Source organism: Lithobates pipiens, unplaced genomic scaffold, assembly GCF_037356315.1.
Source record: "Lithobates pipiens isolate NorthernLeopardFrog02 unplaced genomic scaffold, aLitPip1_a1.2 Scaffold_22, whole genome shotgun sequence".
Taxonomy (NCBI): domain Eukaryota; kingdom Metazoa; phylum Chordata; class Amphibia; order Anura; family Ranidae; genus Lithobates; species Lithobates pipiens.
Genome location: NW_027507784.1, coordinates 255,970,005 through 256,042,093, shown reverse-complemented (window position 1 = coordinate 256,042,093; position 72,089 = coordinate 255,970,005). Strand labels below are relative to the sequence as shown.

At 45.1% G+C, this 72,089-nt stretch overlaps 1 pseudogene; it reads left to right on the top strand.

Moving 5' to 3' along the window:
• The first annotated feature begins 32,267 nt into the window (after positions 1 to 32,267).
• On the top strand, positions 32,268 to 41,974 carry LOC143925498 (tRNA (guanine(27)-N(2))-dimethyltransferase-like; annotated as a pseudogene).
• The last annotated feature ends 30,115 nt before the right edge of the window (positions 41,975 to 72,089 follow it).

The following is a 72,089-nucleotide window of genomic DNA, read 5'->3' as shown; positions in this document are numbered from 1 at the left end:
CTCTGCAGTGAACAGAGTGCTGTACAGCATGAAGTGTAACCTTACAAACAATGTGATATTCTAGCTTTAAAGCATAGACAAATATAAGACTGATAACATGATCATGGTTTTTCTGCTCTGATCTCATTCTTTTTAACAGAGAGCAAATTGTCTTTGTTGAAAGCATAATTTGTATATAGTGTTTGCACGCACAAATCTTTGACTAGACATACACTTTAAACAACCAAACGCACACTAAAATTTTTGTGAGCAGAAATGCACACTCCTTCCACACGAAGTGTGAATATGGTCTTGGATGCAAGAGATCATGACCAGAACTAGAATCAATGAAGTCTTAGGGCTGCAACACATCTACAAGGTTGTACCGACTCCAACTGCTTCCCCTTTAGGTTAACACTTGCCGTGACTGTGATACTCTGCTTTATGGCTGTATTGGGAACTATACCTTCTGTTTTGCTTGGTGTACTCTGCTGCCTGCCAGACAGACGATTCTAGAGAAAGGAGCCACTCTGCAATTGCACACAATTTGCATGTTTGCAGAGCAGTACTTTAGCATTTAGGGGGGTTAAAGAAGGTGATGCAACCCCTTCTCACTGCCTGTCAAATGCTGTCTGAAGAGTAATCTGAATGCTGCTCACACATTATTATTATTATACAGGTTTTATATAGCGACAACAGTTTACTCAGCGCTTTACAACATGAGGACAGGCATTACAGTTGCATTACAATTTGGTACAAGAGGAATCAGAGGGCCCTGCTCGTTCGAGCTTACAATCTAGAACCTTAGTCAGCAAAGTAGGTGTAAATGGCATACCTCCTTCTGTGTCATACCTATTTTGCAGCATACCAAAGAATAAAGGGCTGCGTTACTGCAAGACTACAGTGGAAGGGCTGTGGGAGGTTATTATGAAGGCGTTTCCTTCATATGTAAATTAAGCACATCACAGAGCAGGGCTCTATAAGGGTGGGGCTCTCCCTGTTCATACTTGATCAGGTTGAAAGATACAAGTCCATCTAGTTCAACCAGTAGGAAAAACAAAAACAGCTACTATCCCATATGCACAATACTGTACCGACAGTTCATCCAGAGGAAGGTGAAAACCATAAAAGAGCATGATCCAATTTACTGTAAGTACCTGTGTATTGTATGGAGTATTAGTGTCAGGAAGCTAGTTTGTAGTTAATTTGGACAGGGTATAATCCACAATCCCCATTAAATTAGTAAGTATGATGCCCAGCAGGTGTAGAGATGTGACTTGGTGTACAGCTTGCGGCATTTATGCATTCCTTGATCATCTGATTGAGGGAAAATTCTGCTGTGCAGAATGTAAGCACATTGTTTCCCCGGAAGCCCAGGTTCTGAATCTAGGGAGCAATGGTCAACAATGGAAAGAATCTCCATCCCAAAGGAGAGCTAGGAACATACCTGGCAGGGGCCAACAAAGAGGCGCAGACACCAGAGAAGAGTAGATTGATGACAGGAAGGATAGAGGGGGGAAAGAGTCAGGGAGGCTGATCCTGACCTGGAATATCCCAATAAGTATGCCCTGTTGCGTGACATTGGTGAAACCAGTTAGGGACCAGCTTTTCTGGAGAAGAGTGATGCTACCAGGGGCAGAACTCCTCCAGTGAGATTTGGGTAAAGCCAAGGGGAAGGAAATGAAGATCTTGGTGGTAGGGGACTCAATTCTCAGGACAGAGGGCAATCTGTCACAAAGACCTGAAGGACCAAACTGTATGTTGCCTACTGGGTTCTTGGATTTGGCAGATCACCGATTTGGTGGGACGATTACTGTGGTGGGGGTGGGGCCTGGGGAAGACCCGGCTGTCAAGGTGCATGTTGGCACCAATGACCAAGTTGGAGGAAGATGGAGTGTCCTAAACACTCTTAGGAGCTAAATTGAGCAATAGGACCTCCATGGTAGTACTTTCAGAAATACTACCGGTACCTCTAGCCACACCAGAAAGACAGAGGGAGATTAGGGAGGTAAACCAATGGCTAAGGTGCTGGTGTAGAAAGGAGGGGTTTGGGTTCCTGGAGAACTAGGCCATCTGTTCAGTCGGTTACCAGCTGTATAAAAGGGACAGACTGCACCTAAATTAGGTGGGTGAAGATCTGCTGGGAGTGAAGATGGCCGAAAAGTTAGAGGGGCTTTTAAACTAGGCGGCGGTGGGGGGGAGGGTCCCAGACATATAGTCAATGTGGAACATATTTCAGTCTGTAGTAGTGGGGGCATTAGTGGTTGGTTGATCAAAATAACTCAACCCATGGTAAGTATGGTAACAGGTCCTATCCTATTTGCAACCTCAGAACACCCAATAAGGATATAGCATGCTTCCGGACAAAACTATGACGCATGTTCACTAATGCCTGGAGTCTGGTGGACAAGGTCGGAGAATTAGAGCTGCTACTGTCTGAGGAGGAATTTGATTTTGTGGGGATTTCAGAGACCTGGTTCAATAGCTCTCATGATTGGCTGGCAACTATTCAAGGGTATTCCCTATATCGCAGGGACAAGGAAGGAAAAATGGGGAAGGAGTATTCCTATATATTAAAAATGATTTACAGGTGGATGTGAGGGATGACATCACTAATGGAGCAAGGGAAGAGGTGGAATCCTTATGGGTAGAGTTACAAAGGGAGGAAACCAAGGCAAAAGTAATACTAGGAGTAAGCTATAGGCCACTTAACCTGAGGGAGGAGGGGGAAGCAGACCTCTTATCACAGTTTGGAATGGCGACAAGGATGGGAAGTGTCATCGTAATGGGGGATTTTAATTATCCAGACATAGACTGGCCGGAAGGAACCATGCATTCATCTAAGTCTCGCCATTTGCTAAATGACTTGCAGGACAATTTCATGGGTCAGATGGTAAACGCACCAACACGAAACAATGTGTTACTAGACCTACTGATTACTAACAATACAGACTTGATTGCGGATGTAGAAATGCGGGACAACTTAGGAAACAGCGACCACAGGTTAATTTAGTTTCAGCATAAATCACACAAATAGGAAGCATAAGGGGAATTCAAGGACACTGAATTTCAAAAGAACCAACATCCAGAAACTACGCTCCTTGCTAGAAGATGCTAAATGGTATAAAATCCTGGGAACAAACAACATGCAGGAAAATGGGTGTGCTTTAGGAGCATATTAAATAACGATATTAGCCAAAGCATCCCAAAGGGTAATATATTTAAAAGAGCTAAAAGGCCCTGGGTGCCTTAACGGCAATGTAAAAATTCATATAAAAGCAAGGGAGAAGGTCTTCAAAAAAATGCAAGGTTAAGGGAACATCATCAGCAATCGAACTGTACAAAGAATGCAATAAGAAATGTAAGAGTGTAATCAGGGAGGCTAAGATAAAACACAAAAGGCACATAGTGGAGGAGAGTTAAATGGTAAAAGTTCCAGGACAGATCATATTGGCCCCATACGGCCCCATCATGAGGAAAACAGTGTGCTTCAGTAACCAAAACCTGCAATGTTTATCCCCATGACAGGTAGCTAATACAAAGAAAAGGAATTTTGGGACTTTAAATGAGGCAGGAACCAATGGGGTAACTGCCTCCATCCCTGTCATTGATTAAAATTGAGAGCAAGTGGTGGGACATTGTATGAAGCACACAGCAGCACAAACGGAAGTCAAGTGACTGGGAAATACTGTTAATTCATGTCATATAATCTAACATACAACTAAATGGGTATATAACCTCCAAAAGCATTTGATTGTTTACGACATAAGTTACATAGTAGTCCGCAATCATTGAAACAGTTGTAGAACAGACAATGGATAAATTTTTTATAAACATAGGTAAATTAAAAACAAAACTAAATATAAAAAATGTGAGAAAAGGGGGCAAAAATAATACATACAAAATTAAAATAAAAAGGAATAAGCATAATTCATATATTGAATGATTATAGACATAAAGTAGCACTACCATTGTTAACCGCTTCCCGCCCGCCCTATAGCCGAATGACGGCCTTAGGGCGGGCGGCTTCCCTCGCCTGGCCGTCCCTGGACGGCCTGGTGTTTACTTCCGCAATGCGCGCCGCCGCGGGCGCGCATCGCGGAAGTTCTGTGTTTGCCGTGTCCCCCGGGGACAGGCAAACACAGATCGCTGTAAACGGCCAATCACAGCGGCCGTTTACAGCGTGATCGGCGTGTCCAATGGGAGATGATCTCATATGTAAACATATGAGATCATCTCTCAGCGCCGCTCTCCCTCCTCACACAGACAGCATGTGAGAGGGGAGAGAAGAACGGCTGCAGCAGCCGTCAGTGTACAAAAGAAAAAAAAAAAAAAAAGTTTAAAAAAAAGTGCCATCCTCCCCCAGAGCCATCCTCCCCCAGTGCCACCCCCCCCAGTGCCATGCCCCCCCCAGTGCCATCCTGCCCCAGTGCCATCCTGCCCCAGTGCCATCCGCCCCAGTGCCATCTCCCCCAGTGCCATCCTGCCCCAGTGCCATCCTGCCCCAGTGCCATCCGCCCCAGTGCCATCCACCCCAGTGCCATCCACCCCAGTGCAATCCACCCCACCCCAGTGCCACCTGCCCGCAGTGCTATCTGTCCCCAGTGCCACCTGTTGTCAGTGCCATTTGTCCCCAGTGCCATCTGTCATCAGTGCCACGTATAAGTGGCATCTGTCATCAGTGCCACGTGTTATTAGTGCCACATAGTGCCATCTGTCATCAGTGCCACGTATTAGTGCCATCTGTCATCAGTGCCACGTATCAGTGCCATTTGTCATCAGTGCCACCTGTCAGTGTCACGTGCCATCTGTTGTCAGTGTCACGTGTCATCAATGCCACTTATCAGTGCCATCTGTCATCAGTGTCACGCGTCATTGGTGCCACGTATTAGTGCCATCTGTCACCGGTGGCACGTATTAGTGCCACGTATTAGTGCCACATGTCATCAGTGCCACGTATTAGTGCCACGTGTCATCAGTGCCACATATTAGTGTCACGTGTCATCAGTGCCACGTATTAGTGCCACGTGTCATCAGTGCCACGTATTAGTGCCACGTGTCATCAGTGCCACATATTAGTGTCATCTGTCATCAGTGCCACGTGTCATCAGTGCCACGTATAAGTGTCATCATTGCCACGTATCAGTGCCATCTGTCATCAGTGTCACGTGTCATTGTCCTGGTGCTTCAAAAGTGTAATAAATAGTCAACAAGTTAGATGTGTAATTTATGCTTCTAGAACACGTGATGGCGCTCCCTGCATGTTGGGCCTCTCTATGTGGCCAGGCTGTGAAAAAGTCCCACACATGTGGTATTGTAATACTCAGGAGGAGTAGCAGAATTTTTTGGGGGGTGTCATTTGTGGTATACACATGCCACGTGAGAGAAATAACCTATTACAATGACAATTTTGTGGAGAAAAATAAAGAAAATGAAAAATCTTCATTTTGCAAAGAATTGTGGGAAAAAAATGACAACATCAAAAAGCTCACCATGCCTCTTACTAAATACCTTGGAATGTCTACTTTCCAAAAAGGGGTCATTTGGGGGGTATTTGTACTTTCCTGACTTGTTCGGGTCACAAGAAGCGAGATAGTCCACCAGTACATCAGATGTGATCAATTTTGTGCGATTCGCACCACACCTTGTAGATTCTCTAACTTTCACAAAGACCAAATAATATCCACTAATTTGGGTTATTTTTACCAAAGATATGTAGCAGTATAAATTGTGGCCAAAATTTATGAAGAAAAATTAATAATTTGCATAATTCTGTCACAGAAACAAAGAAATATGCGTTTTTTTCAAAATTTTCGGTCTTTTTTCATTTATAGCGCAAAAAATAAAAACCCCAGAGGTGATCAAATACCACCAAAAGAAAGCTCTATTTGTGGGAAAAAAAGGACACAAAATTCATTTGGGTACAGTGTTGCATGACTGAGTAATTGTCATTCAAAGTGTGAGAGCACCGAAAGCTGAAAATTGGTCTGGGCAGGAAGGGTGTTTAAGTGCCCAGTAAGCAAGTGGTTAAGAGAGGATAAAAACCGACTTAAAAAAACAACATAAATAAGTCACCGGAACCAGATGGCTTGCACCTGAGGGTTCTTAACCACTTCCCACCCAGCCTATAGCAGATTGACGGCAGGGAAGTGGTTCTGTTATCCTGACTGAGTGTTGTATGACCTCCAGAAGGATAACATGTCGGTGTGAGCCCACAGTACGGTGGCCATGGTAAGGAGCCTCTAACAGAGGCTTCTTACCACATGATCAGCTGTGACCAATCACAGCTGATCATTGCATGAACCAGGAAGTATCAGTAAATGACATTCCTTGGTTCGTGCTGACAGGGAGAGCCCAAGGACCACGGTATATCCCTGGGAACTACAGACCAGTTAGCCTAACATCAATAGTATGCAAGCTCTTGGAAGGGATGATATATATACAAGATTTTAGTAATGAAAACGGTATCATAAACAGTAATCAGCATGGATTCATAAAAAATCGTTCTTGCCAAACAAATTATTAACCTATGAGGAAGTGAGCTGCCATCTAGATGAAGGAAGGCCCGTAGACGTAGTGTATCTGGGTTTGTAAAGGCATTTGATACAGTTCTCCACAAATGTTTACTATTCAAGCCAAGGTCTGTCGGCATGGACCAAATGTGAGCACCTGGATTGAAAAATAGCTACAAGGGTGAGTTCAGTAGGGTAGTGATAAATGGGGAGTACTCAGAATGGTCCAATGTGGAAAGTGGGGTGCCTCAGGGTTCTGTCCTGGGAATAATCCTATTTATTTATTCATAAATTATCTGGAGGATGGGGTAAATGGCTCAGTCTCAGTATTTACGGACAATACTAAGCTAAGCAGGGCAATAGCTTCCCGGCAGAATGTGAAAACCTTGCAAGATCTGAACAAATTAATGGGTTGGGCAACGACATGCCAAATGAGGTTTAATGTGGAAAAATTTAATATAATGCATTATAGGTGGCAAAAACATGAATGCAATCTACTCACTAGGGGCAGAACTTCTGGGGGAAGCTAGGATGGAAAAGGACCAGGGGGTCCTAGTAGATGACAGACTCAGCAACAGCATGCAATAGAATATTGGCATGCATTAAAAAGGGAATTAACTCCGGAGATAAAACAATAATTCACCCACTCGACAAGACTGGTGCGGTCGCACATGGCATATACCGTCTAGCTCTGGGCTCCAATCCTCAGGAAGGATGTGCTGAAAATGGAGAGAGTACAGAGAAAGGCATCAAAGCTAATAAATAGCTAATAAAAGGGACTTGAAAATCTTAGTTATGAGGAAGGATTACAGGCACTGAACTTATTCTCTTAGGAGAAGAGATGCTTGAGAGGGGGACATGATTTTGATGTACAAATACCATACTGGTGACCCCACAATAGAGATAAAACTTTTCCACGAAAGGGCATTTAAAAAGACTCACGGCCATTCACCAAAATTAGAGGAAAAACAATTTAACAATAAACAACGTAAAGGATTCTTTACGGTAAGAATGTGGAATTCTCTTCCACAAGCTGTGTTTTCAGCAGAGAGCATGGATAATTTCAAAGAACTATTAGGCACCTAAACGACTACAACATACAGGGATATACAATGTAATATTGACAATAAAAGTACACACACAGGTTAGACGTAATGGACGTGTGTCTTTTTTCAGCCTTACCAACTATGTAACTATGAGATGAAATCTCTTTTCCTCTAGATGTAAAGAGTGCCCCCTTGTCCTCTGTGATGACCTTAAAGTGAATACCAACACCAAGTTCCACTATATGGACCCCTTATGATTTTGTACATGTTGATCTTATCCCCCTTTATATCCAGGATGAATTGTGATCCATTCCATCCTGCCCAGCAGCAGCACAGCTAGCTTTCAGAACAGACTGTGTATGAAGGCATTTCCTATTTCTTTTTGAATAATGCTGTGATCTGTGCGGTGGGACTTGGGAGATTTGGACCCTTCCTGTAGATGTGACTGGTTGGGATTGAATGCGAATTAGCAGTTGCAGCTGGTGGTATATTTTTGGGTGGGTGGTGCTCCAGATCAGCCTTTTTCAACCCTGGGGTGCCTTGAGGTTTGTTCAGGGGTGCCTTGGCAAAATGCCTAAAAATTTATCAAAAATTGTATACAAGCCATCAGGTGGATCAAGCCTGCCCTTTAGTTACACAAAGCCACAGGTTTACATTATGCACCATTACAACTAGACACTGGCATCCTAACAACCAACGATGTCATCAGCTGATAAGGAGGATGTCTGTTGCCTCTACAGCATCCTTGTTTGACCCTCCTCTACCCATTTCCATTAGCACTGGGCTCACATTAGCTGACCGATGGAGAGAAATTGAGAGAAAAGAGAAATGTTGGAATACTAGTCAGTACCAGTATGCAAAGGTCCCTCTAAGATCACCTCTAACATTGGTGTCCTATGTGTGGATGTTGCTGCATTATGTTAAACTATTATAATAGGTATTTACATTTTAGAATAAGGTGCCTTGAGACTGTCCATAATTTTAAACTGTGCCTTGGGATTGTCTTTAATTTTAAAGGGTTGAGAAACACCGCTGTAGATTTCAAGCAGTTTATGTATCTGTTTGATTAGACGATGGACCAACAAAGAAAAAAACAGATGCTTTCATGGCCAGCTTTGGAAATTACCAGTCTATGGTCAGCTTTGCCTGCAGTGACCTTTACAATAAAGGGTTGATGGGATAAATTTGGTCATGTTTAACCACTTGAGACCCGCGCTGTAGCCGTCATTCGGATCTCCTTTTCCGGGACTACGTCTATTGACGTAGTCCCGTGCGGCCGGCGCGCTCTGTGATCGGCGAGTCTATGAGACTCGCCTGATCACCAATCCGTGCAAGGGGTCGATCCCGACCCCTTATCACGTGATCAGCTGTCAGCCAATGACAGCTGATCATGTGATATAACGGAGCCGGTAATCGGCTATTATTCCTCCTCGCGCTGAAAAAGAAAAGCCGATCACCGGCGGCCAGCCCTGCTAGTGCCCATCTGCCTCCTGCCAGTGCCCACCTGCCCCCTGCCAGTGCCACATTAATAAAAAGTAAGTGCCCCCCGTCAGTGCCACCCAGCAGTGCCCACAGTGCCACCCAGCAGTGCCCACAATCTGCCTCAACAAAGGTGCTGCACCCCCGTGCCACATATCCGTGCCCATCAGTGTCATCTACCAGTGCCCAGCAGTGCCACCTATCAGTCCCATCTATCAGTGCCCATCCGTGCCACCCATCCGTGCCACCCATCTGTGCCCCCCATCCGTGCCATCTTATCTGTGCCCATCTTTGCCCATCAGTGCCGCCTTATCTGTGCCTATTAGTGCCGCCTTAACTATGCCTATCAGTGCCCACCAGTGCAGCCTATCAGTGCCCACCAATGCAGCCTATCAGTGCCCACCAATGCAGCCCATCAGTGCCCACCAGTGCAGCCTATCAGTGCCGCCTCATCAGCGCACTTCAATGAAGGAGAAAAATGACCCGTTTGCAAAATTTTATAACAAACTATTAAACATGATTTTTTTTTTTTTGCATCTTTTTTTGTTTGTTTAGCAAAAAATAAAACTCCGAGCTGTAATTAAATACCACCAAAAGAAAGCTCTATTTGTGGGAAAAAAATGATAAAAATTTCATTTGGGTACAGTGTTGTATGCCCGCGCAATTGTCATTCAAAGTGCATCAGCGCTGAAAGCTGAAAATTGGTCTGGGACTGAGGGGGGTTTAAGTGCCCAGTAAGCAAGTGGTTAAACAGTTCTGGTAATAATTACCATGAAACTGAAAAAGTAGCTTATGAGTATTTGTATATTGGAACAACATATGTGCAGATAAAAGACCGGTCACCCTGCACAAGCAAAGAGAGCAGCAGTGACTGGTCTGTAGTCCAAGAATTGTTCAGTTCTGGATTACTGCGCAGACCAGGAATACACAGAGCACCCCAACATTACACTAAGAATACACATGCGTACAATTTGAATCTCCCTGAGCCACAATGATGGGGATGTAGAGAGAAGGGTAGATGTAAAGGTGACAGTGATGGGAAAGTAGGTGTACAGGTGATGGGGATGCAGGAGGGTAGTGTGTACAGGTGACAGTGATGGGGATGCAGGGGGGAAGTTAGGTGTACAGGTGACTGATGAGGATGCAGTAATAAGGTAGGTGTACAGTAACAGGACTACTTCTCACTGTCTGCTCCCTGCTCAACTGACTCAGGTAATCCTGTATACTGCCCATGTTGGCGATGGTTATGAACTCCAGACGCATGCCTGATTTTGTATTACTTGATGATGGTCTTGGCCTAGACACAGACTGGACATGACACCTTCTTGAACAATGTGACTTTGCCGGTTCTCAGTTTGGAGTCCACAAAGCTCTTCACCATTACCTTGGTGAGGAGGCTTCGGGCTATAGAATGGAGTGAGGAGAGGAGAGGTCCGGAGATGTGCCCAGGGTGACTGGATGGGGGAGGAGTTCTCACTTCCCTTAACATTTTGTGTTCCAAAAGTTCCAGAGCAGAAGAGCTGACATGGAAGTGCTGAGTCATGTTGCTCGGAAATCTTCTCAGATAACTTGTGTTGTGGGACTACACCTCCCAGCATGACAGTGGTGGCTGGTGGGTCAGTCGGGTGGCAAATTTTCTTGGGCCACCTCGGCATCACTGTGGCAGTGCGTCTCCTCCCTCCTCCTCCTAGGCCAATCACAAAATTGGCTGGGAGGAGAGTCAGTGTCACCATAGCAAATATTAATTTGCTATTATCGCACAGCTTTTCTCCTTTTTCAGCCTATTTAATATCATTAACGTCAAATCCTTGTACTAATCATCCGACTTGGTGATTATAGTAACAGAAAAATTTATTTATGTCACACTGGGATTGTTTTGATTGGTCAAAGAACAAGTCGCACTATCTCAAAGTCGAAGCAAAATCGTATCCTGTTCATTCAAGTCAGATGGAAGTAGGATCTATGTTGCAGGGCAAAGTCGGATGACAGTCACGTTGTGCCAGTGTTAATGCTTTCAAAAATGAACACAGTATACTTTTACTTTGTTAACCACTTGCCTCCTGCCATATAGCAATAAGATGTCGGCAAAGTGGTTGTGATATCCTGACCAGACATCATATGGCGTTGCCATGGTATCAAGCCGCTGCGATAGCGGTGATCATTGTTGCGGTGTGTCAGTCTGAGGCCGCGTACACACGGGCGGACTGTTCGCCCAACCTTGTCCGCTGAACAGTGTTTGGGCGGACAGTCCGCTCGTGTGTGGGCTTTCAGCGGACAGTTTCAGCGGACAGTTGGACGGACAAAGTCTTTCGGAAATTCCGAAAAACTGTCCGCTGAAACTGTGTTTGAGCGAACAGTCCGCCCGTGTGTGGGCCTGTCCGCTGTACTTTCGAAATGAGCGGACTGTTCCCGCTCGGAAAGTCCGCCCATTTCGAGCGCGTGTACAGGTAGGCGGGGCCCGCGAAGGATACGTCGCGGGCTCCGCCGCCTGGAATGGGCTTAAAGGGGAACCCCAACGCCGAAAAAAATCGGCGTGGGGGTTCCCCCCAAGTCCACACCAGACCCTTGTCCGAGCACGCTACCCGGCCGGCCAGGAAAGGGGGGCGAGCGAGCGCGCCCCCCCTCCTGAGCCGTACCAGGCCGCGTGCCCTCAACATGGGGGGGTGCCTTGGGGAAGGGGGGGCCGCGCGGCCCCCCCACCCCAAAGCACCTTGTCCCCATGTTGATGAGGACAAGGGCCTCTTCCCGACAACCCTGGCCGTTGGTTGTCGGGGTCTGCGGGCGGGGGGCTTATCGGAATCCGGGAGCCCCCTTTAAGAAGGGGGCCCCCGGATACCGGCCCCCCACCCTATGTGAATGAGTATGGGGTACAATGTACCCCTACCCATTCACCTGTGAAATAAAGTACAAAAAAAAACACAACACATGGAAAAAGTATTTTATTGCACAGCTCCGGGGGTCTTCCGTCTTCGGGGGTCTTCTCGCCGGACTCCTCCGCTATGTGTGTGTAGCTCTTTTGCTAGCGGAGGAGTCCGGCTTTCTTCCTCCCCGCCGCCGGCCTCTTCTCCCGACTTCGGGGGTCTTGTCCCCCTCTTCGGTTCTTCTGCCGGGCCACCGCGCCTGGTCCGGTGGCCCGGTCTTCTGTCGCCGTCTTCCGTTCTTCTGTCGCCGCCTTCGGTTCTTCTGCCGGGCCACCGCGCCTTCTTGTAGCTCTTTTACAGGCGGTGGCCCGGTCTTCTGTCGCCGATGTCGTCGTCGCCGCCGCCGCCGCCTTCCGTTCTTGTTCTTCTTCTTGTTCTTCTTCTTCTTCTCCTGGAGATGTTGACTCGACGAGCTCTCCGGCCGGAATGCCGGGGACGCGCTGTGCGGTCACTTATATAGTGACAATGGGGCGGGGTCACATGGTATATGTCACATGGGTTGGTCACATGGTGACCCCGCCCCCTTACGATGTCATAGTCCCCATGTGACATCAACCCATGTGACCAACCCATGTGACATATACCATGTGACCCCGCCCCATTGTCACTATATAAGTGACCGCACAGCGCGGCTCTGGCATTCCGGCCGGAGAGATCGTCGAGTCAACATCTCCAGGAGAAGAAGAAGAAGAACAAGAAGAAGAACAAGAACGGAAGGCGGCGGCGGCGGCGACGACGACATCGGCGACAGAAGACCGGGCCACCGCCTGTAAAAGAGCTACAAGAAGGCGCGGTGGCCCGGCAGAAGAACCGAAGGCGGCGACAGAAGAACGGAAGACGGCGACAGAAGACCGGGCCACCGGACCAGGCGCGGTGGCCCGGCAGAAGAACCGAAGAGGGGGACAAGACCCCCGAAGTCGGGAGAAGAGGCCGGCGGCGGGGAGGAAGAAAGCCGGACTCCTCCGCTAGCAAAAGAGCTACACACACATAGCGGAGGAGTCCGGCGAGAAGACCCCCGAAGACGGAAGACCCCCGGAGCTGTGCAATAAAATACTTTTTCCATGTGTTGTGTTTTTTTTTGTACTTTATTTCACAGGTGAATGGGTAGGGGTACATTGTACCCCATACTCATTCACATAGGGTGGGGGGCCGGTATCCGGGGGCCCCCTTCTTAAAGGGGGCTCCCGGATTCCGATAAGCCCCCCGCCCGCAGACCCCGACAACCAACGGCCAGGGTTGTCGGGAAGAGGCCCTTGTCCTCATCAACATGGGGACAAGGTGCTTTGGGGTGGGGGGGCCGCGCGGCCCCCCCTTCCCCAAGGCACCCCCCATGTTGAGGGCACGCGGCCTGGTACGGCTCAGGAGGGGGGGCGCGCTCGCTCGCCCCCCTTTCCTGGCCGGCCGGGTAGCGTGCTCGGACAAGGGTCTGGTGTGGACTTGGGGGGAACCCCCACGCCGATTTTTTTCGGCGTTGGGGTTCCCCTTTAAGCCCATTCCAGGCGGCGGAGCCCGCGACGTCTCCTTCGCGGGCCCCGCCTACCTGTACACGCGCTCGAAATGGGCGGATTTGCCTCCTCCTTACGTGGGCGAGTCCGTTCATTTCAAAAGTTGAGCGAACTGTTTGCCCAACCTTGTTCGTCAAACAGTCCGCTCGTGTGTGGGCAAGTCCGCTCATGCAAATTTTGAGCGGACTGTTTGACAAACTGTTTGCCGAACAAGGTTGGGCGAACAGTCCGCGCGTGTGTACGCGGCCTGACACACCGCAACTCCGATCTAGGTAAAGAGACTCTTTAGCATGTGATCAGCCGTGTCCAATCACGGCTGATCATGACGTAAACGGGAAGAGCTGTTGATCAGCTGTTGACACACGCAAGTAAAGGAGAGCCGATTGGCTGCTCTCCTGACGGGGGGGTTTGTGCTGATTTTTTATCAGCGCAGCCCCCCCTGGGATGCCCGCCCAGGACCACCAGGATGCCGCCAGGACCACCAGGGATGGCCACCACACTGGACCACCAGGTATGCCAACCTAGACCTCCAGGGAAATGCTAATCAGTGCCCAGGCAGCTGCCAATCAGTGCCATTGAAAAATGCGTGTCAGTGATGCCTATTGGGGAAATCCAGTGCCAGCCATCAGTGCTCATCAATGGCGCCTTTCAGTGCCTGCCTATCAGTGCCCAGAAGTGCCATGTATCTGTGCCACCCATAAGTACCCATCAGTGCACCTTTTCAGTGCCACCTTATCAGTGTCCATCAGTGAAGGAGAAAACTTACTTATTACAAAATTTTAAAACAAAAACAAAGAAACCCTTTTTTTTTTCAAAATGTTCTTTGTTTTTAATAAAAACCGCAGAGGTGATCAAATACCACCAAAAGAAAGCTCTATTTGTGGGAAAAGAATGCTAAAATTTGGATTTGGGTACAGTGTAGCATGACCGCGCAATTGTCATTTAAAAAGTGACAACGCTGAAAATTGGCCTGGGCAGGAAGGTGCGAAAGTGCCCTGTATTGAAGTGGTTAATTTTGGAAAGCAACAACACTAATGCCCCGTACACACGATCGGAATTTCCAACAACAAATGTTCGATGTGAGCTTGTTGTCAGAAATTCCGACCATGTTTAGGCTCCATCGGACATTTTCTGGTGGAATTTCCGGCAACAAAAATTTGAGAGCTGGATCTCAAATTTTCCGACGTCAAAATCCGTTGTCGGAAATTTTGAGCGTGTGTACACAATTCCGACACACACAATTACACGCGTGCTCTGAATCAATTACGACACAAAGCGATCGGTCTGGTAAAACTAGTGTTCATAATGGAGATAGCACATTCGTCACGCTGCAAAGTTTTTCATCTTGTAATGCAACGCATTCTCTTCTTCTTTATAATGCTAGAATAATGAAGTTTTTTTGCTGCTGATATTCACACAGAGTTCTGACAAACTGATTTCTCGTGATCTCATGAATAATCTTTTTTTTTTTTTTTTTTTTTTTGCCCGAATAATGTTTATTTATTTTTTTCTAGTGATCTACTTTTTTTTTGGTCAAGATCTCCTGATTTATTTTTTCTTGTGATCTCCATAATATTTTTTCTCATTTTGTGTGTCAAGTTACCACAACACCATTATTATCTTGTATTTTTTAACCTCAAGGAGATTGGTTGGTGTCCCTTGTTAATTTGACATTGTATTTTTGAAATGTACCTACCTACTCACAAACAAATTGTCCTTTTTGAACTAAAACACATAGCCAAGTTGTAATAAAAAAATAGACATTTATTAGGGCTCATAACAAAATAAAGAGGAAGGCAACGCTGGATAAACTGGTGAAATTGGCAAAGCCATTGTACCCCAGGGCACACATATTTGACAGGCAAAATTGGTAGCCTGAGGAGTCCATTTAATAGGAAGCACAATCCCGTCCAGGACTCTCAGAGATCTGGAGCAGCAGCAGATGACATATATGTCCCAAGGCTGTAGTCTTACAACAGCCTGCGTCTTTTGTCAGACCAGACTGAACCCAGGCCATCACTCTCTTGTCTTCCTTTCATGCTTGCTTCCAGGCTGTGGCTCTGGTGTTGGAGTTGTGGCAGGAGGAGGAGGAGGATGATCCAACTCACACAGGTGGGTTTTGCTTGTGAGTTCGCCCTTCAACCCATTATTTAGGGCCAGATAGATCACTTCTTCACAAATGAGGCATTGACCCACCTCCATTTTCTCCATTTCTTGCATTTTTCTGGCTACCATACAGACATAGGCCTCTTGAATATTTGGGGTGGTTCTGAGGGCCGCAATAGCCTCTCGAATCAAAGAAACCAGTGATTCCTCCACGTTCCTCCCCTTCCTGGTACTTTTTGTTGGAAGGCTGGAGGGGAGGGGAGTAACCTGGGATTCGGTTAGGCTACTGGGCCCACCCACCTCCTGACTGCCACTTTCTACAGCCACATCCTGGCTGCCACTTACCCCGCCTCCTCCTGGCTGAGACTTCCCATAGCCTCCTCCTGGCTGAGACGTTCCTGTGTATAAAAAGGGACATAGTTTTAGTTTTTTGGTCATCAATCACACACAATTATGAGCTCATGACTGTTGCAAATTGAATGTAAACAAATAGAAAAAACTATTATTCTGACCCCAGCATTTTTCATTCTTGTCCCAATTTTTGACTACTATTGTCTATTAATATGTAAACCACTTTATTAATTCTGAAGTTAGTGATCAATACTAACATCTAGTTAACATCATTCAATTTTTGGACAAGAAATATGTTGAACAATGCTATATCTGGCTCAAGCTGGGCTCCCTCCACACCTTCCTGGGTGGAAGGCCCAGGTTGTACGTCTGAAGTCTCATCTGATGTGGAAGGAAGAGTGGATGTAAGGGTTGAGAGTGATGGCCTGATTTCAGTCTGGTCTGACAAAAACCACAGTCTGTCGTAGTACCAGAGCCTTGGGACATAAATGTCATCTGCTGCTGCTCCTAATCTCATGGAATCCTGGACCTTCTTACGCTCCCTATTATATGTGCTCCTCAGGTCACCAATTTTGCACTTCAAATAGAGGATGGTTGCCGTGGGAATCACCGGCTTCACGAATTCCTGCAATTGATCCAGCGCTGCCTCCCTCTTTATTTTATTATTATAAAAAGGGTGTTTCACCTGCCACAGACAGGGCAGCTCCCTGTATTTATCAATGAAGTTGGGGAGGAAGTCATGATCATTGAATCTATCCATTTTATCTGCAAGACACAACACAAGACAAACCCTAATCTTAGGCTAAACTCTCCTAATCTTGTCCCAATATAGGCCACTGATGACCCAAGTTAAAATGGTACCTTCGTTCGCACGATCAGCGCTTCCGCTACTCCATCCTCTGCTCGCAGGTCGTATGTACGACGCAGGCATGATAGGCTTTATATACATTGCGCATGCGTGAAAATCCACCCGCCCCTGGCCTTCTTTCTAGTATATTCCTGCCCCTTCTCTTTTGGCGCAGTGGGAGAGCACATGGCAAAGAAAGAGCAAGTGCATGCAGAGGAGAACAGCAATGAGGAGGGTGACCAAAGCCCGGAGCCAAAAACGTCCGGATCCCGGTAGGAGATTTAAGGCGTCAAATATGTCCTTTTTAGAGATGTGAAGATCCTGAAGAGGGCCGACTATGATGGGAAGCATGGACCTTACCAAAACCCAAATGTCAGAAAGGCCAAAATCATGGCTAAAGTTGTGAAAAATCTGCAGAAGAATTTTGGGGTACGGCGATCCAAAGAACAACTGCGGAAACGAAGGTCAGACCTCAGATTGAGAGAGCAGGATCAGTACAGAAGAATCAAGAGAGTGCTGCAAAAATGTAAGTATTTGGTCATGTGTTCCTATTATTAGTATTACTTTTGTGCTGCTCCATGGGCTTTTCTTTACTGTTATACAGTTTAAAATGGCAAGTTTCAGGTTTGTGGGCACAGTAATCCATCATAGTAAACATCGTTCGTTCTCCCAGTAATACAATGTTTTTGGCAGATGCAGGTTAACTGAATTTGTTCATGCCTATTTGTATTAAAAGAAGTTTGTTGTCTAGATGGGTTTTCAACTAGAATGAAATGCAAACTTGATTCAGTGTAAGGAGAGGACACTCAGCAGCAGTTTACACATCTGGACACAGAAGCACTAGTGTGGGACACTAGAACACCCTTGTTAGGGTGTCCCACACAGGTGCTCCAGTGCATACTAGGGGTGTCTCCATGTGTGAAACTTGCACAAAACAGGTAAGTATTCCAGCTTGAACAAAGGGAAAAAAATCATATCTTCAGCTTGGAACTCTGCCAAAACAGACAATTGTACATCACTGCTAAGCAATAGCTCATATTCCTAATTCTGTCCTCAAAAATCTGTGTGCCAAGTATACCTATTTTTTAATTCACATAGGGGAGAAAAGACTCGGGACATCTGAGATCACCAGGGACACCCAACCTCCTAAAGAAGGGGAAGTCACAACACCACAACCTCAGGATGTGGAGGAAGGAGAGGTTTATGAAGTGGGCGAAATAGTGACCACAACAGATGAGTGTCTGAGACTACAGCTTCAGCTAATAGATGTATGCCTGCAGATTTATAATACATGGTGTGTTTCATTATTTTTAGGTGATGTGGATGTTGTGGAAGAAGAATCTCATTTCACCAGTGCAAGTGCACACGTCCTCATGATCATGGTGTGCAATTATGATTTAGAAAAGATAAAGGAAAACATCAATGATGTTCAACAAAAAATGAAAAACATCATTGATGTTTTAGGCAGAATCTACAACACACAAAAATTTACAGTTTTGTTGTGTACATTTTTCTTTAAAATCAAGTTTTAAAGTATTTTAAAAGCCAAATTTTGAAGATGCACACTGTGTGTCAACATGTGCTATCTGCCATCACGGGATAGCAATCTACGTGTTTTGTGGGTGCAACCCCTTCCTCGCAACTAAAGTAGATTAGAGGAAGGGGTTGCACCCCCAAAACACGTCCATTGATCCCCCATGATGGGAGATAGCACATGTTGATATTAGGCATGGGGTCAGGAGGGAAATCCACATTTTGACTTGCAATTTGTGTGAATCTTCCAAATTTGGCTTTTAAAGGGGTGACATCACCTCATCTGATGAAGGCAATATCAACACAGTTTGGACATACTAATGTCTGATATTGCCTTCACTTTATCAAAGTTGAACTTTGTAAGTTCCTGAGTTGTGTATGTTTTATGGTTTTAAACATTCCTGTTTAACCCAAAAATGGCTATTTGTACTGTCAAACCTAAAAATGTTATACAACAAATATGTTGATTTGTTCAAAAACCCTTTTCTAACACACATGTGAATGTGCGTTGAGTAAAATGTTTTATACTCAACAATGTGTGGCTTCTTCTTTCAATGCTCAATACCAGTTTTTGGAGTAAGTTGGTGTTTACAGTGACATGTTGGTTATTTACTAAAGGCAAATCCACTTTGCACTACAAGTGCACTTTCAAGTACACTTGCAGTGCAAAGTGGATTTGCCTTTAGTAAATAACCCCCACAGCGCTCTAAAATTTGCCACAATCGGGCCATTTTCAGAACTCAAAACAATTAATAATTCATGGTGCTGAAAAGGATGTGTTTTTTTTAGCCTTAATGCATTACATACATTAAAACAAAAACAAGGTGTGTGTGTAGCAGACCCACAAATAATAGTTAGCTGAAGAAGAGATTGTCACCTCATGTATCAAATAAATTATGTTTGCACTATTGAAGAAAATGAGCAAAAAGAAAAGGCCATTGGAGAACCTAGGAGACAGCTAAAAGGAACACAAGCAGTAAATCAAATGAAATATTATTTCAGTTTAAAAAAAAAACTATGTTAAAAATGTTTCTCAAACATATGCTGTCATATTAATGGCCTCCCTACCCGCAAAGTATTCCAGATATTTTTGACAGACTTCGCGGGTGCTTTAGGGGGGGGGCAAGCCAGGACGGCCAGCTTCAAGCACCGCCAGGGTTGACTGATCTGGCAATCCTGTCTTAGGCCCAACTGAGGCCACATAGTTCAAAGCATTTCTCCTTAGAAAGTTGTGCATAATGCAGCATGCAAGTACGATATGGTTTATTTTGTATTCTGCCATGTGAATTGGTGTCAGGAATAGGCGGAACTGGCTGGCGATTATGCCGAAAGCATTCTCCCTCACTCTTCTGGCTCTGGCCAGCTGGTAATTAAAAATCCTCTGTTCCAGAGTGAGGGTTCTCATGGAGAATGGCCCCATCAGGCGTTCACAAAGCCCAAACGCTTCATCAGTGACAAAGATGAATGGTAGGCCAGCCACGTTGTCTTCTGCAGGTGGCAATCCCAAGACACCACTCTGGAGCCATCGGTAGAACTTGGTCTGGGCGATGACTCCACCATCCGACATCTGGCTATTCTTCCCCACGTCCACCTAGGGAAACTCATATGTCGCAGACACCACCGCCAACATCACTATACAATTAAATCCCTTATAGTTGTAATAGTATGACCCCGAGTTGGGGGGTGGCACAATGTGGACGTGTTTCCCATCAATTGCCCCTCCGCAGTTGGGAAAGTTCCACCGCTGGGCAAAGTGGGATGCCACAGTCTGCCATTCCTGTGGCAGTAAAGGAAACTGTGGAGTCAAACAAGAAAAATTTGTACTTTTGCACATAACATTGCAAGCAGATTAGACACAAACATTCTTGGACAACAGAAGTATAACATTTATTTGAAGTATTTAAAGACAAAAATATAAGGTCCACTTATTAGATTCCTCACCCCCCTCTGATGGCCCATTTAAAAAATTTAGGGGGGGGGGGTTTGGACAGGTAACCCTCTCCGCTTCATTGAGAGCTGAATGCATATATAATACATGTGTTACTTTGGCCTGGCCCTCCTTACTTACACTATTGGCAGACCACTGAACAGGTAAGAAGTGTCATAATACAAAAATATAAATACACACTGTACAAATTGAAGCACAATTTTACATTCTGCAATTACCTATCACGATAATAGGAGAACAAAACTTTAAACAGTACCATTGAAAGTATTCAGGCAGGCCCTTGCACTACATGCTTTGGTGAATTCATCCATAAATCTGACTACAAAAGAGGTAGGCATAGTGTGTATAGGTTTGGCAAAGTCAGCAGATAGAGGATTGGTATATTAGTTGACTTAGCGGTCACGAGGTTGGGCCCCCCAAAAAAAGCCTCTGGCACTCTGCCTGAATTTAAGGACAAAGATCACATTTGTACACATTTTAGGGGGTGTTTAGGGTAAAACACTACAATAGAGATGACAAAATACATTGTTAAGTGACTAGGCTAGGTGTGTATGGGCCCAGGATAGCATGCCGGGGAGGTTATTGAAGGCAAATATGCATGAAGGACAAAAAAGGAACTTTAAAAACTTCCTGCATGCATAAGGACAAAGAGGACATTCACAGCATATTACAATCATGGTAGTTATGGAATGATGAAATTAATACAATACATTAGCAAACATTAAATACATAGAATGTGATGTTAAAGGATAAAACTTACCTTAATAATAAAATGATGCTAGAACAGGTCTCTGGAATAATGAACCCCAGAGCCTGGGGGAAGATGCCTGTCAAGAACTTGATGTTCTGCAGACTTCTTCCCTTCGCCAAGTACCACAAGGTGGCGATGAGCCTTCGCTCGGGAGTGATGTCTTGCCGCATGCAGGTGTCCTGCTTCATAACATAAAGGGACAGCAAAGCCAACAAATGGTGAAAAACGGGGTCTGTAATCCGGAGATAATTCCTGAAATCATCAGGATCATTCTCACAGATCTCCCGCACAAAGCCATGTGCGAAAATTGGTCACGCTGGAGTAACCAATTCTTCGTCTATGAACTCCTCCTCACCCTGTTTATGGACTGGGCTTGGGTCAAAGTAAGAACCCCAACACCAAGCCCCCGCATAGCACAAACTCTACGATGAGTATGTACCCGCAACATGGCTAGAAAACGGTTGGCTGGTCAGAATGAACTAACAGAACGCACTGAAAATAAGAAAGGCCTGAGAAGAGCGACCTGAAAATCAGAAACGAGCAGACAAGAACGCACTGGAAAACAGATACAAACTATAAAAGAACACACTGAAAAACGTATGCGAACTGACTACATGCACTGAAAAACAGATACGAACCCACAAACACAAACTGGAGAGCAGTAACGATCTGAAAAGCACAAGACTGAAAAGCGTGAATTGTCTCTCACCAAACTTCTACTAACACGAGATTAGCAGAAGGAGCCCAAGGAGTGGCACACTGGCTATTGAACTTCCTTTTTCTGATCCTGTCATACGTGTTGTACGTCAGCGCGTTCTTGCCGATCGGAATTTCCGAAAACATTTGTGCGACCGTGTGTATGCAAGACAAGTTTCAGCCAACATTCGTCGGAAATAAATCCACGGTTTGGTTGTTGGAAATTCTGAGGCCGCGTACACACGCGGGGACTATTCGCCCAACTTTGTCCGTCAAACAGTTTCGGCAAACAGTCCGCTCAAAATTAGCATGGACGGACATGGCCACACACGACGGACGAACAGTTTGCTGAAACCGTGCGCGATGACGTGAACGGCACGTACGACGGGACGAAAAATACGACGTCCTATACACTGCATTATAACTTTCGGCGTGTAAATCCTTTCTGAGCATGCGCGGAACTTAGTTTGCCGAACAAGCCTACACACGAGGGGACTGTTCGCTGAAACAAAGTTTCAGCGGACAGTTTTTCGGAATTTCCGAAAAACCTTGTTCAGCGGACTGTTCGCTGAAACTGTCCGCTGAAAGCCCACACACGAGCGGACTGTCCGCCGAAACACTGTTCAGCGGACAAAGTTGGGCGAACAGTCCCCGCGTGTGTACGCGGCCTCATCGTCTGTACCCAGCATAAAGTTGATTACATTGTTTACAATACAGCCTTGGCGAAAAGTTTGGAGAATGACATGAATATTATTTTTCACAAAGTCTGCTGCCTCAGTTTTTATGATTGCACTTAAATTGCAATTAATCTGATCATTCTTCATAACATTATGGAGTGTATGCAAATTGGCAAGTCCCTCTTTTCTGTGAAAGAGAACTTAATCCCATAAACATTTTCACTGCATTTGTGTGAAGAAGCCTTCAGGGTGCCCAAGAAAGTCCAGCAAGTGCCAGGACCATCTCCTACAGTTGATTCAGCTGTGGGATTGGGGCACCACCAGTGCAGAGCTTGCTCAGGAATGGCAGCAGGCAGGTGTATGTGCATCTGCATGCACAATAAGGCAAAGAATTTTGGAGGATGGCCTGGTGTCAAGAAGGGCAGAAAAGAAGCCATTTCTCTCCAGGAAAAACATCAGGGACAGACTGATATCCTGCAAAAGATACAGGGATTGTACTGCTGAGGACTGGGGCAACATATTGTCTCCGATGAATCTGCTTTCCGATTGGGTCATCCGGAGAAGAAAAGGTGAGCGCCTCCATCAATCCTGTGTCGTGCCAACAGTAAAGCATTCTGAGACCATTCATGTGTGGGATTGCTTCTTAGCCAAGGGAGTGGGTTTGCTCTCAATTTTGCCTAAGAACACAGCCACGAATAAAGAATGGTACAAAAACATCCTCCGAGAGCAACTTTTCCCAACCATCCAAGAACAGTTTGGTAATGAACAATGATTTTTCCAGCATAATGAAGCACCTTGCCATAAGGCAAAAGTGATAACTAAGTGGCTTGGGGAACAAAATATCAAAATGATGGGTCTATGGCCAAGAAACTCTCCAGACCCTAATCCCATTGAGAACTTGTGGTCAATCCTCAAGAGGCGGGTGAACAAAAAAACCCCACAAATTCTGAAAAGCTCCAAGCATTGATTATGGAAGAATGGGCTGCCATCAGTCAGGATGTGGCCCACAAGTTGACTGACAGCATGCCAGGGCGAATTGCAGAGGTCTTGAAAAATAAGGGTCAACCCTGAAAATATAGACTTTTTGCATAAACTTAATGTAATTGTCAACAAAACCCTTTGACACTTATGAAATGCTTGTAATTATACGCTCTACTTCGTCCTCCATTACCTCTATCCACTAGCATACTGACTGCCCAGGAGATTGCTAATCAAATAAGATTGATACAATTCGGCTCGAGATCTCCACAGTACAGATATCTCCCTCACTTTACACTCTTTGTCCTCCTGCACAATCAAAACTCTAATTTTAACGCAGCTATTATAGAGGTCACTAAACTTTTTTCTAACGCCCACCTAACAACCTGTCCCTTAGACCCTATTCCTTCTCAAATACTATGGTCACCATCTGACTCTATCCTACACTCTTTAATTAATGTCTTCAACCTATCCCTCTCTACTGGCAACTTCCACAACCCTCTTGAAGTAACTGATCAATACATCCTATTATCATCAGTTATGTATTACTTTGTCTAGTCCCTATAGATTAGTTAGTCTATCTATACTCTGAGCGCATGCTATCGTTAATATCACAATACTATAACAATTAGCTATGAAACCAAATACACGGTCTAGGATCAATCAAATCTCATTTATTTCCCAAGGAAATAAGAAAGCTTGCATAAGGTATCAATAGAAGTTACCAGAGTACATAACATACAATCAGAATACAATACAAGCATTATACTTATCAGACCCTCGTGACTGGACCTCCTGATGGAATGAGAGCCAGCTCCCATTTATGAAACCCTTTTTGATAAACACACCTCAGCCACACCACACCCCATTGCCCACCCTCCTTTGCCTGTGGACCAATCAGCGTCTCTGGGGCGTCTCCTCCCCCAGGCTAAATACCTCTGACAGTCCTGCCATAATTGGCCTCTGGGGGGCAGTGTTTGCCCATGAGTTGCAACTGCTCCGACTGGGTTCCCATCTTGTGGTTCGATCTCGGACGCCCCTCCCGCTCATTATGTCCCTCTTGTCCTTACAGACAGACCAGCGCCGTCATTGTCCTAAATCTCTTTGAAGCTCCGTGCACACCAGGTGGGCTGAATAGAACTCATTCTGCTATGCAGCTTCTGTTTGGTGCCACATTCCTCTATACCTTTAAACATGTGGGACTGCAAATATCAATATGGCTGAGTTCGGTTGTACAAACAGATGTGTAGAACTTATAACATTACTTCATGCTCAATTCCAACTTACACCACTTTGCGCCTAAAAGGCGCATACCACCCTTCTTCAGACACGGCTCCTATTGAACAGTCCATAACTGTCTTAACGTGTGGTTCCCCAACATGTGCTTCCGAACCAGTACCTGTGGCAGAGTCCTTAGCTTGAGTAACGTGTGGTTGTTTTCAACGAGCACTCTAGAGACATCTCCCATTGAACAGTACACAATTGTCTTACCGCGCTGTGCTTTCAACATGTGCAGAAACAGGTCCTATGAAGCAGTCCATAATTGTTTTACCATGTGATGCTTCCCAACACGTGCCGCTTTGCCACTGAGTGACACATCACCACCATTCTTCAGCGACAGCTTCCATGTCACCATTCTGTATCTTCAGGACGGCAGTACAGGCAAGGGGTGTCCATTCATTCACCAGCATACGTTCAAAGCAATATTTCATCCAGCTCTCAACTACCGAGTTTCGATGAGGGCCTTTCTTGCCCATATTACTAGCCTACACTACACATAGGTCACACTCTACCACAGAAATAAATCAACTTATTACCATAATTTATACATACATATGTGTCCCCTCCAATTATGCACCCCGCTCCCAACCTCCTATAATCTCTTACTGTAAATATGGGTCGTGATTCTGCAAACTTGCTCACAGCGGTGTTGCAGGGCTCTGACTTGGCAGCAAAGTCTCTAACTTGTACACAGAGAGCTTACCGTCAAATCGTCCCTCAACTTGCATAGACAAATGGGAGACCCTTCTAGATAAATATCGCTTAACTACACATATAAATTTACAACAATGACCAAACCCACACAATTCCACCCCTGTGCCTGGATTTCAGAGATCATGCCCATGTTATACCATGCACCTCTACCTATGGTTAGGTTCAAGGAACCCTCTAGTTCCATGACTAACACTACACCGGTATTCTTTAGGACAAAGAAACAAACTCGCCTATGTCCTAAATAATACCCAGGTGCCTCCTTCCCAGCAATGATCTCTCCATCCGGAACACAGAGAGAAATAACTTCCCAACATTATTCGTTCATCCCCATGTATTGAGCTGGCATACAAAGGACATCATGGTCATGCTTCCGACAAAGGGAAATATCAACCTGCCTCCAGCTTTCATCTTCTCTGATCACATGTGTGATATAGCCTCAAATGCAACAAGATAGAATCCCCAGTCAGTAAGCCCATTGATGCCACCAAATATACAGACCGAGTCTGCACTTCTGTATATGGGAACATACAGCATAACACCTTTCACAATACAACTTAGTACAGCCCATACAGGCATTCGACCACTACTTTGGATTAGTGTAAGCAACGTGTTTTGGCAAAATCTTACTGAGTGGTGATGCTAACTCGACGATGCTAAGACGGTACAATTAGCCTGATGTTGGCTGATATTTCCACCTGTCACAGAGTGCGCGCCAGAGCCAATGACAGGTTTCTGTCCTCTCTACCAACCTCTCAACATGGTTGACAAAATCCGGAGCCACTCTAACCTGGGTGTTTCTGTGACTTCGTTGAATGTTATCAAGGATGCCACCAATCTCCCGGGGTAACAAAGTCAGGCTCCTTCTCTGAAGCTATGGCTGTGAGTTTGTTACTCAGGAGGCTGATGCCCACTACATTAACAACACCCATCCCAGCTATTGTTCCCCTCCAATATAGTGCTGAATACATCCCTCCTCTTTCGGGTTACTCCTCAGAAATAAGCATCCTGCATGGACTTGATCGCATCTCTAGGAGTAAGTCATTGGTACAATGACCGCACTTGATTCAGTGCATACTCAGCACATATAGGGTGATAGGTTTCTATCAACCACAGTGAGATGTTGCAGCGCCATGTGGTGAAGTCATACGGTACCCTGGTAGCCAGCGTTTGTTCCCTTTATTTTAACGGAGCATGCTCCTGTGTGTATTCACTGGCATTATCTGTGCAGGGTTCCAACCTCTCAAGTGAGACACCAACCAGGCGTATCTTCCCCATGTCTAGTTCTGGTGTCCCGCATGTCCAGTAACCGAAAGCTTCTCTCTAGGACCGCTAGGATTGAGACACCACCCCTACGAGGAAGTTTTCACCCCATTGATGTGTCACCTGTCACCCTTTAGTCTGGCCAACAGCTACCTTATTATGCATAAGTGCCAGCCTGCCTCCTGGGTACCTGCACCATATTAACTCTGTTACATCAATACATGTCATATGTTAAAACCTTCCTTTTTTCAATTCCTCCTTCCAACAAAAAAAAACACATATTTTACATTTTCATGTTCTGATGGATTGGATGTGTCATATTCCTTCCCCAACCTCCAACCCATTGCACATGTATTAATAACATGTTTGCATTCATCAGGAGAGACTTCAGCAAAAATATTTCACAAGTTCTGTTGTTTCAGATACAGCACTCGCACCACATTGTCCATAAGAAAAAACAAGCATTAATCTGAATCTTTCAGTTTTTTTTTTCTCTCCTGATGTTTATCAGAACACATTTGCGGTGTGGTGTGGCACAGACAAACTGCCAACCAGATGATCATCTGTCATCCATGTTCCAGAAGCCTCTACAATTCTCGTCCACCAGGATTCTGGAAGTGAAAAACAAGAGCAGTATCAAATTCTTATCCACAATATCTGCTCGCTTACCATGTTTACTTATAGTTCCCTCCTTGGAACCCAGGACCTTGGCTTGGCTTCTGCAACTTTGACCAAACTATTCCAACAACCATGACCTCTTTAGGCTGAACCCACTGTAAAATGGATCCCCATGGTATGATCAAAAATGTTTAAAACTGTCAATGTTGCTTCTCAAAAACTTCAAATTTTACAAGCTACAAAGACAATGCTTCTATCTGTATCTTTACAATGTATGCACTACCCCCTTTCAGGTGACTGGTTCCAACTGAGGGCATTGTCAATTACCCCCCTTTCAGGTGGATTAAACCTACTACTTTTCCACCTGAACAAAATAAAGATAAAATAGACGACTAAACCAATATCAAACAAAAAATTTTGAGAAAAAAATAAATACATTTTTTTTTTTTTTTTAATTAAAAAAAATCTGGCCATGATCGCACAAATAACATGCCAAGACAACCACCATACAACAATGACAAACACTCAACTTTTAGTTAACATCCATGGACTTTCCTCCTGAGAAGAGTGCTCATTCCAATCTGAAATACAATTAGTTAATGGGGAAAACAAAACAAAAAAACAAAACAAAAACAAAACAAAGCATATGTATCTCATCACAACATTGCAGCTTCATTTGTAACTCTTTAGTACTATTTATTTTTCATTGTTTGCAAACAATTACTAACTAATGAGCTCATGGTACCATGCTATAATCGATTATGTCTTTACAATAACCTTACCCCTGTTCTGCTATATTTTTCCCACTGTTGTTCTCACTTTGACAGACAAACAAATGCAAATGTCAGTATCCAAACCAGTTTAACTTCTTCCCTGGTCTCTGGAAAAGGAACACACAGACAGTGATTACACACAATTCTTATGTTAAGCAGCAGTATTGGATATTACTCAGGAAAAGTTTACAAAGACTGAAAATAAGAGAAGAGTAAAGAAACACAAAAAACAATACTCATAACACAAACATCTTTTAACCACACAGAAAACACAATACCAATTCAGAGGTTTATCCCTGAAAATACAAAAAAAAATGTATATCTATATCAAGGTCCTCTATTATATTCTGAACCTGAAACTCACATCAAACCTTTTTCATAGCGGGGAAACATTGACCAGAATATTCTTACCATGCCTGCAGCTCACTAAGTTCTGCTAACATCGTTTCCCCCAGTGCTATATTTGAATAACCATGCGTCTACCTCCATTTTGACTTTACGCAACTGTCCTAAATATTGCTTTTCAGTTTGTAGACCCCATATTTGCGTTTTACATGGGAAATGGGTTTGATTACTATGGGTTCCATGCTTTGGATGGCTACCCTACCTGGCTGAATAACACCCATAATGCCTTGGGGTCGTTTTCGGGTATGATCTCCTTTTGATATCATTATTTGCCGCCCAACAATATTTTGAAATGTGACCCCCTCCTTTTACACAAAAAACATTTTAGCTCTGGTTTCCCTGCATAGGCCCTTCTTTGAGCATATGGCGCTGGAAACCCACATTGCTGGATAATATTACTGCGATTGGAATGAACAGACTTTACACTTTCATTGTCTGAGGAGTCATCAGAAGTTTCAACTCCTGAATCAATTTCAAGTGCAGTTATCCCACCTTTATTTGCCTCTTCCACATCGATTCCCATCACAGTAATATCATTTGCAGTGATAATAGCATACAGGTTTTCTTCATGTTTCACCTCTAGCTTTTCTGTACACTGAGCATGTGCGGAGGGTACCTCCACCATTGCACATTTGGAGGATAACTCCATTATGGCTGCTTGTGCCTTAAGCATTGTGATAACCTGCAAATTATCAGTCTCCCTTTGATTCAAAGAGGCAATGCAACTTTCTCTTAATTTGCACCTTTGTTCTAATTCATCTAATCTCTGTTGCAATACACGTTTCTCAGTCACTAATTGTTCAATCCGATTGCGGGCATCTGCATCAGCCTTTTCAATCCCCATCAATATATCTCTTACCTGTTCCAATCACTTTTTCTCTTTCAGCAAACCATTCTAATTCTTTTTGTTCCGCAATTTCTTTCATTCTCATTAACATGCATAAGGCATTGGCCATTCTCTGTTTCCTGCCTTTTTTTTACTTATTACTTATGAGATTGTTATGTGTATTACATTGTCTCAAAAGTTCCCCAAATTGGTGTGTTAAATGACTCTCTTGTGTAAGTTGAAATCTAATACCACCATGCTTGCTAATGAAACCTTCAATGGCTTCCATTGACATGCTACTTAGCCTACCCACACTAAAGTTGCTCAACCAGTTGCTTAGACAATAGACACAGACGAACAAATAGACAACCCCCACAAAGACACAGATACAGCAGTTTAAAAGCTAGCTTTCACCTATAGTCCAAAACTAAAAAAAAAAAAAAAAAAAAAAACAGATACGAACCATTTAAATCTACAGTGACTTGTGGTTCTACAGCATACAAGGCACACTCTTAATCAATGCCTTGGTCTTCTATTGGACCAGAGCTATTTCACTCTCACGTGGGTAGAAATAAAAACCTACATTTCCCTCACTTTTTTTCCTTTTCCTCAAAGATGTATGGTAATTCCTGTCAATCTCTAACCAACACTTTGCATTAGCAACACACTAGACGAACAGATACCAAGCACACACAAAGACACAGATGAAGCTGTTTAGAAGCTAGCTTTCACCTGTAGTCCCACACCAAACACAAAAAAAAACGCAAAAGGAAAAAAAACAAAAAAAAAAACAAATACAAATCCGTTTAACCACGAATTTCTTCAGGAGAACACACTCTCTCCTCTCCAATCGCAGGCCATAGGGAATTCCTATTGGGACAGATTTACACCTTTCCCTCAAAATTGTATGGTTATCCTGTCAATCTGCGGTTATATCACATAACCAGGGATGAGCAGTCCCTTTCTCGCCAGTGTGCCAATTTGCCCTCTGGTTACAGGTCTGCAGCAAACACAACAATAACGTACAAATATATATATATCAGTCACAGTTCTCACCAGGTTTTACGCGTCCGTTTCTACCGGTGAAATATCTCACAGAATTTTCCTGCTCATCCAAGCGTGGTTTCAGAATTCGCGAGCCAGCGCCAATCTTGTCCACACTAGAGATGATTTTTAGTTCTGGGTGTCTGTGGATCTGTGCTTACAGGGACTCAGAAACAAAAATACATTAGATTTTTGTGGATTCTGTGTAAAAATACGTTTTACACGCCTTTCTGGGGTGCCAAATGAAGTAACTGATCAATACATCCTATTATCATCAGTTATGTATTACTTTGTCTAGTCCCTATAGATTAGTTAGTCTATCTATACTCTGAGCGCATGCTATCGTTAATATCACAATACTATAACAATTAGCTATGAAACTAAATACACGGTCTAGGATCAATCAAATCTCATTTATTTCCCAAGGAAATAAGAAAGCTTGCATAAAGGTATCAATAGAAGTTACCAGAGTACATAACATACAATCAGAATACAATACAAGCATTATACTTATCAGACCCTTGTGACTGGACCTCCTGATGGAATGAGAGCCAGCTCCCATTTATGAAACCCTTTTTGATAAACACACATCAGCCACACCACACCCCATTGCCCACCCTCCTTTGCCTGTGGACCAATCAGCGTCTCTGGGGCGTCTCCTCCCCCAGGCTAGATACCTCTGACAGTCCTGCCATAATTGGCCTCTGGGGGGCAGTGTTTGCCCATGAATTGCAACTGCTCCGACTGGGTTCCCATCTTGTGGTTCGATCTCGGACGCCCCTCCCGCTCATTATGTCCCTCTTGTCCTTACAGACAGACCGGCGCTGTCATTGTCCTAAATCTCTTTGAAGCTCCGTGAACACCAGGTGGGCTGAATAGAACTCATTCTGCTATGCAGATTCTGTTTGGTGCCACATTCCTCTATACCTTTAAACATGTGGGACTGCAAATATCAATATGGCTGAGTTCGGTTGTACAAACAGATGTGTAGAACTTATAACATTACTTCATGCTCAATTCCAACACCTCTAAAACGTGCAATAGTCATTCCCATACCAAAATAAGACCACGGGACCCCACCAATCCTAACAACCTAAGACCCATCTCCTTACTTCCCTTTGCCTCCAAACTCCTTGAATGTTAAATCTACAACCGACTGAGTGACCACCTCACTGAGAATAGCCTTCTTGATCCCCTTCAGTCTGGATTTCATCTACTGCACTCCACATAAACTGCTCTCCTAAGACTCACAAACTACTTACTAACAGCTAAAACCAAAGGTCAATATTCCATACTCTTAGGCCGCGTACACACGCGCGGACTGTTCGCCCAACTTTGTCCGTCCAACAGTTTCGGCAAACAGTCCGCTCAAACTTAGCATGGACGGACATGGCCACACACGACGGACGAACAGTTTGCTGAAACCGTGCGCGATGACGTGAACGGCACGTACGACGGGACGAAAAATACGACGTCCAATACACTGCAATGCAACCTTCCGACGTGGAAATCCTTTCTGAGCATGCGCGAGACTTAGTTGGCCGAACAAGCCTACACACGAGCGAACAGTCCGCTGAAACCTTGTTTCAGCGGACAGTTTTTCGGAATTTCCGTAAGACCTTGTTCGTCCAACTGTCCGCTGAAACTGTCCGCTGAAGCCCCACACACGAGCGGACTGTCCGCCCAAACACTGTTCAGCGGACAAGGTTGGGCGAACAGTCCGCCCGTGTGTACGCGGCCTAACTCTTGAACCTCTCTCTGCTGCCGTGGATACAGTTGACCACCCCCTCCTCCTCCAAAAATAAAATTTGGAGTGGTGCTGTACAGAGGAGGTGGAGAAGGACTATTGTTTCCTGCTGGAGTCCAGCTCTTCATATTGTGATGGACAGAGATCTTTGAAAAGAGGTGCACTTTCAGCTTTGTTGACTTCTGCTGGAGTTGTACCTGTTGCAGATATTATATTCAATATTCAGGGATCTTCAAGACTTGTGTTTGTCTTACACTCCTTTTTATGTAAATGATAGAGAATCTCAAAGAAGAATCAATACTGGAGCCAGAAGCTACCGCCGAGTGCAATCTTTTACAAAATGATCCAACAGATGAAAAACTTGAATTAAATATCAAGGGCTTTCCTGAAGAAAAAGGAAAAGGAGAAACCTCAATACATGATAAGCTATGCAACCAGGAGATGGACACTCAGGATGAAGAGCAGAAACCCACAAAACATCCATGAGAGCAGGAGGGCACAGGAAAGCACAAGTCTATTCAGAAAGAGTTATCCTACCTTGAAGATTTAGCTAATCAATCTGATGGTCTGGAGAAGCCATGTCCTGCTGTGTCTATTAGACGTATTTAGGTCTTGTCACATCAATAAGCTTCTGAGACACCTGCAGAACCTGCACTGGAAAGTCTCTGTTGAATTTGAGGGCTACAGAATGTGCATTTGTTGTTTGCCTTGCTTGCAAAAAATATCACAAAATGAGTTGCCCAGTAAAACTAGTGCTCACTACCATTGTATCATCTGCTCTGCAACTATCGCTCGAAGAACAAAAATGATAAGACAAATCAAACGCCATGTCAAGAAGGGGGAAACTCAAGTAATGCCCTCAGCCAGTAGTAGACCCCGGTAAATTTTACACAAAATGAACACTGAGGTACATGTTCTTCCAAATTGCAACACACCACAAAAATCCAGAACTTTCTTTAATCCAGTAATGAAGACTAACCCACAGCTGATCTTTTGTGCCATGACGGTGTTAACAGAAGCACAGAAACCTCTGGAATGTCTGGATGCATTTAGTGCCACAGGCATCATGAGATTACAATGGGTAAAGCACCTTGAGAATTCTGTGAAAGTCACGCTTAATGACATTAGTGACAGCTAAACCGCTATCATTTGGGAAAACTGTCAACTTAACCAGATGAAGGTGTTAGGCCTCATGTACACTGCTGCTGGTAAACAGACGTGCTGCTTTTTTCAGCTGCCCCTGAACTCATCCAATGTTACCTTTATCAGTACATGTACACAGGTTTGTTTAATGTCAGTTTTAGACAGTTGAGTTTAGAGGCCTTTTTTGGAAAGCAAAAAATGAGATCAGACGCGGAGTAGAAATTTCAAGCGCTAAATGCTTCGAAAAGCATCTAAACGCACTAACTCACGTTTATCCACGTTTCGTTTACAGTTAATTTTTGGCTATTTTGGAAAAAAGATTTTTTTTTCAAATGCTTCTAAACGCAAACGCGACTAAACGTGCAGTGTAAATGCGGCAAAATTTATGTTTTAAACATGGGTTACTATATGTCGAGTTAAATCGTTCAGGAGAGGTTGTAAAAATGTCCCATGTACAGTAACCACGAACCATGTACGTCCTTACTTTGAGGATGGATATCGTTGTTATGGCAACCACTAGCTGCCATAACCCCGGGATCGACATGTTCGGCCGGCGGTCCAGTACAATATAAAAGTGGTCTTTGTGGTGCTCCCGGCCATCTCCTACCCTATCCGAGATACTCTGCTCCTTTGTCTGCATAATGCTCTCATCTCGAAAGCGCACATCCAGGAGAAACAGGAGGACTGATAGACGGCTTCCCTCGACTTCCAGCGCTTGTTTGGGCTAGTTCAGTCGGGCTCCCCAGATACCAATATGGCGGAAGCGCATGCCTCCCACGTGCTGGACTTGGAGTGCACCACCCAGCCGAACACACCATCAGGCTCTCAGAGCCTAGAGATGGTCCCGGACATCCCACTCGCCTTCTCCTTACCCCCAGAGGGGTCGCCACGCCGGCGGTTGACATGCAGTGCGGATGACGAGCTGAGAGCTATTCTGCTGGCATTACCAATGAAGGCTGACATTGAGAACATGGTTGGCCGTGTAGAGGCGGCCCACCGTAAGCAAATCAACACGGTCAAACAGGAGGTACGCTCCCTATCGGATAGGCTGACAGTGGGGGAGACCTCCTTGTCGGTATTGGATCGCAGAGTGACGGACCTAGAAGCGCTCCACCGTTCACAGTCGGAGCGATCGATGGGTCTACAGCTCCATATGGAAGAAATGGAGGACAGAAGTGGCAGGAACAACCTGCGGCTTTGTGGCCTCCCTAAAGCTACTGGTTCAATTGATCTGGAGGCGACCGTGGCGGATATCTTCCGCAGGGTGGCGGGTGACCAAATACAGGGCCGTATGGAATTTGATCGTATCTATAGAGCTCTGGGTCCAAGATCCGAGGACCCAGCTAGATCACGTGATGTGATATGTCATCTGCACCACTACATCCACAAAGAGATCATAGCCCACAAGGCGTGGGGGGCTCGGGACCTGGAACTGGACAGGCGCCTATCAAGATATTGCCGGATGTATCCAGGGCTACGCTACAGCGTAGAGCACTGATGAAACCGCTGCTGGATCTGGCCAGGAGAAGGGGAGTGACCTAACGCTGGGGTTTCCCCCCTCTCTGTTACCTTCCGGAGGTATCAACGTTCTTTCACACTCCACTCTCCTGATTCACTACCGGCGCATTTCATCTTCTTGGAGGCTGAGCCGATAGTGATACCGAACTGGCTGGACTATCTCCCGGATTATCAGGGTCGCAGGGGCCGTGTCGCTGCGAGCGGAGGCTTGCCCTCTAGACCCCCAAGGAACAGACGCGTTCACAAGCACCATCCCCGGAGGACGGCAGAGAGGCATGAGTTAATATTTTTGGCAGTTTTTTCAGTTTTCCGGCCGAGGCGGCCACTCCCGGCCCTCCCCCCGTCCTGCCGTCCAGTGGCAATATGGAGCCCCCCTGACTTCTTCCCTCTCATGGTTTGCTGGCTGCCTCTGCCCCCCCCCCGGTCTCGGACACGGATTGCTGGATGCTTTTCTTAGATGGGCACTCTGTGGGAATTGACTGGTTGCAGTGGTGCTTGGTGTTTTTTTTTTCTTTTCTGTTGCGGACACCCGGCTGTTCTGAGTACCTTCCATGCCCCCCACACCTCCTCAAATGACTTATCGGGACCTCTGAACACTGTGAGTGTCACGGTCTTTGCCTGGCTGGTGGGGGGGTGGAGGGGGGTCTATTGGCGTGGCATGGTGGGCTGCAGCCCAGGTGGAACGGAGCGTCTGTCTCCTGCAGGCCCCTGTTTCTCCCCTTGGCTCTTGTGGGTGGGGGGTGGTCCGGATGCTGACTTCATATTGTGAGCCATTTGTGAGATGGGCTGCTCCCCCCCCCTCGCTGGTCCGGCAGGTACAGCTTTGCTCTGGACTCAGGAAGACTTGTTCCGGCTATGTTGGAACGAAGATGCCCTTCACTAAGCAGACTGGACAGGTCATTAATCGAGGGGGCTCACTCCGCCAATGCATTACTACGTGTACTTCCTCCACCGGTGCATGCCAGGCTGCTGGCTGAGGTACTCCCCTGCTGGGCCTGGGGTGGGGCTTTGGGGTGGCTTTGCTAGCGGTGCGGGGGGCTGTTGTGGCGCTGCTGGGGGGCTCCCGGGGGGTGGGTTATTCCCTCCCCCCGGGCCCCCCCTTTCTGCATCCTGGGCCTCCGGCTAGCATACGGGGGTGCTGTGGGCGCTGGGTGGGGGTATTATGCGGGGCGGGTGGGGGACGCAGGGAGGGTATGCTTTGTTGGGATACTGCTTTAATTACAAGGCTGGCGGGGTTTTTATATATTTTTATTTATAGGTTCAGGTAAACAAACATGTTGCCCTGTCGAGTTCTTCCCCCTATATTATGGGGATATACCACATGTCTTAGCAGGGGACTGGTGAAGTGTTATGCATTTAGTTCCTTTGCCTGTTTTTTCTTTATTCTGTTTTGATTGTTTTGCCATTTGTTCTCCCTCTTATGGTTTTTAGGTTAACTGTATGTGCTGCTTACACAGCTGAAATGTAGGCTTGGGTGGGTGGGTGGGCTAGGGCTCCTCTTTCTTGCCAGAGTCCAACCCATCCCCCGTATTGGCTGACACGCACCCCCAGATTTTTGGAGGTGACGTGTCTTCTCAAGTTTAGACTTCGTTAGATAGTTGTGGGTCTCCTATTTTCTACGACCCTTTCCGAAAACGTCCTTCCCCGGTTGGGAGGGTGGCTCAGTTCCTCCACAAAGCCCAACTAATAGACGTTTGGCGGTTGTAGCACTCTGGTGAACGAGACTACACCTTTTACTCAAGCACCCATAAACTTTACACCAGAATTTTTTCTTGATACCCCACAACCAACTGCACGCGGTGATAGACTCCTCTATTGGACACATTACATGGTCGGAAAATGCCCCTATCTGCCTTACATACACACTCACTGGGAGATCAGCGATCCACTCGCGGTTCTGGCGGCTGAATGAGAGTCTCCTTCAGTCACCTGAAATACTAACGGACGTGAAAAAAACGCTTGAATTATATTTTAAGGAGAACGATACTCCAGACTGCGATCCGGGCTTGCTCTGGGAAGCGCATAAGGCTGTCATTAGGGGGCTCTTAATCAGCCGCGGGGCACGTAGAAAAAAAGAAAGGTCCGAAACTCTTTCCAAACTTCTGAACACTCTATCCTCATTGGAGGCACGCCACAAACACGCCCTCTCCCAGACCCTGGAATCAGAACTGGGGACAATACGCAAACAGATTACAGACCTGCTACACTACAGGGCTAAGGCAGCAGTATAACGCAGTCGACAAATTACATATGAATCGGGAGACAAATGTGGGAAATCGCTAGCTAGAACGATTCGGGAACAAAAACAGGCAGCCTACATTCCTTATATTGTAGGCCCAAACGGCCAGTGGGTTACCCTGCCGAAACAAATCTCGAAGGCATTCAGTGACTACTACAACAAACTATATAACTTCCCACACGAAAGTCCTTCCCAAACTGCCATTGATGCTTATGTAGCATCCTCCCGGATGCTCTCTCTCCCCACGGACATCAGGGATGAACTTGAAGCACCGATAACTTTAGTGGAACTCCAGACTGCCATTAGTGCCATGAAGCCAGGGAATGCCCGGGTCCAGACGGTTATACCACTCAATACTATAAGACACTGCTCCCCATTCTAGGTCCACGTATGGTGACATTTTTTTAATGCCGTTGGTGCAGAAGCAGCCCTCCCCAGGGATATGCTAAATGCCCATATATCTTTAATCCCCAAGGAGGGTAAGGACCCCTCCGTGTGCGGGAGTTAGAGACCCATTTCTCTGTTGAACACGGACTTAAAACTATTCACCAAACTTCTGTCAACACGGCTAGCCCGCCAACTTCAGTCCCTAATCAACTTAGATCACGTCGGTTTTATACCTGGTAGGGAAGCGCGTGATAACACTATCAAAGTTTGGAACCTCCTTCACGTTGCCAGCACTAAAGGGTCCCCATGTGTATTCCTTAGCACAGATGCTGAAAAAGCGTTTAATAGGGTGAGCTGGGCATTTATGTTCTCAGTACTCCCTCATATTGGCCTAGGCGATAGAATGCTTACCTGGATTGACAAAATGTATTCCTCCCCCACGGCACAGGTGAAGGCTAATGGTCTCTTGTCGCTGCCCTTCCCCATCACAAACGGAACGAGGCAGGGGTGTCCTCTGTCACCCCTACTTTTCGCACTTTCGCTAGAATCTTTCCTATGTAACATTAGACGCAGCCCTGACATTCAAGGTATTCAGGTGGGAGACTTACATTGTAAAATCTCGGCATATGCCGATGACTTATTGTTCACCTTGACCAACCCCACAATCTCCCTACCCAATCTCCTTAAAGAATTCGAGGTGTATGGGGTGTTATCGAATTTAAAAATCAACTATTCTAAATCAGCAGCAATGGGTGTAGCCATCTCCCCTCCAATTATGCAATCTCTACAAACCCACTTCACCTTCAAATGGACAAATGTGGTTCTAAAATATTTAGGAATTGAAATCCCCCTGGACATCAAACGAACGTTTGAGTTGAATTTTCCACCAATCTCAGTCACGATCCGCTCACTCTTGGACGGTTGGTCCAGGGGTCTCCATTCCTGGTTCGGCAGATGCAACCTCATTAAAATGTGTATATTACCTAAGATTGTCTTCCTGCTTTAGGCCCTTCCCATTCATATCCCACTATCGTTCTTCAAGGATATACATTCCCTTTTCATACATTTTATCTGGGCTGGCAAAAAACCCAGGGTAAATAGACACCAGATGTCCCTCCCCAAACACCAGGGTGGCTTGGCAGTCCCGGATATTAGGCAGTACTTCAAGGCGACACATTTAGGTCGTATCCTGGACTGGAGATGAAACGGAATGGTTAAACTTTGGGTACAGTTAGAACAGGCTCAGGCGATTATCCCACTAAAAGGCGTGCTTTGGTGCTACGACTCCCTCCCCTTAGACATGAAAAATCACCCCTCCTGGGATCGCACTGCGACACGGTAGACAGGCAGCTATACAACATTCACTCACCTCGATTAAATCCCCTCTTTACCCAATACTGGCACACCCAGATTTTACGCCGGGCCTTCACCCCAGGGAATTTGCTGATCTGCGGAATGAAGGTTTTGACCATGCAGCTAAATTTGTGGTACAGGACCGTTGGCCTACCCTGACGGAACTCTTTGACGGAACGGGTAAGTTTCGACTCAATTTCTGGAAAGCGGCACAGCTGCACCACTTTCTGCACTGAATCCCTGAGCCCCAGGACTTCCTCCGTCAACGGACAATCTTTGAAGAGTTTTGCATAGGCACTGAACCTATGTCAAGAACACTGTCCAATATGTATATACTACTTAACTCACCCTCCATCCAACCATGTCTAATTGGCCTAGAAAAGTGGGAGAAAGACCTAAACCGAACGTTCTCCGACACACAAAAACAGAGGATGATTAGCTGCGCTGTTACAACGTCCATATGTACTAGAATACAGGAGACAAACTATAGTTCTGTCCAGGTGGTACCTTACTCCTTCAAGACTTCACAAATGTTTCCCTGACACTTTGGACCGTTGCTGGCGCTGTGGTGAGGAAGAAGGTATGATGCTTCACATCTTTTGGACTTGCTCCAAGCTTGGGAATTTTTGGGGAGCAGTCAGGCGTATTACTCAGAAATTTGCGGAATATACAATTCCGGATGATGCTGCCTTCTTCCTCCTACACCTGTCAACAACCTCCCTAAAAAAATATAAAAAGTCTCTGGTACACTATCTTCTTAATGCAGCGAAGACATGCGAAGACATTCCGCTTCGCTGGAAACAATGCCCACCGACAGTAACAGATTGGCTACGCAAAGTAGAGGAAATTAGGAAATTAGAGGACTTGGCCCTTACCACGCAACATAAAACTGAGCAATTTACTGCTACATGGGCCATATGGATTACCTATATATATTAGGAAGAGGAAATTGCCCTTCTGGGTTCGTAGTGACCTTTTCACTGCTATGACCCGTTGTACCTGGAGTTGATTACCTGGGATAACCTCGCCCTGGCTGACACCCCCCTTCCCCCCCCTTCCCTATTTTCTTTCTTTCCCCCCCTCCCCTGAAGAGAATGTGGAAAATGGAAGGGAGGATCCCGTCTTGGTCAGGAGTAGTTACGATGGGGTACTGCGTGGCCTTGCGCATTATCCAGGATGAATGGAAGTTTCATGTGAAATACCTGGCCATGAGATACTGATTGTTTTACTTTTATGTTGTACAAGTGCTTTGTAGGAACTTCTGCATTGACTGTATTGTCGGGATTCCTCCCTTGAGCGATGTTTAATAAAAATTATATTTGAAAAAAAAAAAAAAACGTTACTTACGCCCATAGCTCTTAAAAGGCCATTAAAAAAAAAAAAATTTATGACAATTTTTTTTTTATTGCATTTTTGTGTAAATATGAGATCTGAGGTCTTTTTGACCCCAGAGCTCATATTTAAGAGGTCCTGTCATGCTTTTTTTCTATTACAAGGGATGTTTACATTAATAATGAATGAATAAAAGTGACACATTTTTTTTTTTAACTGTGTAAAAATAAAAAATAAAAGGTAAAATAAATAAGAACATTTTTATTTTTTAAAGGCGCCCCATCCACCGAGCTCGCGTGCAGAAGTGAACACATACTTGAGTAGAGCCCGCATATGGAAACGGTGTTCAAACCACACTTTTGAGGTATCGCCGCGATTGGTAGAGCAAGAGTAATAATTCTAGCCCTAGACTTCCTCTGTAACGCAAATGCAACCTGAAGAATTTTTTAAATGTCGCCTATGGAGATTTCTAAGGGTAAAAGTTTGTCGTCATTCCACGAACGTGCGCAATTTTGAAGCGTGACATGTTGGGTATCAATTTACTCGGAGTAACATTATCTTTCACAATATATAAAAAAAAATGGGCTAACTTTACTGATGTCTTATTTCCTAATTTAAAAAAACATTTCTTTTTTTTAAAAGTGCGCTTGTAAGACCGCAGCGCAAATACGATGTGACAAAGTATTGCAACACCCGCCATTTTATTCTCTAGGGTTTTAGAAAAAAAATGTATAATGTTTGGGGGTTCTAAGTAATTTTTTAGCAAAAAAAAACTGTTTTTAACTTGTAAACAACACATCTAAAAAAGAGGCCTGGTCCTTGAGTGGTTAAGCCTTAATGAAAAGTGAAGGGAATTCTGAAGCAGTGGTCATAGATAAAGATGTGGAAGAATTTGTGAACACAGTAGAGGTTACGAAGATGGATGCCAATGTCCTAATGCATACACAGTCTTTTGATTTCATACATTTGAACCCCTTTGGGACATCTGTGAATTATTTGGATGCAGCATTTCAAAATATCAGAAGCCTGGGTATTGTATCTGTGACCTCAACTAATACTGGATCTATGTATGCCAAAACAAAAACACCACTATGGTTGCAACATCATTAGATCAGAATGCTTCAAAGAGCTGGCAGTGCAGATTGTCCTGGCTGCTATTGTCAGGGTGGCTGTTTGCTGTAATACAGGTATTGAGGTTCTGCTATCGGTCGCTTTGGAGCATTTTGTCCTGGAGATAGTGCGGGTTCTAAGAGGTCCTTCACTAGCTGATGAAAGTCTAAAAATGATCAGTAACCTTATTCGTTGCCATTGGTGTGAGGAAAGAATCTTCCAAAAGGAAGGAACTATGCTTTAAGAAAATCCATATAAACAGCTGTGCTTGCCATGAAAGTATGTCTGAAAGATCAGCGGCCTTGCTTGGCCCAATGTGGTCTTGCACCCTGTTTAAACACAGGCTTTCTGAGAAGAATACTGTATGAAGCAACATCCTGAGGCATTGGGGAATGCCACACACTGCTGAAGAACCTCATATATGAAGCTGAATGCTCAACTGTCAAACAGTTTTCTGTTCATCCCACTCAGTACAGTCAAGAAGAAAGTGGCATTTTTATTAAAGTTTCAGGTGCAGATGTATTGTCAGACCCTGGTAAAAGAAAACGAAAAGGACATGAACAAAAATGTTCCTAAAGGTCTAAAGAATGATACTCAAGCAGAACATCCTCCATTTTATTATAGAATTCACAGAAATGTGATTGGTGGATTAAACATACCAAAATGAAATAAAATATTGCAGTATCTCTCAGAAGCTGGATTTCTGGTGAGCCGGACACATTTTGATCCAACGGGAATCCGAACAAATGCTCCATTGGTAACACTTAAAGCAAGTCTTGAGAAGAACAGCTCTCTCTCCCATACTTCACAGTCTGATAGCTGCAAAGATACCCCAGAGACAATAACAGAAGTATCACACACTGAAGAGATGGCCTCTTTGTCCGATGTGAAATAGCATCCACATCTTTGAATAAGGAAAGAATCCTTCATTATTATTATTTTTTAAACAGAAAGGAATCCTTTATTCTTTTAGGCTGGTTTAACACGTAAGACTAAGTGATGCAAGTTTCATACTTGCTCTTGTTGCTGGTTTTCATTTAGACCAGCCTATTATCCAACAAAGCTGACAATAATAAAAAGTTCTTTAAAAAAAAAAAACTAAATTTGCTTGGTCTCCATGGTTGCGCTCTCCATTGGTTCAAATCTTACCCATCTCACCGCACCTTCAGTGTCACTTACAACTCCACTCCTGCTCTCCAACTCCTCTTACCCTTGGGATCCCCCAAGGTTCTGTCCTTGGACATCTACTATTCTTGATTTACATGTCCTCCCTGGGTCAGCCTCCCATAGCTTCCTCTACCATTTATATGCTGATGACACCCAAATCTATCTTTCTACCCCTTAGCTCACCTCATCAGTCTCCTCATGCATCACTGATTTACTAAAAAACATATCAGCCTGGCTGTCACACCACTTCCTCAAATTGAATCTATCTAAAACCAATCCTCACTTTACATTATTACCACTTAACCACTTCCCGCCCGGCCTATAGCAAAATGACGGCCGGACGGTGGTTCAGTTATACTGACTGGGCGTCATATGACGTCCTTCAGGACAACAGCCACCTCGCGCCCATGGGGGCGCGCATAACAGCGATCGGCGGAGCATTGTGTCAGTCTGACACACCTCTACACGGATCTTGGTAAAGAGCCTCTGACAGAGACTCTTTACCACGTGATCAGCCGTGTCCAATCACGGCTGATCAGGATGTAAACAGGAAAAGCCATTGATCAGCTTTTCCTCACTCGCGTCAGACAGACTCCAGTAGAGGAGAGCCGATTGGCAGCTCTCCTGATAGGGGGGTCTGCGCTGATTGTTTATCAGCACAGCCCCCCTCGGAAGCCGCCAGGACCACCAGAGAAGTGGGCAACATGTGGATGACCAGGTATGTACCCCATGGCCATCCACATGTGCCCACCTGTGCCAATCAGTGCCCACAAATGGGCACTGACTGGCACCATAAAGTAACAAATACCATGACTAATGCCCAGCAATGCCACCCATCAGTGTCATCAGTGCCACCCATAAGTACCCATCAGTGCCACCTATGAGTGCCCATCATCAGTAACACCTCATTGGTGCCACCTCATCGGTGCCCATCAGTGCAGCCTTATCAGTGCCCATCATTGAAGAAGAAAACGTACTTATTTACAAAAAAATTTACAGAAACAAAGAAAAACTTGTCTTTTTTTATTTGTTGCTCAAAAAATAAAAATCGAAGAGGTGATCAAATACCACAAAAAGAAAGCTCTATTTGTGGGAACAAAATAAAAAAAATTGTTTGGGTACGATGTAGCATGACCGCGCAATTGTCATTCAAATTGCGACAGCGCTGAAAGCTGAAAATTGGCTTGGGCGGGAAGGTGTCTAAGTGGCTGGTATTGAAGTGGTTAATTGTCTATATGCTTTATAATACTATATCATTAACTTGAGTTCTTCCTGCAAAGAACACATTCTAGCAGCTGACATCTAGGGGCTGACCGAGGCCTGTGGGTTGTTTTTAGATGGTTGTCATACTTTTGGTCAAGTAACCTTGCCAAAGAGGAGGCAATGGAATGCAGCCCCAGAACTGTAACTCCTGGAAAAGTAAAAATGAAAATGGGCCTGGTTTACTTGTTAAATTTCAAGCAGAAACCTATTTTCAGGTATTAAATTATGATTCATACACCTGTGGTTTGTAGCTGGTATGCTGGGATTTTTTGTGCTATTCACTGCTCCTTATCAGTGCCTCCAATGGTGTTGCTGATCTTTTTAGGATTCCCAGCGTAGGATCTACTTCTGCTATCTTTTCAGTTACAGTGGATATAAAAAGTCTACACACCCCTGTTAAAATGTCAGGTTTCTGTGATGTAAAAAAATGAGACAAAGTTAAATCATTTCAGAACTTTTCCCACCTTTATTGTGACCTATAAACTGTACAACTCAGTTGAACAAAAAACTGAAACCGTTTAGGTGGAGGGAAGTAAATATAAATAAATAAAATAATATGGTTGCATAAATGTGCACACCCTTAAACTAATACTTTGTTGAAGAACCTTTTGATTTTATTACAGCACTCACATACTTTTGGGTATGAGTCTATCAGCATGGCACATCTCGACTTGGCAATATTTGCCCACTCTTCTTTGCAAAAACACTCCAAACCTGTCAGATTGCAAGGACATCTCCTGTGCACAGTCCTCTTCAGATCACCCCACAGATTTTCAATGAAATTCAGGTCTGGGCTCTTACTGGGCCATTCCAATACTTTAATCTTCTTCTAGTGAAGCCATTCCTTTGTTGATTTGGATGTATGTTTTAGGTCGTTGTCTTGCTGAAATGTTTAGCTTTCTAGCAGAGGCCTGATGGTTTTGTGCTAATATTGACTGGTATTTGGAACTGTTCATATTTCCCTCTACCTTGACTCCCTTGAGAAAAACAGCCCTAAAGATGCTGCCACCACCATGCTTCACTGGGGGTATGGTGTTCTTTTGGTGATGTGCAGTGTTGTTTTTGCGCCAAACATATCTTTTGGAATTATGCCCAAAAAGTTCAACCTTGGTTTCATCAGACCATAACACATTTTCCCCCATGCTTTTGGGAGACTTCCGTCTTGCCACTCTACCCCATAGCCCAGACAACTGAAGAATATGGCAGATTGTTGTCAGACAGACAGTACTTGTCAGATATTCCTGCAGCTCCTTTAATGATGCTGTAGGCCTCTTGGCAGACCCCTTGACTAGCTTTATTCTCATCTTTTTTATAAATTTTGGAGGGATGTCCAGTTCCAGATGTCACTGTTGTGCCATATTGTCTCCACTTGATGATGACTGTCTTCAATGTATTCCATGGTATAGCTAATGCTTTGGAAATTCTTTTGTACCCTTCTCCTGACTGATACCTTATAACAATGAGATCCTTCTGATGCATTGGAAGCTCTCTGCAGACCATGGCTTTTGCTGTAGGATGCGACTAAGAAAATGTCAGGAAAGACCTACTAGAACAGCTAAACTTTACTTGGGGTTAATCAGAGGCACTATCAATGATGACAGGTGTGTACTGACTCCTAATTAACATGAGTTTTAATGTGATTGCTTAATTCTGAACACAGCTACATCCCCAGTTATAAGAAGGTGTGCACACTTATGCAACCACATTATTTTAGTTTTTTTATTTTTACTCCCCCCCCCCCCCCAAAAAAAAAAAAACATTTCAGTTTGTTTTTTTCATTGAGTTGTACAGTTTATAAGTCACATTAAAGGTGGAAAACGTTCTGAAATTATTTATCTTTGCCTCATTTTTTTACATCACAGAGACCTGACATTTTAACAGGGATGTGTAGACTTTTCATATCCATTGTAGGTATTAATTTTTCTTTCCCCCTCCTTATTATATAGGCAAGGTTTAGGTATTCACCTTGCTATTTGAAGGTGTTTCTTTATCTTGGAGTATGTTTCATGCTTAGTTTGTTGTATTTATATCTGTAGTGCTAAGCATCATCTTCCATTTCAGGAAACAAATTAGGACATAATGAAATGCCCCTTTACTTCACAAAATAGCATGGTCATACAAATTACATGAGAAGAAATATCTAATACAATGCTAATATGCATATGCATCTAACACTGACTGGCTGTCCTGACCTATAGGCTGAATATATTTTAGTCTATATGCAATTCTAATGGGGAAAATAATTGCTTCCTCAGAAAATGGCACATCTTGATCCAAGCAAGTGATATTGCTTCCCTACCTTAATGAAGCCCCAAACTGTAATTGTGTGGGCTTTTCAATTAAAGTTCTTTAGCTACTTTCACAAAGCATCACACAACCACTTAGGCAATCTGCCTAAAATACTCTAAAATATAAATATGTTCATCTAAAATATAATGAACATTTAAGTCAAAGGTCAGTTCTGGTCATGTTAATTTAGCCTTGCTTTATTAATAGATGGCAATGTGCAAATCTGGTTAAGTTTGGTTCATGGGTAGGTTAATAACCCCAGGGGGAAGTCTGTAAACTCAGAACTTTGTGCCAAAACCACATTGAACTCTATAGGAGGTTAATCTTTGTTTTCTGGCCATTTTTAAGACTAATAAGCAAGCAAGTGGTGTAAAGAGGATGCATATATCACTATCATGTTCTGAACACTCAGCAGTCTCTACCAAGTGTTCTACAGATGTGCAGCACTGGGAACATTGTACAGTTACTTGGAAACCATTTGGATTTTTCAATGGACTGTTCCTTGAATGCACAACTTTTATTGATAAAATGTGGTTTATTTTGAATGAAATGGAAAGCGTTTTGGGCCTTTTTCATCTGTCTTCATGGTTGCAGTTAGCAGTGGATCCAGTCTCCTCTTAGTTGAAAGGCTATGATGCTAAAACTGAGAAGCTTGGTTCATTTATAGCTCTGCCTTAGTCTTTGATGAACTTGGAGAAGAAGAAAGGTGAATATTAGACTTAATGATAACCTTATGCCCTGTAGCTCATTTTTCTTGGATATTAAATTAATATCAAGTTTGCTACTTCTGAGTGTACACCATAAGTAGTATCTAGATAACGAAGACCTGGTATATAGGGAGGGCCTTTCTTGCTGTTTTCAATCATAAGTAAATATGATTTTTTTTTTTGCACCTGATTTACAAAATAAAGCTTTACCACATTTACTAAGAAAAAAGAGTGCAAAAAGTGGTTCTAAAAGGCAGAAGGTTTTTTTTTTTTATCTTAATCCATTCTATGCATTAAGATAAAAACACCTTCTGTGTGCAGCAGCTCCCCTAATACTTACCTGAGCCCCAACTTAATCCAGTGATGTTGTATGAGAGATTCTGCTGTCTGGGACTCTCTCTCCTGATTGTCTGAGACACACAGCAGCTGTCATTGGCTCCCACTGCCGTCCAAGTCAGTGAGCCAATAAGGAGAGAGGAGGTGGGGTTGAGCCGTGGTTCTGTGTCTGAATGGACACACAGAGCAGTGGCTCGGGTGCCCCCATAGCAACCTGCTTGCCATGGGGGGCAGGAGGCAGGAAGAAGGGGCCAGGAGTGCCGGCAAGGGACCCGAAAAGAGGAGGATCTGGATGCTCTGTGCAAAACTACTGCACAGAACAGGTAAGTATAACATGTTTGAAAAAAAACAAAAAGAATTTAGTGTCACTTTAAGGTCCTGTATCATGGATTTAAAGGTGGATCTCCAGCTTCCATAGTTCTCTGGGTGACTGTTGAATTTTATAGGGCCTCTTCCAGTAATGTACTTGACAAAGTCTGACATATCCATTCTTTCAGGCCTTGTTGCTGGGTGGTAGCAGTATCTAATGCCTGATGTTGATATGTTAGAGGATAAAATGGTGTAGCAGATGTGTTCCTTCCAAGTGATAGCTTGATGTCTGAAGATCTTGTGGCTTGGGTCTCAAACCATGTGACTGGTATCAGGAGGTTTGAGGTTATTTGGTGAACTGAACTCAGAATGATCTCACACATGAGTTGTTGCATAGGATGTTAGTAACTTGGGAGGTAGGGATCTATATGATGCTAAAGGTGACCTTTGTGGTATGCAGCTTTTTCTGCTGACCAATGTGCTATGGGTTGGTGTACAGGATTTGAAGTGTCCTTTGCAATTGTGTTGACATGGTACTGGTTTGGGATGAATTGCAGGGTCACTAGATGCTGTTAAAATAGAACAATAGATCTTTCAGCTTAATCACAACTGCCAATTTTAAGACTTTTACTGGGCTTCTACCTGCACACGTACTTGGGTGGCTTATACTTTTGCCTGGGCAGCTTTTGTATGCATGCTTGGGCTGGTTAATAGATTTGAGTGGACACCTGGATGTTCGGGTTCGACGGGGTTCGACTGAACTTCAGAAAAAAGTTTGGGTTCAGGGCCGAACTTGACCCCGAACCCCATTGAAGTCAATGGGGACCCGAACTTTTGAGGACTAAAATGGCTCTAAAAAAGTAATGGCAAGGGCAAGAGGGCTGCAAATGGCAACAAAATGAAATGTTGTTAAGAGCATGGCAAGTGCTCTGCAAACAAATGTGGATAGGGAAATAACTTAAAATAACATAAAAAACTAAAAAAAATAATATATATATATATATATATATATATATATATATATATATATATATATATATATATTTATGGTCGGAGCCTTCCGCTCTAAGAGATATGAAAGAACACATAAACACGTCACAAGACTAACAACATAGAATAGACCTGAATTGTGCCCTTGGTCTGCTGTAAGGTAAGCCCTGGTGAGCTGGGCGGTGAGCCCTGGTCTGCTGGGCGATATGCCGAGAGAAGGCCGCAAAAGATTTGTTTTAGGGAGGTAATTATTAATTTATGTACAACAAGACACTACAGGGCAAGGTTGCTGAAGGCTCATGACATTTCCACTTGTGGATTGGAGATGTATCGAGTAAAGCAGGTGGATTCCCGCTTGCCCATCTTTGATCGCGTGGACTGGGCCCCAATTTCGTGAGGCTGCTGATGCTGCTCCAATGCGAAAGGATGTCCAGGAAAATGGCCAGGGTCCCGGCCTATTTTGCTCAAAAGGAACCTGACGTGACTAATGACCTGGTTGCTGCCTGGGGTACTAATCGGGAACGGTAGTAATGGGCTGTCCTGCAAGGGATCAAGCAGATGGGCCAAAAAATTGATCTAGGATGGACACGGGGCACCAGGTTTTGAGAGGTTGGAAAGGTTTGATGTCAACCCCTGGACCGGACTATTGTGTTTTGGACACCCTGAGGGGCAAGACGCCGTGTGAGGTGGCATCTATGTAACACTTTACAACTGGGATGGTGACAGTATTCACTGGGGAGCAAGAAGCTGTAGAAAGCCAGGTAGATGGCTGCTTGAACGACCAGGCTGAATTTAACCATAGGGGAATGTGACAGGAGGAAAGACACGTCTCGGAATATGGTGCTGGTGACGGGTAGCCGTTTGATACTGATTTGGGATCATTGCCTGTGAATACCACACAACATGGTCTTGACCGTATGGGCGGCAAACAAGACGGTTTGTTAGGATCTCGTAAGGGGATGAAATATTGGATGTCAGCTGAGTAGAGTCTAAGGTATTGTGTGACAATGCCAACTGTGTGTGGTGGTATGATATGAAGACCAGGATGTGATGGAGAACTCTTGGTATTGCTCTGGGGTTTGAGGCTAGTAACCTGACATAGAACCTCTAGGCTGCACGGTAGGCCTTCAGGGTGTTGTGAGATAATGAAAGATTAATAAGGCAGGTAGCGTCGTGAAAGTGTTGTTTTGAATCCGAGGTTAGCTACGACCAGTGTGGGATAAGAGACATGGTCGGTTCCAGTTTCCTGCAAAAATAACGAAGCAAAGTTAACGGGTAGTGCGTCAGCCAGATTATTGCGTTTGTCTGGGATGTGGACGCATAGGACGTTAGATTGGTGCTGTGGGGATAGTGACACCAGCCTGCGCAGGAAGGCCACGATGGCCAGCTACTAGGACCTCCTTTATTTATAATACTGGCTGTGGCTTGGTTGTCTGTGGTGAACGTCACTGTTTGTCCTGCCCAGTTGTTGTACCAGACTTGAGCTGCTGCGACAATGGCTAGAGGTCGAACAAAGAGGAGGACTAACTGAACCCAGGAATCAAGAGGATTTATGACGGTCATGGCCCTATAAACCCAAGTTGACCAAAAATTGAGGCGAGGGCCTGTGGAGGCTGTGGTGACCATGACTACCTGAGATGAAGAGAGAGATGCTGAGGGAATACACATTGGCATGCCATTCCAATTTGTGAGAAATTCGACTCCCATGGGCAGATCTGCTATAGCTGGCACATCTTAATTTAAGGATTTAGTCAGGGTCTTTACCTGAAAGAGAAACACTAAAAGATGGGAGGTAAAGGATCCCCTTGAGTCTGGCTGCTGCCTTGGCTGAAAATGAGCGGTGATAGTCAAAGGATGGGCACCCTGCGTACTTGTGACCTGCTGCATGCAGATACGGGTCCAATTCTACCCTCCTGTTGGGTTTGCTCTGCCTAACATGTCTCTGACTGTCCCCAAGGCCAGCACAAACTCTGTGACAGTGAGCTTGCGATTAAGTAAAGGGTCTCTGGCCTTCAGGATGACGGAGACATCTCCCCGCGAATATGACTTGCTCTAGGCCAAGTTGTGTACTGCTATGAGGAGGGATGCCAAGTTAACGTCGTTGTCATCCAAGATGTCCTCCTAGATGCCCTGCTAGGACGAGGTGTGCAGGGAAGACGATGGTGCAGAAGTTGGGTTTATCTGTAAGTGAAGGTACGGGAATGACGGTGGTGACTGGAGCTGGTAGGGGCACGGCTGGGCGTACCTCTAGGGCTGTCACTCTGCTTGGACTTCGGCGACTGCTGTTGACAGTGTGGTTACCCAGGAGTGCCACTGAGTAGTCGCAAAGAAGATAGACTGAACTGGTGCCTGGAAGGGGTGCCACTGGCGGTGGAAACAGTAGCCTAAAAGCTTGGTTTCCTGGCTGCGGCAGGGTAGGATTTACTCCTGCGACACCGTTCTGCTATGAGTTTTTTTTTTTTTATTGGTCCAAGCTCTTGTGAGACTGTAAACCGCCGCTTGCTGAGCCCATAAAGGGTAATGGCAGGGCTGAGGCAAAGTCCTCACTGTCTGCCTGCGACATGGCATCAACTAAAAGCAGGGGGGGGGGTGCGTATGTTTGAGGTAAGTTGCAAAGTTAGGAGGGGATAGTTGGGTAGATAAGATGAAAGGCGGAAGGAAACAAGAAGAATAGGACAAGGAACGACAGCCATAGTGACAGTTGGTGTCACGTACCTGGTTGGAGGCCGAAATGCCGAGAGGGCTCCCCTGGCGGCTGAGTGCAGTACACCCCTGAAGTTGGGTACAGAGGGTGTAGTGCCCAGAGAAGCACAGGTTGCCAGATGGATTCCGGAAATAAGAGCTGGTGGGCACCTGAAGGACACCAGGTAATGCAGGAAGCACAGCAGAGTTAAAGTCTATGAGAATCCTCGGTAATACTTGGCAAGGTGTGCGTAAGGAGCAGTAGTGGAAGCCAGGCCAGGGGTCAAACACAGTAGATCCAGCAGGAGGATGAGGCAGGTTGCAGAAACGGGGACGAATCAAAGGTCTGGTATCAAGAAGCAGGCAGGAACAGATAACTGTAGCGAAGTCCGTGATACTAGCCGGGATCAGGTATAGGAGAAGACAGCAAGTCGGTAAAGCAAGCCAGGGGGTCAAAACCAGAAGAGCAGATCAGACAGGTCAGGAACAAGCCGGGTCACAACAGGAATCCAAATAGAACTTTCACAGAGGTTCAGGAACACAGGAAGACTGACAAACCAGCAACTGCAGACACCAGCAGACTTCCTTATATAGGCCCATGTGACCTGCTGGTAGAGATACTGGGTCCTAAAGTCCTTCTCCTGCCAGAGATTCTGGGTCCTAGAGCCCTTCTCCTGCTGATGGCTCCCTGACAACTAACACTATAGCCCGTTCTCCTACGGCCATTTCCCTGACAGTGCCCCCCCCAAGGGGCAGCCTCCGGATGCCCCAACGGGCCAATGCTTCGGGATGTCTTCTGTGAAAGTCTCGCACAAGTCTAGGAGCATGCACATTGTTTTCAGGCTCCCAGAAATTGTCTTCGGGAGGGTACCCCTTCCATTTGATTAGGTACTGAACCTGCCTACCCCTCCTCCGGCAATCCATAATGGCTTCGACCTCAAATTCTGTTTCCCCTTCTACCAAGACTGGAGGTGGAGGTGGCTCTTCTCTTCCAGGGAAGGGACTGGGTACAGCTGGTTTAAGCAGGGATATGTGGAACACTGGATGGATCTTGTAAGTATTGGGTAGTGCCAGCTCAAAAGCCACCGGGTTTATCTCTCTTTTGATTTCAAAGGGACCGATGAATTTGGGTCCGAGCTTCCGGGAGGGACATGAGAGCTTGAGGTTTACTGAAGAAAGCCATACCTTGTCCCCAATCTTAAAGACAGGATTCCTTCTTCTTCTTTTATCATGGAACTTTTTATAGTCCTCTTGGGCTTTTCGCATGGCCTCCTGTAGCAACTTATAGTTGGATTGAATGAACCTTAATCGATCCTGGACAGCGGGAGCAGAAGTTTCAGGTATAGTATTTGGAAGGAAGGAGGGATGGAATCCATAGTTTGCCCAGAAAGGGGACTGATTGATTGCTGCATGCAAAGAATTATTGTATGCAAACTCAGCACAGGGAAGAAGAGAGATCCAGTCATCCTGCGAGCAAGTACAGAAACACCGAAGGTACTGTTCTAAGGTCTGGTTAGTCCTCTCTGTTTGACCATTGCTCTGAGGGTGGTAAGCTGAGGAAAGACACACTTCTATTGATAGAGATTTGCAGAGATCCCTCCAGAACCTGGAGGTGAACTGTACCCCTCTATCGGAGACAATACTATCGGGTAATCCATGTAATCTGACAATCTCTTTAATGAACATGTTTGCTGTGTCTGAGGCGGAGGGTGTGCCACTCATCGGAAGGAAGTGTGCCATTTTGGAAAGGCGGTCTACCACCACCATGATGGTGGTGCATCCCCCAGAGGGGGGCAGGTCTACTATAAAGTCCATGGATATTTCTTTCCAAGGTTGTTCAGGAATGGGTAATGGCCTCAAAAGTCCCCATGGCTTGGCATTGCAACCCTTGCTGCGCTGGCATATGGTGCAAGAGTTCACATACTTTCTGCAGTCCTGTCTTAGGCTGGCCCACCAAAATGAGCGTTGAACAAGTTCAGTGGTTCTTCGTATCCCAAAATGCCCAGCAAGTTTATGGTCATGTGACATCTTTAGAACCTGGAGTCTGACTGGCTGGGGAACAAAAATTTTATCCTGGTGCCACAAAAATCCATCTTCATTTCTCAGTGAGGACACTTCTGATCCAGAGCACTGGGTTGAGGCTTGCTTGATTAAGGTCTTTAAGTCAGGTTGGATAAGCAAAAAATTCTGGGTAGATAGGATCGTACTTGGCTCTGTCATTTCAGGGGTGTCCGGGAACATTCGGGAGAGTGCATCTGCCTTCCCATTCTTGGAACCTGGCCTATATGTAATATGGAAATTGAACCTGGAGAAGAACAGAGCCCAGCGGGCTTGCCGAGGTCTTAAACGATTGGCTGTCCTGAGGTACTCCAGGTTCTTATGGTCTGTAAAAATCATAATGGGATGAGCGGCGCCCTCCAATAAGTACCTCCATTCTTCTAGGGCAGATTTAATGGCCAGAAGTTCTCTATCTCCCACGTCATAATTTCTCTCTGGTGGACTCATCTTTCGAGAGAAAAAGGCTACGGGGTGAAGAAGAGCCTTAGGTCCCTGCCGTTGGGACAGGATTGCCCCTGTAGCTACTTCAGAGGCGTCCACTTCCAATACGTAAGGCAGGGTCAGATCTGGGTGCCGTAGGATTGGGGCGGAAGTGAACAGATTCTTTAATTTGTCAAAGGCTGTCTGGGCTTCTGGAGACCACTGGAACCGGACCTTCTGGTGGGTCAGCTGAGTGATGGGTGCTATGGTGGTGGAGAAATCCTTCACAAACCTCCTGTAGAAGTTAGAGAACCCCACGAAGCGCTGAACACCTTTTTTGTCTGAAGGAGCTGGCCAGTCTAGTATTGCTTTCACTTTCTTTGGGTCCATTGAAATTCCTTCTGTGGAGATAATGAGACCCAGGAATTGAATAGATGTTTTTTCAAAATCACATTTGTCTGCCTTAACATATAGTCCATGTTTTCTCAAGGTTGAGAGCACCTTTTTTACGTGGATTCGATGAAGCTCCAAAGAGGCAGAAAAAATTAGGATATCATCGAGGTATACGATTACAAAGTAATCCAGGAATTCCCGAAAAATGTCATTCACTAGATGCAGGAACGTGGCTGGGGCGTTGCATAACCCGAACGGCATCACAAGATATTCAAAGTGGCCGAACCGTGTCCGAAATGCTGTTTTCCACTCATCACCCTGGCGTATGCGGACAAGGTTATAAGCACCCCTCAAATCCAATTTAGTGAAAATCCGGCGGTTCGGAACCTTTGAAAGAGTTCAGGAATGAGAGGGAGTGGGTATCTGTTCTTTACAGTGATTTTATTGATTTCTCTGTAATCTCCACACGGCCGCAATGTGCCATCCTTCTTCTCCACGAAGAATATACCTGCCCCAGCAGGAGAAGAAGAGGGTCGGATAAACCCCTTTTCTAGGTTCTCGTGAATATATACTAGTAGGGTCTCCAGCTCGTTTTCAGATAGGGGGAAGATTCGTCCAAATGGGATCTCGGCCCCCGGGAGGAGTTCAATTGGACAGTCATAAGGCCGGTGAGGTGGGAGGACATCTGCCTTTTTCTTGTCGAAAATGTCTATAAACTCATGATAAGCTGGAGGAACATACTGGAGATTACTGAGAGCAGGTTGCACCGCCAGACAGCTAACAGGCTTACTTGAGCTGGGAGTAAAGCAATGCTGCAGGCAATATCCTGAAGAAAGAGAAATTTCCTTCTTGGTCCAATTGATCTGTGGGTTATGTGCCTGCAGCCATGGAATTCCCAAGATGATGGGAAACATGGGGGAACATAGGACATCAAATCGGACAAATTCTTGATGGCCGGTATCTGTGGTAGTGAAGATGGGCATGGTTTCCTGGGTGACAACTCCAGAACTGGGCAGGGAACCATCAGCCAACAGAACCTCAAGTCTTTGCTTTTTTTCATAGAGAGGCACACCAAGTTTCTTAGCCAGAGATAAGTCCATAAAACAGCTACATGCCCCAGAATCAATGATTGCTTGTAGCCGAATCTCCCTTTCTGCCACTTGTAAGGAGATGGGAAGAACAAGGTAAGAATGGCAGGATCCAGAGACTTGGAGATATGTGGAAGTTGGTGGGTAGACCTTACTGGGTCTTATTGGGCAGCTGCGCAAAAAATGTCCGGCCCCTCCGCAGTACAGGCAGAGATTGGCCTGCTGGCGGTGTTGTCTCTCCTCAAGAGTAAGGGAGGAATGGGCCAGGCCAACTTGCTTTGGTTCCCTTTCAGAAGTTGCAGGGCAAACAGCTGTGGGTGCTACAGCAGGAGAAAACTTGGGTAGCATCTGTGTAGGCTGAAAGGATTGAGCACGTTCACACCGCCGCTCCCGCAGGCGCCTGTCAAGCTGAATGGCTAGGCGAATAAGTCCATCAAGAGAGTCAGGAATAGCAACTCGAGCCAGTTCATCCTTAAGGATCTCAGACAGTCCTTGGCGGTACTGGAACCTGAGTGCTGCCTCATTCCAGTTAGTGTCAGTGGACCATCTGCAGAAATCCACGGTATAATCTTCCACTGGGCGTTTTCCTTGCCGTAGAGCAACTAAGGCAGATTCAGCGGAGGCCGCACGCTGGGGGTCATCGTACAACAGAGTCATGGCCTCAAAGAAAGTGTCCATAGTATTCAAAGCAGAATTTTTTTGTTCCAGCAGGTTATGAGCCCAGGCTTGGGGTCCCTCAGATAATAAAGAAATGACAAATCCTACTTTCACAAACTCCGAAGCAAAAGTTCTAGGTTGGAGGGCCAGGTACAGTAGGCAGGCATTCTTGAAGGCCCTGAACTTTTTCCGGTCACCGGAGAATCGTTCGGGTGTAGGTATCCGTGGTTCAGGAGGAGGCAAGGAAACTGGAACCGTATTAGAGGAGGAAGAACTAGAGTCCACCAAGGCTGGAGCAACAGGCAAATGCTGCAGCCGATCCTTCAACTGGAAGTAGCCGTCCTGGAGCTTCTGTACAGCTTGTGTAAGGGTGGTGACTTGCTGACACATCATTTTGAGCTGGGAAGCACCTCCGTCGGCCTCGGTCATGGCTGGTTTGTACTGTCACGTACCTGGTTGGAGGCCGAAATGCCGAGAAGGCTCCCCTTGCGGCTGAGTGCAGTACACCCCTGAAGTTGGGTACAGAGGGTGTAGTGCCCAGAGAAGCACAGGTTGCCAGATGGATTCCGGAAATAAGAGCTGGTGGGCACCTGAAGGACACCAGGTAATGCAGGAAGCACAGCAGAGTTAAAGTCTATGAGAATCCTCAGTAATACTTGGCAAGGTGTGCGTAAGGAGCAGTAGTGGAAGCCAGGCCAGGGGTCAAACACAGTAGATCCAGCAGGAGGATGAGGCAGGTTGCAGAAACGGGGACGAATCAAAGGTCTGGTATCAAGAAGCAGGCAGGAACAGATAACTGTAGCGAAGTCCGTGATACTAGCCGGGATCAGGTATAGGAGAAGACAGCAAGTCGGTAAAGCAAGCCAGGGGGTCAAAACCAGAAGAGCAGATCAGACAGGTCAGGAACAAGCCGGGTCACAACAGGAATCCAAATAGAACTTTCACAGAGGTTCAGGAACACAGGAAGACTGACAAACCAGCAACTGCAGACACCAGCAGACTTCCTTATATAGGCCCATGTGACCTGCTGGTAGAGATACTGGGTCCTAAAGTCCTTCTCCTGCCAGAGATTCTGGGTCCTAGAGCCCTTCTCCTGCTGATGGCTCCCTGACAACTGATTTCAAAAAGAACCAAAAACACTGCGCTATTCAAATGTGTAACCAGTATACAAACAGCAGCTAACACAACATCTAGGTGTACAAATGTGACATAATAAATTTTGTGACAAACAGTGTAGCGCTTATTTGTTTTTACCACATTACAATGTGACCAATGTAATCAATACATGTATTAGTTTAGGTTAAGGTATCCCCGCGCTGTCGTCAAGGGCCTAAACTATTTAAAAGGATAGGTTGCAGCAAACTACCGACAGGGGTATGAACCCTAACCCCTAGGTAATAAATTAAAAATCAAACAGATGGTGTTGCGCTACCTGAGCTAGATATAAATAAAGAACCTAATACTGGAAGAAATAAAATAAATAAAATCTAACTATAAGTCGACTACCCTATCTTAAATACAAATTAAGGTGCCTTGTTCCAAAAAAAAAAAAAAAAAAAAAAAAACACAATTTAAACTTGCTCTACCAAGTTAATCCAAAAAGCAGAGAATATCAAGTGTGTTATGAAACATAAATTCCAGAAATCATGTGTTTATATATCAACATAAATAACTCTAAGTAAAAGGGAAAAATATTCCATAAAGTAAAAATGTCTTATATTAAAACGTGCAATTCATAGTGCATAGTTACAAAAAGTTGGTAAAATACAGTCTTTAGTGAAATTAAATAAAGTGCCAGTGATTATTAGTTCCGTACTCTTCTTAATAAAAAAAAATTAAATATGTGTATAAAACAATCTCTATGTGAGCTGAAATAAGGTGCTCAGTGACTTATTCAGTGCTTCTCAAAAAACAGGTGCCAGCAATCGTGTTGTGATTTCTGTGTCTCCAGTATAGACGGCACACCAGGTAGAATGGCCCCTTACCTTACTGCTGTAAGGTAAACAGCAAATCAAGCAACCAAAACAAGGGTCCAGGGATTCTATCCCAATTCCTAGCAGGTGGATATTGGCCCCCTCAGGTAGGTTTTTTTCTCTCAGATAGTTTCCATATAGATCTTTGGCTTCAGTGTAACTCCCAGAGGTCTCATAGGAAAGATAGAGGTACACTCGGATGCTGAAGTACGTTCGTAAATTTTATTATTAAGATATATAAAAAGAGGTACTCACAAACATACGGTAAAATACAGCTTTTAAAAACGATCGAGCGTTCCGCTCGTGTATGCGAACGTCACTTCCGGTATCCTTGTTCCGGCGCGTATCGTCACTAGTCACGTGACTTCATCACCGCGTGAACCCTCCACCGCATAAAATGGGGGCTTACCAGATTTAATAGATCCTACTCAAAATTATATTTGGAGGATCATATATGCTTGTAGATATACATAGGCTGTTTCTGGGGTGTTGTCCTTTTCTGGAAGACTTTCAAGTGTGGCTATTTCCTCTGCGGTGTGTCTCCATCCACATAAATCATCATAGGTAATGGGATAGATATAAAGGAAGAAAGCAGGGACCACAATAGTGTAACTCCGTTTTTCGTTTTAAGTAATTTAATAAAAAATTATCAAACTCACGTGTACAAAGAACATAAGCGCTTTTTCAATAAAGCCTATGTATATCTACAAGCATATATGATCCTCCAAATATAATTTTGAGTAGGATCTATTAAATCTGGTAAGCCCCCATTTTATGTGGTGGAGGGTTCACGCGGTGATTGTGTGATTATTCCTTGGAGAAGGTGTAGGACTGTTTTCACTTCATCGTATCACACACAGATAATTTGGAAAATTTGGAGAACTCTTCACTTGTTTCCATGCTGTTTTTCCATTTTTTGGACATATTTTTTTCATATATTTGTTTGGACATTCTAGCTTTGCATATACAGCAATGAGTGTTTAAAGGTTTCTTTATTTTTTTTGCACAGTCTAATACATGTATTGATTACATTGGTCACATTGTAATGTGGTAAAAACAAATAAGCGCTACACTGTTTGTCACAAAATTCCCTGACAACTGACACTATAGCCCGTTCTCCTACGGCCATTTCCCTGACAGTTGGTTTGCGCTCGAGCGCTGTTGAGTGTGACTTTAGAAAACTCAAAAGAATGCGTGACAACCGAGGTGAGCCAGGAGGTGACTGGCTAGGTAACCGATAGCTCGGGTGTCAGTCTGTGCTCGGCACAGACTAATGAACAAGAGTGCCCCAGGGCGGACTGGGGTGGGTAGCTGAAGTCTGGTATACTAAGTATGAATGTTGCAATCTGTAGTTAATTGACGTGGGTTCGGTCTACTAATGCTTGCACTGCCAGCAAGTATGGAGATTAGGCGACCTTGTCTGCGTATTGAAGGCTTGTGCTTCGAAAACAGAGTGAAGTGCACAGAAGTATGTGACAGTTGCTAACGCCTCAGGAGCAGGTCAAATTCTGTATGTGAAGTAAAAATATGTAGTGAAAGAGTGTTTAAGAGAAAGGGGGAATCCCATTGAACTAAACACCTGACTTTATGCACTAGTTGTGAAGTCGACTGGTTGGGGTCGAGACCGGGAGCCTGTAGTAAGGTGACATGAGAATTTCGTTTTGACAAGGGGGTTTAGCAAAGAGCTCTTTGGGGCAAAGCTGGCCCCCTGGTGAAGATGCAAGCCCTCGACAATGGGTTTTGGTTTTATTTTATTTATTATTATTTTTATTTTTTTTGAGAGATACTGTCCAAACCTGGTGCAGGGTGGACTAACTGGTGTTCTAACTGGCCTAAAAAGGGGAAAGCGACAGAGAAAATGATGAGCAGCCATGTTGCTACTGGAGATGATGAGTGGCAGTTTGAGCCACTTGCTGAAATGTTTGCAGCGATTGCAAGGAAGCGGCTTTATTTGAATTATGAGGTGAGAATGAATGAATGGATGAATGAGGTGAGCAGCTGTGTTGCTACTGGAGATGAGTGGCCGTATTAAGCTATTGCAGAGATGCTTGCAGCGATTGCAAGAAAGCAGCTTTATTTGAATCTATAAATTAAATTATAAGTGTGTAGGAATGAGGAGAGCAGCCATGTTGCTACTGGAGATGAGTGTCCGTATTTGAGCCATTGCATTGATGCTTGCAGCGATTGCAAGGAGCTTTGTTGCAAGGCGAAAGAAAAGGTTTATAGAGGAAATGTGATTATGTAGGAATGACCGTGCGCAACACTGAGCAAATTGGTGGAGAGAATTATGTATGATCATGTATGGATAGACTGAGAAAGTCAAACGTAAGTACTGCTGAATTCATACAGTCGATGTGACTAGTTTGAACTGGGCTATAGCTATGGAATAGTCTGCGAAAGATTTGACTCATTTGAGTCGGAGATGCAACAGGATTCGGCTTGGTTGTTAGAATTGTGTATGACAAGGACTGGAATCGTTGCGCCGATGCTGCGACTAGACTCAAATCTTCCGTAGATGCGACTGAGAGGCTCATATATGGGATCCGACCGTATCACTAAGGATATGGCTGGGTTCGGATTGATTGAATTGTGATCGTGGTTGAAGGGGCTGGTGATTGCCAATGATCCGAAACATAGAAGCGAAGTTGCGACTAGATTCGAATCGGCTGTAGATGCGAGGTGACTACAGGGCTCGTATGACAGATCTGCCCGTATTGCCGATGATATGGCTGGGTTTAAATCGACTAAATGGTGATGGCGGTTGAAGGGGCTTTGTGATTGCCGAGGATCCGAAGCATAGAAGCGAAGTTGCGACTAGTTTCGAATCGGCCATAGATGTGAGGTGACTACGGGGCTCGTATGACAGATCTGACCGTATTGGCGATGATATGGCTGGGTTCGAATCAACTAAATGGTGATGGCGGTTGAAGGGGCTTTGTGATTGCCGAGGATCCGAAACATAGAAGCGAAGTTGCGACTAGTTTCGAATCGGCCGTAGACGCGAGATGAGTAAGGGGCTTGAATGTCGGATTTGACCGCATCGCCGTGAAGTGAACGGCTCGAGTAAACCCGCGTTGGGTAGAAAGCATGAAATACATGAAAGATGACATAGAAAGACTTATGATAAACGAACATGATAACGTAACTACTAGAGTTTAGAGGAGCGGTAAATACAAAGTCCTACCTGCAACAGCGAGTGTGTAGCGATCCGAGCGTGGGACAATCGATGAAGATATACGACCGATCTCAAAGGTACAACTGCGTGGACACGCAGTGAGTTGGCAGAGTCAGCCTGTGCAATGCATTTGACACTAATCAGTTTAAAAAATGTATGAGATGAATCTGATATAAATTGGCAGTAAGGAGTATCTGATACGAATTGGTTGTAGAGTGTATGCCATTCCTTACTGTGAAACCAAACACCTATCAACCACCCATCCCCCCAGGCTAGTCAAGTGCAGGAAAGACATCAGGGGGGTTTAATTACACCTCAATCAGCCACAGAAACCCATACAAACAATACCTGTTTATCTCAAAAAAAGGATGAGAACAGTGAATCTTATAACCAGTGAAGCCTATGGCGAGTGATATTGGAGAACGACCGACAGCGACTCGGAGGCTTGGATCTATGAATGAATCGTATGTTTGGTAGAAGGAATTTCCGAATGTACTATGCCTGTGCCTAAAGATGTCGGGACATGAGTGTCAACAACTCAGAGGTAGGTTTTACGAAAGGGGTGCAGGATAGTAAGCACGATAAGCTGCAAGTTTGCACATGATATGAAAAGATTCGGATACTACTTATCTGCGACCATGAGCAGGAACCGCCGACGAAGACCACGAATGAAGAAGCCGAAGTGCACCTGCGATTGGACGCACAGATAGTCGACCGTGAGGGAGCTGAGAAGAGTCGGCCCCTTGATGTGCAGTACCTTGCACTGGAACCGACACAGACCGTTGTGGGTGGTCTGATTATATACCCTCCAGGCTCCTCCCATAATTACGGGCCACCATACTGGCCCTCTTATATATACATATATATATATATATATATATATGCTGGAGGCCCCCTTCTCAGAAGAAGAGGTACAGGAAGTGATTAATAGAGATGGACAAACTTCTGAGGGGAACCGCGAACACAGCCAAAAGTTTGTGAACCGCAAAGTTCGCGGTGGGCCCCATTGAATTCAATGGCAGGCGAACTTTAAAAACCTACAGGTGGCTCCAGCCACAAAATACTTACTAGCTGTGCGCGCATAGTCCCACCACATGGTCACTGACATAACACATGTACGAAGTGAATCTGGGATCGACAACTACAAGCATTCTTTTTTTATCAGAAATTTTGACAATTCAGGACTCGGGAGCGCATAAAGGCAATGGAGGAGAGGAAAGGTCAGGGTAGGCTATGAAGAGGGTGCAGGAGATGATCACCAGCACCGTGAAATAGAGCACTGACACCAGCACCGTGATATAGAGCACTGACACCAGCACCGTGATAGAGTGCGCTGACACCAGCACCGTGATATAGAGCACTGGCACCAGCAGTCAGTCTGCTGAGTGGCAGTTGTTGCTACCTCCTCTTCCTGATCCAATGCCAAGAGTGGCTGTGCATCGGAAATGTCTTGATATGGATCGGAAAATAATTCCTGTGACTCAAGCGGAAGGTATATGGTGGTGGTGTTAGTGGTAGTGTCTTTGGGGGTGCACACAGCAGAGAGTGAAGAAGAGGGTGCAGATCGAGAGGATGAGGAGGGTGCAGAAGAGTAAGGCTGAGTGAGCCACTCAACCAAGTCTGGTGCGTCCTTTGATGTAATCGCACGCACCTTCTGCAAATTGCCACTTTGGCTCAAGCTAGTTGCTCCTGCCCTACCCCTACAATCTCTGTGGAAGGGCCTGCCTCTTCCTCTGCCCGTCATTTTTTAAATGACCCTGTGACAAAAGTCTCTAGAGCAGGGGTCTCAAACTGGTGGCCCTCCAGCTGTTGTGTCTGTGGGAGTCATGCTTGTAACTGTCAGCCTTGCACTGCCTCATGGGACTTGTAGTTTTGCAACAGCTGGAGGGCCCCCAGTTTGAGACCCCTGCTCTAGAGAAGTGCAGTATGTATGTGAAAGAAGGTATATAACACCCCGCTTCAATCTGTTGTTTTTGGGGGCCACTGGTCTATCACACTAGTTATAATACTTTTTTTTATTGCGTTTGTCACTCTTTGTAGTATCGCTGCAGAACCGCTCAGCAGTCACAATGCTCCACAGTGGAAACGCACTATACTATGCTTTCTATATGTGCAAGTATTTTATATGTGTATTACACACCTATATACTGCACACCAAATAGTACACCTATACCAGTCCTTACAAGGACCTTTGTGGACCTAGTAGCTAGTGATTTGCAGACTGTCCCTCAGTCACTACACTGATAAAGGACTGCTGCAGAATAGGGCAGTAATCTGTAGCACAGCCCTGCACCAGTACCCTATATATTGTACACCTATACCAGTCCTTACAAGGACCTTTGTGGACCTAGTAGCTAGTGATTTGCAGACTTTCCCTCAGTCACTACACTGATTAAGGACTGCTGCAGGATAGGGCAGCAGTCAGCAGCAATGCACCACAACCCTATATATTGTACACCTATACCAGTCCTTACAAGGACCTTTGTGGACCTAGTAGCTAGTGATTTGCAGACTGTCCCTCAGTCACTACACTGATAAAGGACTGCTGCAGAATAGGGCAGTAATCTGTAGCACAGCCCTGCACCAGCACCCTATATATTGTACACCTATACCAGTCCTTACAAGGACCTTTGTGGACCTAGTAGCTAGTGATTTGCAGACTTTCCCTCAGTCACTACACTGATAAAGGACTGCTGCAGGATAGGGCAGCAGTCAGCAGCAATGCACCACAACCCTATATATTGTACACCTATACCAGTCCTTACAAGGACCTTTGTAGACCTAGTAGCTAGTGATTTGCAGACTGTACCTCAGTCCCCACACTGATAAAAGACTGCTGCAGAAACCAGCAGTAATCTGCAGCACAGCCCTGCACCAACACCCTATATATTGTACACCTATACCAGTCCTTAGAAGGACCTTTGTGGACCTAGTAGCTAGTGATTTTCAGACTGTCTCTCAGTCCCAACACTGATAAAAGACAGCTGCAGAATCAGGCAGCAGTCAAGTATAATGTTCTTTCTATATTTGGAAGAAAGTATATTATACGTGTACAACCATATATACTGTACACCTATACCAGTCCTTAAAAGGACCTTTGTGGACCTAATAGTAATAGCTAGTGATTAAACTGACTGTCCCTGCTCCACACAGCGTCCTCTCCCTACACTGATAAAAGACAGCTGCAGAATCAGTCAGCAGTGCACTCAGCAATTACCAGCACAACAGTGCACCAGAACCCTATATACTGTACACCTATACCAGTCCTTAAAAGGACCTTTGTGGACCTAATAGTAATAGCTAGCTAGTGATTAAACTTACTGTCCCTGCTGCACAGAGCGTCCTGTCCCTCCCTACACTGACAAAAGACAGGCTGCTGCAATCACCAGCACAGCAGTGCACTGAACCCTAATCCTGCCTTCTGAGGTGCTGGCAGTGCCCCGGCTGCGTTGGCGACTTCCTCCTCCTCTGCCTTCGCCTTGTGCTTCCACCGTACCCCCGCTGTCAGGTGGGAATGCCACCAGCAGTGCGTCTACCAGTGTGTGCTTGTACTCGCGCATCTTACGATCACGCTCCAGTGAGGGAATTAAGGACGGTACGTTGTCCTTGTAATGGGGATCCAGCAGGGTGACCACCCAGTAATCAGCACCAGTTAGAATGTGGGCAACTTGGTGGTCGTTGCGGAGACACTACAGCATGTAATCGCTCATGTGTGCCAGGATGCCCATAGGCAATGAAAAGCTGTCCTCTGTGGGAGGTGCATCGTTTGTGTCCTCTTTATCCCCCCAGCCACGCACTAGTGATGGCCATGAGCTGGTCTGGGTGCCACCCTGCTGTGTACATGGTTCCTCCTCCTCCATCTCCTCCTCCTCATCCTCCACCTCGTCATCCTCCAGAACTGTGCCCTTGCTGCCGGACAATTGTGTACCTGGCGTTTGTTGGTGCAGGAACCCACCCTCATAGCCACTTGTGAATGACTGCCCTGAAAGCCTTGCAAATTATTCCTCTTCCTCCTCCTCCTCCTCCTCCTCCTGTGCCACATCCTCTTCCATCATCGTCCAAAGCGTTTTTTCAAGGAGGCAAAGAACTGGGATAGTAATGTTGAGAACGGCGTCATGGGAACTGGCCATGTTGGTGGAGTACTCTAAAAAGCGCAACAAGGCATACAGGTCTCACGTGGAGGCCCAGTTATTGGTGGTGAAGTGGTGCTGTTCCGCAGAGCAACTCACGCATGCATGCTGCAGCTGAAACTCCACTATTGCCTGCTGCTGCTCGCACAGTCTGGCCAGCATGTGCAAGGTGGAGTTCCACCTTGTGGGCACGTCACATATGAGGCGGTGAGCGGGAAGGCCGAAGTTACGCTGCAGAGCTGACAGGCGAGCAGCAGCAGGGTGAGAACGCCGAAAGTGTGCACAGACGGCCTGCACTTTCTGCAGCAGCTCTGGCATATGGGGGTAATTTTTAAGGAACCTCTGGACCACCAAGTTCAGCACATGTACCAGGCAAGGGATGTGCATCAAACCGGCTAGGCCCAGAGCTGCTATGAGATTTCGCCCATTATCGCACACCACCAGGCCGGGCTTGAGGCTCACTGCCACCAACCACTCATCAGTCTGTTGTTCCATGTCCCTCCACAACTCCTGCGCGGTGTGGGATTTTCCCCCAAACAGGAAAGCTTTAAAACTGCCTGCTGTCGTTTACCCCTGGCTGTGCTGAAGTTGGTGGTGAAGGTGTTACGCTGACTGGATGAGGAGGCGGTAGAGGATGAGGAAGCGGAGTAGGAGGAGTTAGCAAGAGGAGGCAAACTGAAGCGCCCTGCAATCCTTGGTGGTGGAAGGACATGCGTCCCTGACCGTGCTTACTGGTCCACGCATCCATAGTTAGGTGGACCTTGCCACAGATGGCGTTGCGCAGTGCACACCTGATTTTGTCCCCCACTTGGTTGTACAGGGACGGGATGGCTCACCTGGAAACGTAGTGGCGGCTGGGCACGATGTACTGTGGGACAGCCAATGCCATCGGGCTTTTAAAACTCTGCGTCTCCACCAGACGGAATGACAGCATTTCAAAGGCGAGGAATTTTGAAATGCTGGCATTAAGGGCCAGGGATCGTGGGTGGCTAGGGGGGTACTTCCTCTTCCGCTACAGTGTTTGGGAGATAGAGAGCTGAATGCTTCCATGGGACATTGTGGAGATGGTTGGTGACCCAGGTGGTAGTGTTGCTGGCAGATCCTCTGTTTGCGGTTTGGCAGGTGTCACTGTCACTACAGAGGTACATGAAGGGGCTGAGACTGCAGCAGAAGAGGAAGCTAGAGGAGCCAGAGACCTTTCTTGGTTTTTGAGGTGTCTACTTCACTGCAGCTCATGCTTTGCACTTAGATGCCTTGTCATGCAGGTTGTGCTCAGGTTGAGAACGTTTATGCCTCGCTTCAGGCTCTGATTGTGCAAACCACTTGTGTCTTGTCATCAGCACATTGTCTGAAGAACTGCCACGCTAGGGAACTCCTTGGACCTGGCTTTGGTGTGCTCGGTCCCTTGCTGTGTTGGGCAGTAGCAGGCGTACTGTCTAGGGGACGGATGCTCTGCTTTTGCACCCTGCTCCCTCTTCTGCTGTGCTGATGGCTCTGTGCGACCACCACCTCTTACTCCAGACTACACTGGTCACCTGCATGGGGTTGATTCCATGTGGGGTCCAGGACCTCATCGTCCTTCACATCATCTTCCACCCAGTCTTCACCCATGCCCTCCTTGTCGGTCTGCACAATTGCGAAAGCAGCAGCAGTTGGCACCTGTGTTTCGTCATCATCCGAGACGTGCTGCGATGGTCCTCCCATGTACTCATCTTCAAACATAAGTGGTTGGGCATCAGTGCACTCAATCTCTTCCACTTCTGGGCTAGGTGGATGGCCCTGTGAAACCCTGCTAACAGAGTCATCAGAAAGCAGAAGAGACTGCTGCATGATTTGAGGCTCAGACTGCTTGGCTGATTTGCAAGGGGGTGATGTGAAAGACTGATGGACATCGGCTGCAGGTGCCAACTCTGATCTTTCATCAGGAGACTGGGTGGGAGACAATGTCAAGGAATCGGAGGCACTGTCAGCAACCCAATCTACTATCGCCTGTACTTGTCCTGGCCTCAACATTCGTACAGCCGCATTAGGCCCGACCGCTGCAGGCTCTGTCGTCTACTCGCACCTGAGGAAGGTGTTTCACTTGTGCATGTAGCTGGCACAGATCGACCACGTCCTCTCCCTGCAACAGGAGCTCCACCAGCAGCACCACAACTGGACCCACGTCCCTTCTTTGACGTTCTCCTCATATTTTCCGAATTTAGGATCTTGCCCTAAATGGGTGTTTTTGCAATAGCAGAAAACACCCAGAGTATGTAAACGTGTATCTTAGAGCTGCAGAAATGGTGAAAATGCTATTCAAAAAAAAATGTTTTTGCCCTAAAAAACATTTTTTGAAAAGCACAATAGAAAAAATATATATAAATTGTGTAACACGCACCTCCACATATGCAGAAAACACTGCAAAGTTTTTTTTTTTTTTTTGCACTAAATGGGTGTTTTTGCAATAGCAGAATACACCCAGAGTATGTAAACATGTATCTTAGAGCTGCAGAAATGGCGAAAATGCTATTCAAAAAAATTTTTTTGCCCTAAAAATCTTTTTTTGAATAGCACAATAGAAGAAAAATATATAAATTGTGTAACACGCACCTCCACATATGCAGAAAACACTGCAAAGTTGTTTTTTTTGCATTAAATGGGTGTTTTTGCAATAGCAGAATACACCCAGAGTATGTAAACGTGTATCTTAGAGCTACAGAAATGGTGAAAATGCTTTTAGAAAAAAAATGTTTTTGCCATAAAAAAAATGTTTGGAATAGCACAATAGAAGAAAAATATATAAATTGTGTAACACACACCTCCACATATGCAGAAAACACTGCAAAGTTTTTTTTTGTTTTGTTTTTTGCACTAAATGGGTGTTTTTGCAATAGCAGAATACACCCAGAGTATGTATGCATGTCACAGTAACATATGCAGTGCTGGTGCACTGAGCTTGCAGATAAAAGTTAGATTTTTACTGGCACTGTGCTCATGGCAGTGTAAAAAGACTGTGCACTGCAACCCAACCAGGTAAATCTGTGTAGATCACTGAGTTATTAAAATCGATTTCTGAATCTGGACTCCTAGATAATTCTCTCTCCCTCAAAGCACCAACAGGAACCTTGCCCTACACTTTCTATCTTTTCTCTCAGTGCAGTGTAAAATCACTGACTAATTAGAATAGATTTCAGAATCAGGACTGTCAGGACTATGTTATTCTCTCCCTAACAGCAGCCAAGAACCTTTCCCTACACTGTCTAAAGCAGAGTGACATGCTGTGCTATGTGCCTCTAGCTTAAATAGAGGCTGGGTCACATGCTGCACTGGCCAATCACAGCCATGCCATTAGCAGGCATGGCTGTGATGGCTTCTAAGGGCACACCAGTTAAACGAATGTTGATTGGCTGCTGCAGGGCTTTTTAAAATGCGCCATTACAATGCCAATCACCGGACCCGAACCCGAACATACAGTCAATTGTTTCGGGTTCAAGTTCGGGACCCAAAAAGCCAAAAGTTCGGTACGAACCCGAACTTTACAGTTCTGGTTCGCTCAACACTACTGGTTAATCCTCTGCCCATCCAGAAAGTAATTCAAATCAAAGGAGCCTGTAGAGTAGAAAAAAAACTGTCTTCTCCAACAACACAAAACAGTAGACAAATGTTTGTTTGTTTTTTAACCAACAGGCCTCAATCTGGCTTCTTGCCCAATTCTTGGACCAATATTCTTCCACATGCTTGTATCTATCCATGATCCATGAATACTTTGCGAGGGAGGAAAAATATATTGATAGTTGCCACAGTAAAAATGTTTTTCTTGGAAGACTTGAGGTTATAGAGCTTCACGTTTCACTGAAAAGTATAAATTAGCCAATCCCAATCACTGTTCTAAAAGCACAGCCCCAACAAATACAAAGATTAAACAAATAGCCTATTAAAACATAAAGAAAAGCGAGTTTAATGGCAATCTGAACCTTTTATCTGGGAACTGTCCAAAGGCTTTATTCAACAGGTTACAACAAACAGGGTAAAGGCAACCAATGTGTTTCAGGGGCCACACAGTCCCCGTTCAGGGCTGGGTGAAATGACAGGATATTAACCAATTCAGCCCTGGAAGGTTTTACCCCTTCATGACCAGAGCACTTTTTGCAATTTGGCACTGCGCTGCTTTAACTGATAATTGAGCAGCCATGCTATGCTGTACACAAAAAAAATGTGCGTCCTTTTTTTCCCCACAAATAGAGCTTTCTTTTGGTGGTATTTTATCACCTCTGGGATTTTTATTTTTTTGCAATAAAAATGAAAAAAAGCCAGAAAATTTTGAAAAAAAAACATTTCTACCTTGTGCTATAAAAAAATCTATTAAACTCGATTTTAGTCATACATTTAGGCCAAAATGTATTCAGCCACGTCTTGGGTAAAAAAAAAGTCAATAAGTGTATATTTAATGGTTTGCACAAAAGTTATAGCATCTACAAACTAGGGTACATTTTCTGGAATTTACGCAGCTTTTAGTTTGACTCTAATTTCTTGAGGTGTTAAAATAGCAGCGCAGTAAAAAATCCCTCCAAATTGCCCCCTTTTTTTTTTAGAAAGTACACACCCCAAGGAATTTGCTGAGAGTCATGTTGAGCCCATTGAATATTTTTTATTTTTTTGTAAATCTCTTAGTAAATACCTTGGGGTGTCAACTTTCCAAAAAGGGGTAATTGGGGGTGGGGGGGGGGGGGGGGGTTGTACTATGTTGGCATTTCATGGCCTCTGAAACTGTGATAGGTAGTGAGGAGTGAAATCAAAAATTTACTCCCTTAGAAAGCCTGGAGGCGGTGATTGGTTTTCGGGATCCTGTACGCGGCCACGCTCTGAAAAAGTCTTACACATGGTATCCCCGGAGGAGCTCAGCTATGAGGAAAGATTAGAGGAACTGAATTTATTCTCTCTTGAGAAGAGGAGCTTAAGGGGGATATGATCAACATGTACAAATACATAAGTGGTCCATATAGTGAACTTGGTGTTGAGTTCCTCACTTTAAGGTCATCACAGAGGACAAGGGGGCACTCTTTATGGCTAGAGGAAAAAAAAATTCATCTCCAAATATGGAAAGGTTTCTTCACAGTAAGAGCTGTGAAAATGTGTAATAGACTCCCTCCAGAGGTGGTTCTGGCAAGCTCAGTAGATTAATTAGGATTAACCCTTTCATGACTAAGCCTATTTTTGACATTTGGTGTTTACAAGTTAAAATCCATATTTTTTGCTAGAAAATTACTTGGAACCCCCAAACATTATTTATATTTTTTTAGCAGAGACTCTAGAGAATAAAACAGCGATTGTTGCAATATTTTATGTCACACGGTATTTGCGCGGCGGTGTTTTAAACTTAACTTTTTTGGAAAAGGGACACATGAATTAAAAAAAAAACGAAACAGTAAAATCAGCACAATTTATTTGCATAATGTGAAAGATAATGTTACACCGAGTAAATAGATACCAAACATGTCACACTTTATAATCACATGCACTCGTGGAATGACGACAAACTACTGTACCTAAAAATCTCAATAGGTGACGCTTTCAATTTTTTTTCCGGTTACCAGGTTAGAGTTACAGAGGAGGTCTAGTGCTAGAATTATTTCTCTCGCTCTGACAATCGTGGTGATACCTCACATGTGTGATTTGAACACCGTTTACATATGCGGGCGAGACGTCCGTATGCGTTTTCTTTGCTGCGCGAGCTTGCGGGGACGGGGGACGCTTTAAAAACTTTTTTAGACAAACAGTCAGATTTTGAACTCCCTTCCTATGACCGATATGCCCCAAACATCGAGGGGTTTCCATCGATAGAGGTAGCTAAGGGTTCAACACAGTGCAAATAGCAGAGGTGAAAGCAGATATCCCTGCCGGATGCCATTAGGCACTGAGAAAGACAAGGAGAGGGCAAAGGGAGTCTTAACTTGAGATGAAGGAGTAGAGGTGCCGGATTGCTCGGAAGAAGGGTCCTCGAAAACCCAACGTGGTGTAGCATGGCGAACAGGAAGGGCCACCCTAGGCGTTCAAAGGCCTTTTCGGCATCCAAGCTAAATATCAAGGATGCCAAGCTCTCCCTATTCGCCACATCAACCAGATCAATCACTTTTCTATTGTTGTGGTCTGCCATGTCGGAGTGGGACACAGCCCACCTGATCCTTGTGGGTAGGGGAGGGAAGGACTACATTCAGGCGGACGGAAAGTAGTTTGGTGAAAATTTTAAGGTCTGAGTTCAAAAGGGCAATGGGTCGGCAGTCCAGTGGAATTGAGGTGTACCAGAGAAAGGCATTAAAAAGTTTACACATGTAGGGGAGTAAGAGAGGGAGAAATGATTTGTAATATTCATAAGGTAGTCCATCTGGCCCGGGGCTTTATGGGAAGGCAGGGATTTGATAGTCTGCTCTATTTCTTCTTTGGTGATCGGTGCATTTAGGGATGATAGGTCTGAGGGTTGGAGTTGGGAGATCCCGCTCTGGTCAAGATATTTTTGCATACCCTGGGAAAGGTCGGGAGAGGCGGGTTACTAGTGATATCGGGATTTTTATAGAGATCAGTGTCGAATTCTGCAAAGGAATAGGCAATCTCTTTGGGGTGAGATAGTAAGCAGCCTGATTTATTCTTAATCTGGTGTGGTGTGGTCATGTGGGAGTTGTCACACAGCTTCCTCGCCAGAAGGAAGTGGGTTTTGTTACCTTTGCCGTAATACAGTTGTTTTAATCTGATCAGAGCCTTTTCCATGTGGCTCAATGCCAGGTCGCTAAGGGTCGCTCAGACTTTAGAGTGGATTCCATTTCCGATTGCGAAGGGAGGTGTTGGAGAAGGAATGTGTTTAACTGCTAGTTGTAGGGCCTATGGTTGGGGGTACCTAGGTCTAGTGTGAGCAAGATAGAGGCGTGGTCAGACCATGAGATCAGGAGTAAAACGCACAATATGTCCTTAAGCGCTAAAACTGACACATATTAAATACCATTGTCATATCATGATGATATTTAAAAGACAACTAAAACCCAGTGCAGCTGCTAAACTCTTGGAAGGAAGTAGGCAACAGAATAGACAAGAAATGCAGCGCTCGATGGGACCAATAATAAAAATTGATTGTAAATGAAGTGAACAGTCAAGTTCATTTATTGGATGCACATAAAAATTGAAAAATAACAGCTGGCAATAAAAGGATAAAATCAAACTAATTGAAAAGGGATCATTGTCAGAATCGAAGTACTGATGATAAAAAAGATACCGCCATAGCTCCAAATTGTAAGGGGTTAATGTCAGCAAGTGTGCTTTGTGTATAGATCCTCAATAGCGGACCCTGTGGATGGAGTATGCACAAAGTGGAATAGGAGTCACTGCTCTCTGCAGTGCAACAG